The 54,421-nt window shown below is 44.3% G+C and overlaps 1 protein-coding gene across 1 annotated transcript; it reads right to left on the bottom strand.

Moving 5' to 3' along the window:
* Positions 1-577: 577 nt before the first annotated feature.
* On the bottom strand, positions 578-53,740 carry Pnrc1 (proline rich nuclear receptor coactivator 1). The gene is made up of 3 exons (XM_040740426.1): positions 53,594-53,740; positions 3,406-3,928; positions 578-1,677 (listed from the first exon to the last, which is right to left on the bottom strand). The coding sequence occupies exons 1-3, from the start codon at positions 53,596-53,598 to the stop codon at positions 1,234-1,236; spliced, it is 972 nt and encodes a 323-aa protein (XP_040596360.1). The 5' UTR covers positions 53,599-53,740; the 3' UTR covers positions 578-1,233.
* Between the last annotated feature and the right edge of the window lie 681 nt (positions 53,741-54,421).

Raw genomic sequence — 54,421 nt, 5'->3', positions numbered from 1 at the left:
AAATCAAGCAGTAAAAGTTCATACATAAGTAAATTCTAAATTCAGAGTGGGGGAGCTTTCTGTAATCCCAGCTTCTCAGGAAGCCAGGCAAAAAGATCACAAGTTTAAGCCCTGCTTGAACCATGAGAAGTTCAAAGACAGCCTGGAAAATTAAAAAAAAAAAAAAAAACAAAAACCCTCCCAAAATAAAAATGAAAAACTATGTATCCTAGAGCTAGAGATACAGTCACTGGTAGTGAGTGTGCTTGCCTAGGATGCACAAAGTCGGGTGTCTGATCCCTAGCACTGCATAATCAGGAGGATGGTGCATGCCTGCAATCCCAGAACTTCATACCTGAGCTCTAGGTCAGCCTACACTATGAGATCCTGTCTTAATTTCCTGTTATTTATAACAGCTTTACTTTTCTTCACATCCATCTAGTTCTAAGAGGGGAAATTCCTGCTCACATCTAAATTTTGTAGCAAGATTGGCATTTTAGCATGACAAAAAGACAGTAATACTTTGAAGTCCACTCATACAGTCACTGGCTTACACATTCATTCAGTCAGCAGTCATACACAAAAAGCCAAGACTAGCTTAAAAGGGGGGGAGGCCAAATTATTATTGATTTAAAATTTGATTACAACCAATTTTGTTGGCATTTAAAAATTGAGGCTTTTTAAATCTCAATAATGGCTATATACGGATATCCAGAAATCAGGTTTGGTAAAAATAGGAAATTTTCTAGTTTTCACAGATTAAAAGGCAAGTCAATTTAGAGAAACACAGACAAATTCCATGTTTACAGTGATTGTGCCAGATTTAACCTTCAGTAGTATGTAAGTAAATTGTTTCACATTGAGATCTTCACTTTTGAGATTTGACAGCTGTCCTTAAAAAAAACAAAAACAAAAACTCAGTACCTGTGCAAACAGTCTTCCATGTGCCTTAAGCACCCACTTAAAATAGCTCCACTGTATATATACAAAACACCCACCACATCTGCAGGGCAAAATACATACTTTCATAACAAAACTATAATGTACCTCTCAAGTATGAACAATATACACATAATACATGGTATACAGTATTTACAAAATATAAAATATAATACAAGCTGCTTGTATGTGACTTAAGCTCATTTCCTGTCATACACCGCAACATGGCAAGTTTCCACTGCTGTATCCATTTCCTCTTAAGAGTCCAAGGAGTTGGGGAAATCTATATTTAACACAGACACTGAAAACAACAATCTAAGTCTGGACTTTGAGGAGTGTTTTCAAGTGCACTGCCATCAGCTCCCTGCTGTGGCTGAGATTTTCAGCACTGCTTCCCATCCAGTGACTTGGAGGCTTTGGAAGAACACTAGGGGAAGGCGGGTCGCTAAACTTTGCTCCAGCGTAATTTTCCTTTTGGCTCATTTCTGTTAGAAATGAGGATTTCTTCAAATGGCTACTTTTAATGTTCTCAGTATTTTTAAAAGGCTTTTTATCCTGCTTCTGCATTCTCTCGGGGGAAGCAGAGTCCTGACAAAAGTCACTTTCGTTCCTTTTTGCAGAGGTGATCTTGGTTAGTGGCGAGTTGTATTTGCTTTTCTGCCTGTTTATCTTTGGTTGCTCACACAAGTGTATACCATGCACAAGCTGCCCGTGGGGAAGGGCAATTCTCTCCGATTTTCCCATCTTGGATTTTAAAGCCTACAAAGGAACAGAAAAGTGAATAAAGTTTAAAGGTTATCTTTGTATCATATATTCTACATATTTCCTTTTATCCCTCTAAAATTTAATCCAGTTTTGACTAAGTATGTATTGGTTGTGCTTGCTAGCAGGTTCCCAACACACACACTTCATGCTGCTACTGAATGAAATCAATGCTGTTACAGGCATGCATATAAAGTAAAACATCCAATTAAAAAAACTCAAGGTAACCATGTCCATCTTTTCTAATTGTAAGCAATGTTAACAAGCAAGTGTCCTCTGTGGGTTAGAAAAATGTTCCTGTCTGCCTTTCAGATTCACCAGCTTTTTGAAAAATCTTTTTAAGTCCAGCAAAGAGGCAGAACAAAATCTTTTGCTCATTGTGGTAACTTTCCTAACCAAAAGTGGAACCTACAGACATTTAGGTCAAATGAAAACTTCTATTATTAAATCCTTACCCTTCTGACACCCACATGACAGCAACGACACACACACACACACCAAAAAAAAAAAAAAACCAAAAAGGAAAGCTAAGCACAAGGTCACCCGAGTCATAAGATTAAGAATAAAATCTTGCTGAGCGATGGTGGAGCACAGCTTTAATCCCAGCACTCGTGAGGGGGAGGCAGAGGCAGGCGGATCTCTGTGAGTTCGAGACCAGCCGGGTCTACAAAAAGCGAGTTCCAGGGCAGCCTCCAAAGTCACAGAGAAATCCTGTCTTGAAAAGCCGTTAAAAAAATAAAATCTTTTAGATTAATACGTAAAGAAATCTTAGCAGCCCGGCAGTGGTGGCACACTTTTAATCCAGTACTCGGCAGGCAGAGGCAGGCGGATCTCCACAAAACTACAGAGAAACTTGGTCTAGAAAAACCAAAAAGAAGAAAAGAAAAAAGAAGCATTTTGCAAGTGTGGTGTAGTTCGCCTGTAATCGCTCTTTTTTTTTTGGGGGGGCTAAATTATCTGTTATTCTCACCTACAGAGTGAGTTTTATAAACTAATAGATTACGTAAGTGAAAAACCGAACTAAAACTAATAATAAAACAGACTCTTATTTGGTTCCCCTTCATGGGCAAACCTTGATCAAGTACAAATTTCAGTAGGATGACCGTTTTTGTGTCTTTATCAACAAAGAATAAACACTTCAAGTTGTACGAAAAGGGTTTTTTTTTTTTTTGCTAGAAATACTCTCCAATCCCTCTAACCCCGGCGAAATGTTATCCATACTATCCAAATCAGTTAATTGGCGTAGTTAGTTCATTTGGTAACTTCTAGAACTCATTTTGGGTACCGCTCACAGCACGGGGGTTGGGAAACATTCGAGTCGGGCATCTGACACACAGTCCTGCCAACTTCCAGAAGCCCGGAGTCTGGCTCTCCTAGGTCAGGCCGCGCGTGGGTCGGGCCGGGGTGCCCTACTGGGCACCGCGCCTGCGCCTCCACCCCCACCCAGCACCGCCTTCATGAGCGCCCCAGAGCGCAGCACGTAGCGGGCTGACGTCATCCCTCCGCGAGCCCGTGGGCCCCGAACGCCGAAACCCCCTGGAACGCCGCCAGCCTTCTAAATGCGGGCTGTTGCTGGGCCGCAGCCGCCGCTCCCATTGGCTGGCGCCGGAGCCAATGGGCGGCGCCAGCGCAGCCGCCCAGCCCCCGCTTCCGCCCCGGACTCCAGCGAGCGTCACGGAAACTTCCCTCCCGAGTAAACAGCCGCCCCGCCCCCACCGGCCCTACCTCCTTCGCGAGCGGGGGTTGTCGGTGTAGCAGGGCTGTGGCCACCGGGCCCCGGTCCTCCTGCGCGGCGATCGGCCCGGGAGCCGGGCTGCGGCCGCCCTCCAGGCTCGGCCGGTGCTGCTGGAACTGGTGGAAGCGGCTGGGGAGCTGCCCGGCCGGGCTGGCCCGCACCTTCTTCTTCCGCCGCTTCTTGGGCGCTGCCCGCGGGGCATCCGCCGGGGCCAAGCTGCAGCCGGACGGCGCAGCGGTACGAGGCACGGGGGCCAGGCACGGGCCGTCTCCCCCGAGGAAGTGCGGCAGGAAGAGGGTGGGTGGCAGCGCGCGCGGGTCCGGAAGGCGCGGCAAGGGCGGCGGGGCCGGGCTGACCATCGGGAGGGCCCCGAGGAAGCCGAGCGGCGCTAGGCGGCCGCCCAGAGCGAGCTCTCGCTGCGGAACGGAGACGACGGTCATGGCGCGGCGAGGCGCGGGACTCGGCAGACGACGGGAGGCGGGCGTCACGGGGCTGCCGCGGCTGCTACTGCTGCTGGAAGATTCGGAGCAAGGACCATGACTCGGGAGAGGCGGCGCAGCAACAAATAGCCCGGGCCGCCGCTGCGAGTGTTGTTACCGGAGGCCCCGCCCCGTGCCCGCCCACCTCCCTGCCGCTGCCCAGTCCGAACGCGCCTGCTAGGCCCCGCCCTCGGCCCCGCCCCCTCGCCCGGAGGCAAGACACAAACAAGCGGCTTGCTGCAGCCCGCACAAAGAGCCCACGGTGCGCAGGCGCGTCCAACGGGCTCTTCGGGAGAGTGTCCCGTGAACAATGAAGTTCGACCTCTCCTCCCTTGAGGCTCTGGGTAGGGGCGGGCGGAGGGAAGAGAGGACACTGGAGGAATCAGGAAGCTGCTGACCTCGAGAAAGGATTGCCCTGGGCCTTTTTTTGTTTTGTTTTTCTTTTTCATTATTATTTTTCGTTTTCAGTTCAACGTAAAATTAGTATTTAAGAGATCTCGGAGCATACTAAGGATTTATTCCATAGCACTGGTGAAGATCTGCCTACCACCATTTAACCTACCGTGAAGTGTGGCTATGTGGTATCTCATTTATTCGGTTTGTGACACTCACTGCTCATTAATCCCGGTGATGAAAATAAGAATTAAAGGATTTACTGATGGATTCCTAAATTTACAAAAAGTTCTCTGTAATCCCAAAAATGTCCCTTAGAATTTTTACTGCTTTTATAGGTAAAGACTTGGGGGGCGCTTGAGAGCTCATACTGTCCCTGATACTTGCTTCAGCAAACCAATTGACCTTTGTTCCAGGCAGGAGAAAACCAGCCCTGCTACAGTTTGCTAGCTAACTGAGTTAACAGAACTCTCCCCACAATTTATACAGAAAAGAACTGTAGCTACCAGTTACCAAACAAGTAGGTTCTCAGAACTAATCCTCTAAAACATCTGATTTGAAACATAACTCCTTGCTGGGCAGTGGTGGCCCATGCCTTTAATCCCAGCAGAGGAAGGCGGATGGATCTCTGTGAGTTCCAGATCAGCCTGGTCTACAAGAGTAGTTCTAGGACAGCCTCCAAAACCACAGAGAAACCCTGTCTCGAAACGCCCCCCCCAAAAAAGAAACATACTCCTTTAATGGCTAGGCTATATTTTTTTAAATCATTTTACAGAAGGGGATTTAAGACATAAAAAACCTTTTAAAATTGACACAAATCTTTTAAAAAGTTCACAGAAATCCAGGTCTGGCAAGATCAGAGTTGAAACTGGGGACTGGTGGCACAGACCTGTAATCCTAGCTCCTGGAGAGGCTGAGGCAGGAGGATGGAGAGTTCTAGTGTGGGAAATTTAATGACACTCAATAAAGAGGGGCAATTGGATGGATTAGCAAGTAGGTAAAGTGCTTGCTACATAAACCTGGCAGCCTGAATCCTTGGGAGCCACATAAAAATGGAAGAGAACCAAAACCACAGTTGCCCTGTGATCTCCAACCATACCCTGTGGCATACCTGCCCCCCCACACACACACACAGGAGAACAGAAGATGGGGATGGGCTAGGCAGGGAATAGTTCCATTGTCCTTGGCCAGAAGTAGGGAATGTCCTTGTTCTCAGGCCAGGAACACGAGATGGGAACTCTGATTTCTCATTTCTTTCTAAGTAACCACTCCCACACGGAGCATAAAAGATAGGATGTAACCGAAACTCCAATTCAGACACTAATTCCTGACAATGAACAGATTTAATACACATCTCTAGCTTTTCACTGTGAGAGGGTCTATCCATTCCCCGATTTCAGCCCTCCTTGTAGATGATTTTAAGGCTACCTCTTCTGAGGTGGCAATGCTGCAGTTGCCTTGATCTGGGCTCTGGCGAAGTCCTTTAAGGGAAAGCTATTTCCTCCTATTCAAAAGAATGGCATCTACCTCTTAGCATGGTAAAAAGGTATTCCACAACTTCCTTTTTTATCTCTCTCTCAGATACTGGCCAGAGCCTAGACATGCAGACATGCTTTCCTGGACACTCAGTTGGTCATGCTTTCTCTACTGCTCTCTGGCTGCTTCACAAAGGCAGTTTTCCTCTCCCCTCTTCTGTTTTTTCCTTCCAGGCAGCGGTGAGATTTTCAGCATTCCCACTCTGAGATCTTCAAAAAACAAACAAAACCCCAAATTTCTAATAAATTTGTCTTTGAGCTTCTGTTTGAGTCTGTTCTAAATTATCTTATTATTAAGATTAAGAACTCTGAGAGGGGACTTCAGTTTCCCTGGTAGCATATGACACCTTAAAAGAGACCCCTCAAAATGTCCAGTAACAATAAGAAAAAATCATTTTATTTTATACAGAGTCTTGCTATATAGCCCTCATTGGCCTGGAATTCACTATGCAAACCAGACTAGTCTTGAACTCATGGAAATTTGCCTCCCTCTGCCTCCCCAGGGCTGGGATTAAAGGTGTGCGCCCTCTTGCTGGAAAGGCTAGCTTCAATGCTGAGGTGTATCTCCTCCTTTAAAAGCACTGCTTTGAAAAAACAAAGCCAGACGGTGGTGGGCGTTCCTTTAATCCCAGCACTCGGGAGGCAGAGGCAGATGGATCTCTGTGAGTTTGAGGCCAGTCTGGTCTACAAGACTTAGTTTTAGTTTCAGGACAGCCTCCAAAGCCACAGAGAAACCCTGTCTCAAAAAAAAAAAAAAAAGCAAAAGCACAGCTTTGAAATGAAATGGTGGGGCTGGGTGGGGTTGGGAGTGATGGGACACGCTTTAATCCCAGCACTTGGGAGGCAGAGGCAGGCCTGATCTACATAATGAGTTCTAGGACAGCAGAGCTACATAGTGAGACCTTACCTTGAAGAAAAACAAAAACAAACAGCAAAGCACATTGTTGGTGGTCATCACCTGTATTGTCTGCCATACTACATTACTGGGTTTTGTTTGTTTTTAGTTTTTTGAGGGTCTTGCTATATAGCAGGATAGGTGAGCTTGCCTGTGAGGGTGAGGGCAGGAAGGCAAAAGGCAAAAGCTTCCTTCTTCCATGTGGTTTTGTTTACTTGTTAGTCTGTTTTTGTTTTCAAGACAGGGTTTCTCTGTGTAACAGTCCTGATTGACCTGGAACTCACTCTGTAAAACAGGCTGGCCTCCCAGCACTCGGGAGGCAGAGGCAGGTGGATCTCTGTGAGTTCGAGGCCGGGCTGGACTGACAGCCTCCAAAACAATAGAGAGAAACCCTGTCTCATAAAACAAAAACAAAAACAAAAAAACAGGCTGGCCTCCAAATCACAGAGATCCACCTGCCTCTGCCTCCCAAGTGCTGAGATTAAAAGTGTGTGTCACCACCGCCTGGCTCTTCTATGCCCTTTTATGTGTGTTGCCACTAGAAAGTGTAGCCCAGATGTAGGATGGACCTTCCCACCTCAAATGATGAAAATCCCTTCACTGACATGCCCAGCTGCTTGGGTTTTAGTTGTTTCCAGAAGCCAAGATGACAGCCTCAGCTAGCATCTGTGATGCTATTTTTGGTGGTCAACTTGATTACATCTGGAATTAACAAAAACCTTAATTTGAGGAAGGTAGTTTCATTTCCACTCCAGATCTTTGAGATAAGAAGACATACCTTAAACATGGGCAACACTTTCTGAGAGAAGCTTATGCTCTTCACCTGCTTGCCCTCTACTTTCTATCAAGCCACTTCCTCTACTGGCATTAGAACCCACTTCTTCAGATCCTAGCATATGCTAAAGACCAGCTGACACCCAGCCTTGCCGACCTAGCAACTACCCGATTCTTGGACTTTCCATTCATAGCCAGTCTTTATTGGATTATCTGGAATCAAGTCAGCCTAACAAATCCCCTTTCTCTATATAAAGGGATTTGTTCCATAAATTCTGTTACTCTAGAGAACCATGACTGATACACTGTCACGAAGCCCTAGCTCTCAAGGTATTAGGAGGTGAGGCCTCTGGAAGGTGATTTGTTGTATGGGAGCCCTCACGCGGCAGATGGTGAGTCCGGAAAGACCCTTGGTGCTGAGCAAGAACACAAGTCCATAGTCTAGAACTCTGAAGAAAGTCCTCACCAGAACTGACAAGGCTCACTCCTGGCCTTGGGCTTCCAGCCTCCAAAAGTCTGAAACAGCATGAGGGAGGTACCCTGTTGTACTAACACAGAAAGCACCAGTATATTGCTGAACCTTCCCTCCAGGCTTAGAACACCACCTTGAACCTTTGTAAGGGAAGTTAAAAAAAAAAAAAGAACTTAGAGAAACTTTGGGGAACTCTGGCCCCTCTTAGGAAAATGTATTTCTAGAAACACTACATTAGTAACCCTGGTGTACTAGTTCATATTTTACTACTGTAACAGGTTTATTTTGGCTCATGATTCGGGAAAGGGCAAAGTCAAAGTCATTGGGGCTGTATCTTGTGGTAGCCTTACTGGAATAGTCCTGCTGTGACACAAGAGACTGGGAGATCACATGTGTGTGCCTGTCTCTTTTAGTCTCTTGCCTTCTTTGTTTTTTTTTTTTTTTTTTTTTTTGGGAAGGGGTGGGGTAGCAAGGTCTCACTGTGTGGTCTTGGGTGACCTAGAACTTACCATATAGATCAAGCTGGTCTCAAACATGTAGAGATCTGCCCTCTCTGCCTTTGAAGTGCTGGGATTAAAGGTGTGCCCCACCACATCCAGCTTTTACCCTCCCACAGATCCACTAGGACTTAATCATGGGGGTTCCACACTGATGACCCAGTCACCTCTCAAAATTCTCGGTTGTTTGTTTGTTTGTTTGGTTTGGTTTATTGAGACAGGGTCAAGGGCAGACTGGACTGGCCTCACACTCACCGTGTAACTAAGGCTAACCTTGTACTTACTATACTTTAGGGTCTTACTGTATCTCAGGCTTTCTAGGAACACAGTATGTAGCCTAGACTGCCTTCCTAGAAATCTCCTGTCTCAACCTCCTTCCTGACTTACAGACTTGAGCCATTACACCCAGCTATGGGGTCTCACGTCTAAGCACTGTAGCCAGATTAAGCTTCTACCCACATAAGATTTCACAATCTTACAAAGATTACAACACATAAAAGTGAGGGAACACACTCAGGCTGTATCACTTGGTTGAGAAAAATTGGCTGGAGTCAAGCTCAGCTCATAGTCCTCCTTTTGAACCAATTCCAGGCAAATAAGCTAGAAATGCCTGGAAAGTTAAAGGGAAAAGAAAATGAAAGGGCTGGTTCCTGGGTCTTCTGATTAGTAGTAGCAATCATATCTAGAGACAGAGCATCCAGACTGTGGGGAAACACGACCATTCAGGTGGTTTCCTTTTTCCTTTAAAGCCAAATGAACTGAAATTTTTGTTTTTGTGTTTTAAGATAGGTACTAATGTAGCTCAGACTGGTTTTGAAATTTCTGATCTTCCTGCCTCACCTCCCTAATGCTGGGATTATAGATGTGTGCTTAACATTCCCTGCTTAACATTTTTATGTTTTCTTTTTCAAAACCAGAACAACTTCAAATAATAAAGATGATATTTTTTCTCTATGACCTCTCTATAGATTGTATTACCCTTACTCAGTGAAAGGCTTAATGGTTACAATCATATTTTCTGATTTTACCTGATATCTTCAGAAAAATGAGATTCAATTATTTCCAAGAAGTTTAAAGTAAATTAAGTGAGCAGAGTGTAGTGAAACACACCTGTAATCACAGCAACTAGGAAGCTGAAGCAGGAGGATTGCTATGAGTTTAAAGCTAGTCTGTGCTAGCCGGGCATTGGTAGTGCACACCTTTAATCCCAGCACTCTAGGGGCAGAATCAGTTGGATCTCTGAGTTCCAAGCCAGCCTGGTCTACAGAGCAAGTTTCAGGACAGGCTCCAAAGCAATACAGAGAAACCTTGTCTGGAAAAAACAAAAACCAAACAAATAAAAAGCTAGCCTGTGCTACATAATGAATTCCAGGCCTGCCTAGAAAATTAGTGAGATCCAGTACCAAATTAAAAGAGGGTCTGGAGCTGTAGTTCAGTAGTAGAGTACCTACCTAGCATAAATGAAGTCCTGGGTCGTCTTCAGCACTGTGTAACCTGGGTATAGCTGCAATTCCAGCCTCTTGGAAGTGGAGGCAGAGGGCTCAGGAGTGAGTTCAAGGGCAGCCTGGGTTTCATGGGAAAGTGTCTCAAAGCATAGTAAGATAAAAGAGCTAATATGCCTGTTATTCTACTGCTAGGAAGGTAGGGATAAGAAGGTCAGACGTTCAAGGCTAGCCTGAACGAGACAGGGGGTTCACAGACAGCTTAAACCATATGAGATTCTCTGTCTCAAACAAACTGGGGCTAAGAACTTAAGTAGTAAAGTGATTGCCTGCCCTGTGTGAAGAACACCTGAATTCAATCTCTAATATCACAGAAAAACTAAAAGCAAACTAAGGAAAATGAAATCTCTAATATCACAGAAAAACTAAAAGAAAGCAAGCTAGCTAAGGAAAATGAATTAAAAACATCCTGCCAATCTTATTTATTTTTCAGATCTTAGGATATTCAATTCAGTATTTTCTCCTAATACATAAATCTGCAAGGAAAATAACTCAGAAAACATAAATAGGGCCAGTGAAATGGCTCAGCAGTTAAAGGTACTTCCTGCCTGATGTTGCAACTCTGACAACTTGAGTTCAATGCCTGGAACAGCATGGAAAAGTAGAAAGAGAGAACCCATAGCCACAAAGAGACCCTGTGTCCTCCATGGTTTCAGCATGAAGCCCCCGCACCAAAAACAATGAATAAAATAAAAATAAATTAATAAAATTTCTAAGTTATATCATAAAAAACTAAACACAAGATCTGGGTATGATGGCATGTACCTGTAATCCTAGCAACTTGGGGAATAAAGGTGAGAGAATCAGGATTTCTAAGTCATTCTTGGCTACATAATGAGTTCAAGGCCAGCCTCAAACAACAACAATAACAACAAAAAATTAACTGAACGTGGAAAGCCCAAGCAAGTGGCTTATAGAGCTAAAGACCAAATGAAACCTCTTTCACGAGACCCACAGAAAGACCTGCTCATGTTGGCACTCTCAGTCATATTTCAGTATTTGATGATGACTCATTGCTATAATTGCAGTATCTAAAATGATGTAATTATCATTTTGAGTTTTGGGAGAGAATAACTGAAGTTTAGATTAACTTGTAAGTTAGCATGTTACAGTTATTTTTGTTTCAAGACAGGGTTTCCTTGTGTAGCTTTGGAGCCTGTCCTGGAACTACTTCTTGTAGACCAGGCTGGTCTCAAACTCACAGAGATTCGCCTGTCTCTACCTCCCAAGTGCTGGGATTAAAGGTGTATGCCACCACTGACAGTTTTCTTCATATGTATAGCTATACAACATGTGATTAGTTTAAATATTGATGCTAATATTTTCTTCTTTGATATGAAACCTCACTATTAATAGATCTAAATTTCTTACCTACCTACCTATGTATTTTTGAAACAGTCTAGCTCAGGCTGTTCTGGATGGCTTAATCCTCTTGCCTTACCCTCCAAGTGCTGGGAATTCAGGCATACCACCATACCTGACTATATTTCCTTTACTTCTTCTGTTCTTTAATTATAACCATCTCTGAGTTACAATGCCCTGGTTCTCTAAACCTAGTCAAATTGTTAATCCTTTTGTGACTCCCACTAGGTTAATGATTCATGCTTTATACACAAAGTCTATAACCAGAGTCTCAGCCTCTATCTGTCTATCTATCTGTCTCTCTCATTTTTTTAAAGACAGGTTTTCTTATGTAACCCAGCTGGCAAATTCACTATATAGCCTAGGCTGGCCTCAAACTCATGGTCCTCCTGCCTCAACCTCCCAATCCCCCAGCCCCCTTACCCCCTTCAACCACTCCCCTCATCCCTGCAATTTCTGGCATTATAGGCATATTCTACCATGCCCAGTTGAGTCATGGGATTTTTGAGGACTAAACAGTAACAAAAGGAATTTATAAGACATGAAAACAGAGAAGAAAAAAATTCAGGACCACCTTTGTGTTAGCTCTTTGTCACTGCGTCAAAATTATGCTTCAAGAAAATTATCCTGTAAGTAAGAAAGGTTCATTTGGCTCATGGTTTCAGTCCCTGATCATTTGCTTTTGTGTGTAATCTCACTTGCTTATGTCATATGGCCAAGCAAAGCAGTAACTGGGATCTTTCTCTCAATGATAAGCAACAAATGTGTTGGACCAGAAACTGAAAAACGTTCTCTACCAGGAAGTCAATAGAGGGAAATAAAAGAAAAAAACAAAACCAGTTCTGGAGAGATGTAGTAATATTTTGTTTGTAGTCTAACAAATGAAGCTTGCCTGAAGATCAGAATGCAGAGTTAAGCCACTAGTTAACAACACACCTAGTTAAGAGCTAAGCCACTAGTTAGCCATAGAGGACCAGCAGTGGTGGCACACACCTTTAATCCCAACACTTGGGAGACAGAGGCAGATGGATCTCTGTGAGTTCAAGGTCACCCTGGACTACATGAGAGTAAATCAGTCTAAAAGAGAAACAGAGCTCACACTTTTGATCCCAGCACTAGAGAGGGATGTAAGGCAGGAGCTCAGTGCAGTCTTAGGGAGTCTGAGGTTTGGTGGAGAGCATTGCAGTCTGCAGTCACTCTGAGCACAAGACTGCCCCACTTTGGTCTTGGTAGAGGTAAGAACTCTCTAGTGGCTGGCTGCTTTGCTTTTCTGATCTTCAGCTTGAACCCTAACATCTGTCTCTGGGTTTTTATTGAAACCAACTAGAATCCGTGCTGCAGAGCAATAGCTTGGTAGATAAAGTACCAAATATTGAGGGCGGCAGTTTGGGTACTCGGAACTCATCTAAATGCCAGGGTGGGTGTGGTGGCCTGACAGTAATTCCAGACCCCAGAAGGCAGAGAAACATATGGACAGCTGTACTGACAAGCTCTGGGTTCAGTGGAGAAACTCTGCCTCAAAGCATAAAGTAGAGAGTGGCTGAGGAAGACCTCAGGCCTACACACACACACACACACACACACACACACACACACACACACTCTACACATGCAAACATGCATACATGCACACACACAAACCACACACGTGCAAAATATAACAATAAATCAAGTTCTGTTTTGTAGCAAAACAACAAATTATTGCACTAAAAAGGTGTGTCTTGTTGGGAATGGTGGTACAAACTTGTAATCCTAGCATTTACATGCTGAAAGGGAGGATTGCTCATAAATTCAGGACTAGTCTGGGTTACACAGGGAGTTCTAGGAGCCTATATAGTGAGACCTTTTAGAAAAAGAAGGAAACAAACAAACAAGTCAACGTCTTTAACAGGATTTGGGAGGGGGCAAGGTTAGAGAGATGGCTTTGATGGCTTAGAGTACTTGATGCTCTTGCAGAGGACCGGTGTGTAGGTTCAGTTCCCAGCATCCACATGGTGGCTCACAAGCATCTGTACCTCCAGTTCCAGAGGATTCAATGCCCTCTTCTGAACCTGTGGGCACCAAGCACTTACATGGTGCACATACGCACATTAAGGCAAAATACTCACATACATGAAGTAAGTAAATCTTTAAACATGTTAAAGGATTTGGGGATCATCACCATAAGGTAAGTGGAGATAGCGGTAGTAACATTAAATGAGCAGTCTTCAAAACAAAACTTCCCGTGTGTCTCCTGTTCCCAGCTTTTGGGGGACTTGCCTTCTCTGAGCAGGTTAATTAAAGGAGGTGCCACAGGAAAGCACAAGCACGTATTCCTTACACATTTAGTGAGAGCCCGGAACCAATCCATCCATCCTCCCTTCTCTTCTTTCTTTTGTATCGTTTTGAGACAGGCTCTCACTGTGTAGCTCTGGCTAGGCTAGCCTGAAACTTGCTTTGTAGACAGTGCTGCCCTTGAATTCACAGAGATCTGCCTGCCTCTGTGTTCTGAGTGCTGGGATTGAAAGCACACACTTCCACAAACTTTCAGTTTTATGAATGTCCACTCACTAAGATCTCCTGTATACTAAACACTATAACATACTTGAGATTTGGCATTCGTGACCCCCAGACACTTTTTAAAATTTTTATTTTTGTATTTTACTCCTGACATGGGCTCTGGAATCAAACTCAAGACCTCTGGATCTGGAGTGGTTAAGAGCACTTTAACCACTGAGCCACCCCATCTCTCCAGCATTGATCTATGCAGAGCAGTGATGCAAACCCTATCCCATCAGTATCGAATGCAGTAGCTACACCTATTAGCATTCATGAGAAAGCCTCAGAAGCTTCCAAAGACAAAGGCTGCGTCTGTCTATACTGAGACACTCCCGAGGCTGAGGACTGCTCCTTCAGGACACCTGGCAGGTGTCAGTGTCCTGTTTTCTTTGCTCAGTGCAAACACTGGTACCGAGGTAGATTTGTTGACTTTAACTTGTGTGTGTGTGTTGGGGGGGGTAGTAACAGGACCTCCCGGAAAATAGGCAGGTCCTGTACCACTCAGCAGCAGTGCCCACTTCTTTAGCCTGACTTCTCTGCTTACCGATAATATGTGATGTGATTTTGTTCCTGGCTCAACCCCAGACTCCCCTCGTAATCTCTGGAAAGAATTCAGACACAGAGTGTGCTGGGGGAGACGGGCAGAGGTCATTGAAAAGCAAGCACAGTACAATTTCAAAGATAGCAGTGACAATGGCCAAAGAGACCACACTGACCCAGCAACCACATTAGACTGAGTCTGTGCCAGCCTCTCAGTGACAAAACCTGCCTTTCAGGTCAGAGTCCTGTCTAAGTGGCTGCTACGTGTGTTTGGACGGACTGGCACTGGCTTTTCAGAAAGGAGCTCAGTGAGGCCTCTTATGTGCTAATGTTTTACCAGAGGCCCCCTGCTGTGTAACCAACTTATGAGGTTCAGAAGAGCTTCATGGAGCCTGGAGCAAGCAATTGTCTATCCAGCAGCTTGGGAGATCATGGCAGTCTGAAGGCCACTTTTCTTTCCACAGCCAGGAGGTGATTCAGGCCTTATTTTCTGATCCTTCATTAACAAGCTTTTATTTCAAAGACTGCTGATCCTTCCCCGACATCCTCCAAGATTCTCACATCTGACTAGCTTCTTAGTCAGTTTTTCCCTTTCCTCTTTGCTAGGATATCAAATCTTCTCATTGTGGTGATATTTGTTTATGATCTAACAAACAAAGCTTGCCTGAAGATCAGAGTACAAAGCTAGTCACACTAGTCAGCCATAGAGACCAGGCAGTAGTGGCACACATCTTTAATCCCAACACTTAGGAGACAGAGGCAGAGGGATCTCTGTGAGTTCAAGGCCACCCTGAGCGACACAAGATTGAATCTGTGTAAAAGAGAAACAGAGCTCACGAAAAGGTGATCTCAGCACTTGGGATCCCATCCCTTTAATCCCAGCACTAGAGAGGAATACAAAGTGCCAGGAGACAGATCTCAGTGCAGTCTGAGGTTTGGCAGAGAGCAATGCAGTCGGAGGAGCAGTGCAGTCTGGAGATGCAATTCAGGACAGGGTTGCCCTCTGGTCTGAAAATAGTAGAGGTGAGAACTCTCTCGTGCCGGCTGCTCTGCTTCTCTGGTCTTCAGCTTTAAATCTGTCTCTGGGTTTTTATTATTAAGACCAACTAGAATTCGTGTTACCTCTCCCTTTCACCCATGACCACCCTCCCATCAGGAATTCGCCTCTTACCCAGCGCCAGGTGGTCTGTGCCTTACCGAGTGTTTGCTGTTTAAGCAGAAACGGGAAGTTGAATGAGAAAGGGGGTTCTAGTCTAGTTTTAAGAGTCTGGGGTCAAGCAGGGGTGCCAAAACGTCTGAAGAGGGTGCGAAGCCCCTGGAACTGCAGTTACAGACAGCTGTGTGCCACTGGGAACTGAATGCGGGTCTTTTGCAGCTGCAGTAAGGGTTTGTCCCCAGCCCCTTGCTTTGTTTCATTTTTGGGGGGCTGATTTTAGATTTTTTTGGAGACAGGGTCCCTGGCTGTCCTGGAACTTGCTATGTAGACCAGGCTGGCCTTGAATTCACCTAGGTCCACCTGCCTCTGCCTCCTGAGTTTTGGATTAAATGTTGCCTGGCTCTTGTGCCCCAGCTGGCCTGGAATTCAGTCTGTCAGAAAGAAAACAGACTTGCTTTGATCTTCCTGCCTCTGCCTCAGGTGCTGAGCTTACACGTGAGTGCCTGGCTGTACCATTAAAGTGGTCTTCTTTCACATACACCTAGGAGGGGAGATTCCCTAAACCAGATCTGCAATCACTGATTTAGGCCAATGCACTTCTGAGCACAACTGCCTACTTTTGTTCCAGTATTTTTAAATAATGAATGTTCTTGAATTTAGCATAAATACTAAAAAAAAAAAACCAACAACAACAAAACCAAAAAAAAACCAAAACAAAAAACAAATCCCCCTCTGATGGGGGATGTCCTGCTGTACATACGTTTCTCTTATTGGCTGATGAATAAAACACTGATTGGTCAGTAGCCAGACAGGAAGTATAGGTGGGGCTACCCGAGGAAGAGAATTCTGGAGAGAGGAAGGCAGAGAGAAGCAGCTAGAGAGACGCCTGTAGTAGCTACAGGGAAGATAGAATGTGCTGGGTGTTTTCTGGTAAGATAAGGCCATGTGGAAATACACAGATTAATAGTTATGGGTTAATAATTAAGAGAGAGCTAGCCAGTAAGAAGCCTGAGTCATCAAACTGTTTATAATTAATAAGTCTCTGTGTGTTTATTTGGGGCTAATCAGCTGTGAGACCAGGTGGAAGAGAAATTCCATCCACTCTTCCAGTTCAGACTTTTTATTTCCCTCTCTGAAGGCCTTTCTTGTGGCATATGTTCACACAAACAGACACAGATAAAGGTTAAAATAAATCTCTTTAAGAATTCAAAGTAACAGCCAGGACTGTTACACAGAGAAACCAAAAAAATTCAAAGTAATAATAGTATTTCTAGGGCTCAGCAGTAGCGTGTTTATCTACCCTGTGCAAAGACTGGGGTTTAATCCCCAGCAATGCCTAAAAATAAAGATTAAATAATAGGGGCTGGGGAATTGGCTCTGTGGGTAAAGGCTTGTGGAGACATGAGCTGGGATCCCCAGAACTCAGGAAAAGCTGGTGAGGCAGTGTGTGTTTATAATCACCAGGTTCCTTTGGAGATGGGAGGGGTGAAGGCAGGAGAATCCTCGGGAGCTTGTGGGTCAACTAGACTGGCATATTCAGCAGCAACAAAAGAGAGAGCCTGTCTAAAGGTAAAGTCAAGACCTGACACCCAGCAATGTTCTCTGACCTCTGCATACTTTCTGTAGTGCATGCACTCACTCACACACACACACACACACACACACACACACACACACGCACACATGCACTCGCACACACTCACTCACACACACAGATATGCACACACTCACACACACAGAAATAATTAATATCTTATGCTTTAGCAATGGTGCTGCACACCTGTGGTTCTAGAATCTGGGAGGCTGAGCCAGGAATCTCAAATTCAAGGCCAGCCTGAGCTACGTAGTGAAATCCAATCTCAAACAAAATAACAAAAAATGTACCCAAAGAATAACAAATTTTTATTTAATCTGTATCGTATTTTTATGACAATGTAGCTATGATTCCCTTTCTGTGGAAGAGATACTGAAAGGATGAGAGGCTAGCAAATTTTTTGTCCAATGCCTCTAAGTAGTACTGCTTACTCCAAGTCTTTCAGCTCCTCCACTCCAGGACAGTCAGGGACATTAGATCCACTCCAGGACAGTCAGGGACATTAGATCCACTCCAGGACAGTCAGGGACATTAGATCCACTCCAGGACAGTCAGGGACATTAGATCCACTCTAGGACAATCAGGGCCCTTGGATCCACTCCAGGACAGTCAGGGCCCTGGGATCTACTCCAGGATAGTCAGGGACATTAGATTCACTCCAGGACAGTCAGGGACCTTAGATCCACTCCAGGACAGTCAGGGCCTTGGGATCCACTCCAGGACAGTCAGAGCCCTGGGGATCCACTCCAGGACAGTCAGGGACATTAGATTCACTCCAGGACAGTCAGGGCCTTGGGATCCACTCCAGGACAGTCAGAGCCCTGGGGATCCACTCCAGGACAGTCAGGGCCCTGGGATCCACTCCAGGATGGTTAGAGCCCTGGGATCCACTCCAGGACAGTTAGAGCCCTGGGATCCACTCCAGGACAGGACAGTCATGGCCCTGGGATCCACTCCAGGACAGTTAGAGCCCTGGGATCCACTCCAGGACAGGACAGTCATGGCCCTGGGATCCACTCCAGGACAGTCATGGCCCTGGGATCCACTCCAGGACAGTCAGGGACATTAGATCCACTCCAGGACAGTCATGGCTCTGGGATCCACTCCAGGACAGTCATGGCCCTGGGATCCACTCCAGGACAGTCATGGCCCTGGGATCCACTCCAGGACAATCAGGGACATTAGATCCACTCCAGGACAGTCAGGGACATTAGATCCACTCTAGGATAGTCAGAGCCCTGGGATCTACTCCAGGACAGTCAGGGCCCTGGGATCCACCCCAGGACAGTCATGGCCCTTGCTGCTCTTACAGACCTTGAGTTTGGCTCCTAGCATCTGTTTTGGGCAGCTCACAACTGCCTGTAACTCCAGTTCCAGATTATCTGACACCCTTTTTTGAACCCTGAAGGTACTGCACATATCCGCACACAGATTCACACATAATTAAAAAATAAAATAAATCCTTAAAACAAAAACAATAAATGCCCCTTCCCAAAGTACAATGAAAAATCCTGACTCCTTCTCGAGAAGCCTAGAACCATACTATCATTTCACTAAGCTCCTCTTTCTATTTACCTTAAATTATGTTCAGACATTTATGTATTTACTTGTTTATGTATTTATTTCTTTAATGTGTGCTTATGTGTGTGTGTGCTTGTATGTGTGCTTATGTGTGTGTGTATGGGTGGGTGGTGTGGGTGGTGTGTGTGTGTGGGTGTGTGTGTGTGTGTGTGTGTGTGGATGTGGGGAACTGAAGTCAGGCCATCAGGGTTAGTATCTGGTACCCTTACCTGCTAAACCATCTCACCTGCTTTTTTTTTCTTTTACTTCTTCTTTCCTCCTCCCCCTCTCCTTCTCTTCCTTCTCCTCCCTCCTCCTTCCTCCTCCTCAAGATACTCAGGCTGGCCTCAAGATCCCTTTGTAGCCGCTGATAATGTTGAATTCCTGATCATCTTCTCCAGTGCCGGATTATAGGCATGTGCTAAAATGCCTAGCTAAACTTTTTTCCCAATAAACCTCAACTCTGCTTAAAAAGAAAGATGGGGAAGAAGAAAGGGAGGGAGGAAGGAAGCAAACTACAGCAAAAATGGAATCTACTTTTATCAAATTGAAATGACATATTTGAAATTTAAAGTCAAGCTGAGGCTCAGAGTAGCAGTGACTTTTGGTCATCAGGAAGCCCCCGGGGCACACTAAGGAAAGAAATTCACTGAGAGAGAACTGGGTCGCTCATTGGTTGTCCCTAGTGTGAGTTAATGCAAACCAGAAGTGAGGCTACAACATTGCTGGGGGTGTCCGCAGCTTGCACGGGGCCAGACATTTCCTGAATTGCAACACTTCTTGGCCAGCCCCTGCCCTTTCCCTCCCTGACAAAGTCCAGGGTTACTCACGCCTGCTTGGCCTTTGCCAGTCAGTTGGATTCCTTTACTGCTGGGGTGCGGCTGTTTTCAATACGAGGCAGGCAGTTGCAAGGTCATAGCAAAGAAGGTTGCTGACGAGAAAAAGGCGGAGCTGAACTCGTATGTGAGCCTCACTGTCACACTTGGTCATCACTTGCATCAGTACCGCTGAACCTGGGGTGTGGCTGAGACTGAGCACTGGCTGCAGTGCTCTGGTGGCGTGATTTCCGTGGACTCTAGAAAGTCCATGAGTGGACTGAGGTGAGCCTGACTGAGTCACCACCATGTTCTGTAATCATTACTCACGATGGTGAGCAGTCGTGAATATTCCAGTCTTACACCGTGTTGCTAAACTTGAGCTGCTGTTGATTGTCGGGCGGAAAGGCTTTTAGAACAAGTGGTGACAAGCCAACCCCAGGTCCCCCTCAGAATGGGTCCTGCCTAAGAAGGACAAGGGAGGATGCCGCCAGCCATTCTCAGGCCTCCTCTACCCCGAGGCTCTCCCTACTCCACCCGCTTCGGGCATTGCCCACCAATTTTTAGACTCAGGTCTCATTCTGTAGTCCAGGATGGTCTCAACTTGTGGCAATCCTCTCAGTCCTTCAAATTATATAGGATGAACCCAGGAAGCAGCTGAACCTAGTTGTGTCTTCCTGTAGCCCTGCCTCTGAGAATCCCTCCAGACCTCATACCCCGGCTCTTCCTAGTGAACCGGTGCAGTGGGAGTTTTTCTAGGATGTCTGTTTGGCTGTGGGTGGTCAATCAAAGTATCTTTTCTCACTCATCATCTCAGCTTGTCCGTCTGTCTGTCCCATTGTCACATGCCGTCTCTTCCTTTGGGCTCCCATCGCATCTTATGGGGGACGCTTTAGAGTCACCTTACAGGAAACCCCCCTCTTGTTAACTTGTTTGTTTGTGATTTATATTTTGCTCTTTTCTGTTGGTTTTGAGACAGGCTCTCAATATGTGGTCTGATAGGCACACCATGATGAGCTCAGACTCATGTCAGTTCTTTTGCCTCTGCCTCTCAAATATTAGGATTACAAGTTTGCTCATGGCACCAAGCAATATTCACTATTTTTTAATTTTTAATTTGAATTTATTTGGGGGATTTGTTTTGTTTTGAGACAGGATGTCATGTAATTCAGGTTGGCTTTGAATTCTTTACCCTTCTGTCTCAATTTTCAAAGTGCTAGTATTACAGGCATGCACTGCCATGTCTGGGCTGTCTTTTTATTAACCTTGTTAAAAAATTATTACAAGTCAGGCAGTGGAGGCCCACACCTTTGATCTCAACACTTGGGAGGCAGAGGCAAACTGATCTCTGTGAGTTTGAGGCTAGCCTGGTCTACAGAGCGAGTTCTAGGACAGCCAGGGTGTCTCGAAACTCTGTCTTGAAAAAACAAAAACAACAACAAGAAAACATTTACTTGTTTGCTTGTGTTTGAGCCTGAGTACCAAGGAACCTGTGGGGAGGTCAGGGGACAACTTGGAAGAGTAAGTTCTCTTTCAATATGTGGGTCCCAGGGATCAAACTCAGACTCCTCAGAAACTACTCCATCTTGTTAGCCCTCAACCCTCCCCTTTAATGGCTGGGCATGGTGGTGCTAACCTTTATTCTCAACACCTGGGAGGCAGAGGCAGATGGATCTCTGGGAGTTCAAGGCCAGCCTGGTCTACATAGAATTCCAAGTTCAACATTACACATTACATAGTATGATGGCTAGTTTATGACAACTTGACACAAGCGAGAGTTATCTGAAAGGAAGGAACCTCAATTGAGAAATGCCTCCATTAGATCAGGCTATAAGGTATTTTCTTAACTGATGATTGATGGGAGAGAGCCATGCTGGTGGTCCTGGGTTCTATAAGAAAGCAGGCTGAGCAATCCATGAGGAGCAAGCCAGTGAGCAGCCTCCTCCAAGGCCTCTGCATCAGCCCCTGACTCTAGGATCCTGCTCCATGTGGTTCCTGTCCTGACTTCCAAGTAAACCCTTCCCTCCCAGTTTGCTTTTGGTCATGGTGTTTTGTCAAAGTATCCTAACTAAGACACGCAGTGAGATTCAGTCTCAAAAAAAAATCCTTTAATGATTCAGGGCTGACTGTAGAACTCCAGTATCACTACTCCGTGTCCATCACTGTGGTGTCCCTGTCTTCCCTTCACATCTGTAGACCAGGTTGGCCTTGAACTCAGACATCTTACTATCTCTGCCCCGCCCCCCCCAAGTGTTGGGATTAGAGGCCTGTGCCAGCAGGGCCAGGCTGCCTCCAGCTTCTCTTATTTTCTGTTTCTGCTAGCCTGGCTATTGGGAAAGCTATGCAAGCTTCTACACTTCATGTTCAATAACAACCAGCATCTCTGACAAGCTGTATGTGATGACACAGCACATGTCTGACAAGCATCAGCCACTGCCGCCACTCAAGAACAGTCCTGATACAAGAAGAATGTTAATTAGTTAGTTAGTTAAACGATTTTTGAAGTGGTGTGGTGGTTTGAATGAGAATGGCCCCTGTAGGCTATGTTTGAATGCTTGGTCCCCAGTCAGTGGAACTGTTTGGGAAGGACTAGGAGGTGGGACTTTGTTGGAGGAGGTGTGTTACTGATGGTGGGATTTGAATACTCAAAAGCCCACACCAGCCCAGTGTCTTTCTCTGCATCCACGTAGATCAGGTTGTAAGCTCTCAGCCCCATGCCTGCCTGCTGCCATGCTTCCTGCTGTGATCACTGACTAACCTTCTGAAACCGTAAGTCAGCCCCCAATTAAATGCTTTCTTTTGCAAGAGTGGCTTTGGTCATGGCATTTCTTCTTTGTATTTAGAACAGTAACTAAGACAGAGGGCTGGAGAGATGACTCAGAGGTTAAGAGCATTGGCTGCTCTTGCAGGGGACTTGGGTTCAGTTCCCAGCACCCACATGGTGGCTCACAACCTCCTGTAACTCTAGTTGTGGGTATTGGACCCCTGTTCTGACCTGTGTGTGCGCCAGGAATGCACAAGATGCACATCCTTACATGCAGAAAAAACATATACAAACTTTTTAAAAAAATGTGAGACACAGGCTTACAATGTAGTCCTAACTGCTCTCAAACTTACAGCAATCCTTCTGTCTCAGCCTCTAGGGGGTAAAATTACAGGTGTGAACTACCACACCTGACTTAAATATACTTTTGTTTTCTCAGTAGTAAGTATCAAACCCAGGACCTTGTGCGTGCTACACAAATACTCTATCACTGAGTTAGACCTGCAGCCCAGCATCTGATGTATGTTAAAGATGTCAAAAATACACACTAGGGAAAAGAAAGCGTCTTCAGCAAATGCTGCTGGGGAAAGTGGGTGTCCATATATAGAAGAAAAATGAAATTATACCCATATCTATTACTCTGTACAAAGATCAACGCTAAGTGGATAGAAGACTTCAGTGTGAAACCTCACCAGAAGCATCGAAACTTCTAGAAGAAAACATAGGCATACCTACAAGATGCAGGTGCAGGAAAGGAATTTATAAATAGGCTTGGTTTGCTCAGGAATTAAGGACGATAATTGACAAATGGGACTTCATGAAACTGAATAGCAAAAGAAACGTTCAAGAGAAGAGGAAGCCCACAGAGTAGAAGAGAACTTTTGCCAGCTGTATGAACTGACAGAGGATCCATATCTAGAATATTCAAAGAACTCAAAACACAAGGAATCAAGAAAACAACGCAATTCAAAAATGGACTAGGTATCTGAACAGAGAACTCTCAAAAGAAGAAATAAAAATGGATAAGAGATACCTTAAGAGGGCTTGACGCCCTTAGCAATTAAGGAAATGAGAATTAAAACTACTTTGAGATTACATCTCATTTGTCAGAATAGCTAAAGTCAAGAAACAACTGACAACAGGTGCTGGGGGGAGGGGCTGCAGGGAAACCGGAACCCTCATTCACTGTTGGTGGAACGCCAGCCTTGTGCAGCCACTGCGGACTCAGTGCGGTGAGTTCTCAAAGACCTAAGATTGAACTACCACATGGCCAGCTGTACCACGCCGTGGCGTTTGCCCAAAGAACATCCTACTCCACAGACACTTGCTCAGTCATGCTCACTGCTGCTGTAGTTACATAACTAGGAAATGGAAACAGCTTCGATGTCCATTCTAACAGGGCCCAGACCTTAGTAGACCCCGAGACCTTAACATAACTGACATCATAATAGAAGTGTCATTCGTGCTGTAAAATGTAGGCAGCACCACCTGCCAAAAATGAAAACAAAGGCCTAATCCATTCAAGTCCATAGTCTGGGCAAGTTAAAATGTACTAACTTTGCCTTTTGGCTTTGTAGTCCTGCTTCTGGCTGACTGTTCTTGTTAACTGAAGCGTGTCAGTCCAGAATATGGATTTGTGCTTAAAAGCTCACGCTGAGAAAGGCTCAGGACTACAGTGGGATCCCAAGCACCCAGTGTAGCTGCTCCTCAGCTAATAGAGATTTCCTATTGGTTTAAACCCATGTCTGAGCAGTTGCCTCTGGTGAATACCCCACACCATCCATCCGTAGATTAATGGAAAATGAAAATGTAGTTCATATACACAATGGGATGTCCTTCAGCTGTAAAGAAAAATGAAATCATGACATTTTCAGGTGAATGGATGAAACTAGAAAATATACTAGTGAGGCAATCCAGACCTAGAAAGACAAACACCACATTTGTGGGTCTTTCCTCTGAGGCTTTGGATGTGAGTTCAAAACCTGAAGTAACCATAGAAGTCAGGAAAACAGAGAAAGAGCACATTTGCAAGAGGGGGCAGTAGGGTACAGGTGCTGTGAATAGGAAAATGGAGACTGTAGTGGGGGGTGGGGAGAGGCATAATACAGAGGGAAAGGGGCAGAGAAGAGGGATAAATAACATTAAGGATATTTTTAAGGCCACAGGGAAACATTACCAAACTCAGGTCCTCTGGAAGAGCAGTTGGTGCTCTACACCTCTGGGACATCTCTCCAGCTGAAATGTACACTTTAAATGAGTTACTCCACAGCAATGACAATACTCCCAAAATACTCCCCAAAAGAGCCATAGACTAACAAAAACCCTAGTGGCAGGCATGGGAACCTTCCCTTTATGTTGTTGGTCAGGGGAATCCAAGAGACTCATAACAATCCAGGCTGTGACTGTTGCCCTTGGATGCCTGCCCAAACTTGAAGAGGATACCTCTTGCTGAAGATACCACATACTTCAGACACAGGGACTAACCTAGAAGTTTCCTTCCTGAGGAAGTATCTGAAGATGTTGTGCAAGCTGCCAAGGAAGAGGAACAGTCCGTACTCCTGCCTAGCGGTAAAGCCTTCGAACCATAATGGCGTCTGACTCAGCAAGACATCACCAAGGGCAACCACTGGCTGCCGAGGGAAGAATAGTGCACGAATGAGTTCCTTAATGGATTCTCTGATCCAAGCTGTCTGTCCTGAACACACGTACATTCAAGTAACACTAAATGAACTCATTAAGTCATGCATGTGTAACAATAATAAAAGAAGCGATATGAATCTAAGAGGGAGTTGGGGTCACAGGAGGAGTTGGAGGGGAAAGGGGCTAAATATTGTGAATATAGTACTCTATGAAATTCTCAAAAGATTACAAATTAAAATTAAAACCTTAAAAGTAAAAACAAGCTCTTCTTATTTTCAAAATTTTGCTTGTTTCTTGAGAGATCAATTGACTGATTTGTTTGGGGAAAGTGTCTTTCTATGTAGCCCAGTCTCCCTGCTCTGCCTCCCAGTGTCCTGGGATATTTTGATTGCACTCTGACACTCCGGAGACTACCAATAAAATTTACCTTGAATTAGATGGGGAGCTAGATACTTGCTGACAGAATTAGCCATGGAGGTTTTGGAGGACTCAGGACATATAGAGAGACACAGGAAGTAGTAGGGAGGGGCCTATGAAGATGCTTGGCCCTTCTGGATGGAGGGAGGAGAGAGAAGGTCACTGGTCACTTCTCCAATGCCCCTCTGGTCAATTGGGTTCTTACTTCTCTGACCCAAGAGTTTTTATTGATAAAAGAATAATTAGATAAATGTTTCATCCTGGTGTTGGAATTACAAGTGTGTGTCACCAGGCCAGGAACTCAGAATATGTTTTTAATTGTCTGTTGTTTTTTGAGAGCTTGTTTGGAGATTCTGTTCGGGCAAGGTCATCCTCTTCGACCCATCACGCGGCTTCGGGACACATGGAGCGGTAAAGGAGGAAGGGGACACCCGCCTAGCCAGCCAGATCAGCCTAATCAACCCTGGCGATCAGTGGGGTGACAGATGTAGCAGCCAGATCGCCCTCACATCTGTCTTCTGCTTCTTAAGGTTAGAAATCATCTTCTAGTTACTCCTCCATATACCTAGCACAGTGCCTGGCACTTTCTCAAAGCCCAATAAATATTCAAAAATGAAAAGAGTATGAGATCATGTGGTACCTGTCTTGTTTGGATTCTATTCTTGTGAAAATGAAGGAACTGGAGCCGTGAAATGACTCAACCATAAAGGTACTTGCTAGCCAGCCTGGAGACCAGAGTTCCATCCCTGAGACTCACGTGGTACAAGGAGTTCTCTGACCTTCACATGAACACTGGGGCACATGTGTGTGCATACTTGAATGCACATGTATGCTCCCACACAAATAAATGTGAAAAAATGTTTTAAAAGAAGAATGAAGTAGAGGAGCCATATGTAGATTCTCAAATCAAATAAGATGCAGTCTCTGGCAAGCACTTCTCTGGAAATTGTGTCGGGGAACTGATTGGAGACATGTTTAAGGATAATTATAGGAAATGAGAGCTGATATGAACAAAGTACAAAAGTACACATGAAAGGAAATTGTATCTAAAACTCATCATTCTGTATACTTATAAAATGATTTTATATAGAAAGGGGAGTGACTATTGTTGGAGGAGCACCTGGTCCCAGAACATTTTATTATTTTATTTTGAGACAAGGTCTCATGTACCCAGTTGGCTCAGAATAGCTGAGGATTACCTTGAACTCCCGACCCTCCTTCCTCTCTCTTCCAAGTCTATTAGATTAGCCTGTATTCAGGTCTGTGGGGGCATTGACTAATGACGAATGTGGGAGGGCCCAGTCCACTGGGGGCAGGGCCATTTCTGGGCATGTGGTTCTGGGACATCATGTTGGTTTGAATAAGAATGGCCCCCATAGCCTGGCTGTGGTGGCACATGCCTCTAGCCCCAGCATGCAGGAGGGAGAAGCAGGCAGATCTCTATGAGTTTGAGTCTAGCCTGGTCTACTGTGGCACCCCCGCCACGAGCAAGTCTAATTTATCAGGTGAAAGCCTGGAGATTGAACTGCAAGACATGCAGTCCTGCCTCCATCTGAATATTTTGTGATGACTATTTCATGGGTCTTTTCTCCTTGAAAAAAAATATATATAAGAAACTAGAATGACACAAAAGAATGACACTAAGGGCAGAGAGAATTGTTTGGCGGTAAAAGTAAAACAGATTCCAGGAGGATAGATGGCTCAGCAGTTAAGAGCTCTTAACTGGAAGTTTGCTCTTCCAGAAGACCTGAGTTTGGTTCCCAACAAACTCCTGTAACTCCAGTGTCTCCAACACCCAGTGTCTTTGCCACACAAGGCACCTGTACACATGTGTATAAACCCTCACATAATCAACACAACATACACATAGTTAAAAATAGAAACAGGAGCTGGAGAGACGGCTTAGCAGTTAAGAGCATGGGCTGCGCTTTTAGAGGACACAGGATCAATTACCAGCACCTACATAGAGGCTTCAGACCTGTTGGGGCCTAGCCCCTACAGGGTCTCTGAGCTGTTTGTCAGCTGATAGCCACAGGTGCATCCTGTTTTCTGGTCCTGGCTTACAGCCCCCACATTGCCCCACTGACATCAACATCTAGCAAGAGGAAAATATGCTCTCTTCCACCTGGGGTTTTTCTACTGTGTTGTAAGACTATAGATAAGACTGTTCCCTCCTACAAGAGAGAGACCTCTTAACACTTGCAAAAGACTCTCTCTCTCTCCTCTCTCTCTCCTCTCCTCTCTCTCTCCTCTCCTCTCTCTCCTCTCCTCTCCTCTCCTCTCTCTCTCTCTCCTCTCTCTCCTCTCTCTCTCCTCTCTCCCCCCTCTCTCTCTCCCCTCTCTCTCTCTCTCTCTCTCTCTCTCTCTCTCTCTCTCTCTCTCTCTCTCTCTCTCTCTCTCTCTCTCTCTCTCTCTCTCTCTCTCTCTCTCTCTCTCTCTCTCTCTCTCTCTCTCTCTCTCTCTCTCTCTCTCTCTCTCTCTCTCTCTCTCTCGGCAAAAAAGGCAGCACATGCATTTTCTTAGTACAAACAGCTGACATCTGATCTTTCTTTTCCTGATATCTTGGACTTGCTTGTGGCATGGGCGCCGCACAGACCCAGGGGATCTTCTGCCCCCTCCTGGCTTCTTCAGGCACTGTATTCATGTGCACAAGCATACATTCAGGCAAACACTCATACATAAAATAAAAAATTAATTAATCTGTTAAAAAATAAAATGTAAATCTGTAAAAGATTCCAGCTGCAAAAAAGATAAATTGGTGAAGAAGGAGGAGGAGGAAGAGAAGGAGGAAAGAGAGAGAGAGAGAGAGAGAGAGAGAGAGAGAAGAGAGAGAGAGAGAGAGAGAGAGAGAGAGGGTTCAGCAGTTACGAGAGCACTTGCTGCTCTTGCAGAGGACCTAAATTCAGTCCTCCAGTTCTGGACACCCTCTTCAGGTACCTTCAGAAACCAGGCATTCCCATGGTGCACGCACGCACACACACACACACACACACACACACACACACACACACACACACACACACGCGCGCGTGCATGCGCAGGCAAATGCTCATAACATAGTAATAATAAGAAATAATAATATAGCGTTTGTTTTGTTTTTGAAGACAGGGTTTCTCTATGTAGTCTTGGCTGCCCTGAAACTTGCTCTATAGACCAGGCTGGCCTCAAACCTGTCTCTGCCTCCTGAGTGCTAGGATTAAAGGCATGTGCCACCACCCCCCAGCTACATTTATTGAAAATGTAAAGAAAAGCTAGTTTTATAGGCATGCCTGACGTGTCTGCTCTTGGGAGGTAGAGGAAGGAGAACTAGGAGTTTAAGGTCATCCCCTAATAAGAAACTATATTAATTTCTTTTCTATTGCTGTAACACAACACCACGACCAAAGGCAAGGTTGATTTGAGCCTTACAGTTCCAGAGGAATAGGAGTCCATGCCCATCACAGCAGGGAACATAGCAGCAGGCAGGCATGGTGTGGAAGCAGCAGCTGTGAGCTCACGTCCTGACCCACAAGACATAGAGAGCTGTCTCAGTGTCTGCTCTGTTGCTGAGGTGGAAGACACCGATAGATCAGTTTAAGGCAGCAAGGGTTCACTTCAGCTCATGGCTGAAGGTCGGGCCTGTCATGCAGCGAAGTCACAGCCACTGGAACAGGAAGCAGCTGGTCCCATGAAGTCTCAGGCAGAAGAAGAGAACAATGCATGCTTGTGGTCATACTGTGTTTATGATCTAATAAAGCTTGCCTGAAGATCAGAGTGCAAAGCTAGCCACAGCCAGAGGGACCAGGCAGTTGGCACACACCTTTAATCCCAGCACTAGAGAGGGATGTAAGGCGGGTGGAGACAGGAGTGCAGTGTATTCAGTCTGCAGTCACGCTGAGGACAGCAGCGCCCCAGCCTTGGTAAATGTAAGAACTCTAGTCATTCGCTGCTTTGCTTTTCTGATCTTCAGCTTAACCCCAGTATCTGTCTCTGGGTTTTCACTATTCATGCTACATACTGGCACCCAACTTAAAGGTACAAACTCATGAAAAAGCCTCTTGTATGGCTTTGCAACCACTGGCATAGGCCAGGGCTGCATGCAGAACTCCCATAGGAGTCATTGTCCAGCCAGCTAGGTTTTCTTTTCTTTTTTCCCCCAGCCTCTAAGCAAGTTTGGAATTTTCCTGTTGTAGCCTCTCTCAAACAGTATACAACTGCCTCCCCAACTCCAGAAGCACCTGGGCTTCAAACGCCACAGGAATTACCCTCCCTGGACTGGCTGGCTTTGCTTTCATGCCACACCTGCCGCAAGTTTCTTCCTAACAAACCCCTTTGCATTTTTCAGACAGCTCTCTCTCTCTCTCCCTCCCTCTCTCCCTCCCTTCCCTGCCGTGGGTTGTGGGCTTTCCCTACAGTCCCTCTCTTCAGGCTACCACTCTCAGCTCATGGCTACACACTAGTTCTCCGATCAAATGTGCTATGCCTCAGTTCACTGACACTGTCAGCAGGTTTGGTAAGACACTTGGGAATTCTTAAAGGAAGGAATTAGTTAAACGAGAGGTTTTTCCCCCCATTAAAAATATGGAAACATTAGTACAATGGAGACAGTTAGGTCTCTGTTTGATTGCACAATGAATGATTTAAAATTGGAACAATTAAATGAAGGGACAATAAACTTAACCAAGATTGACATATTGCTAATTACTATTTTGACAGTGTTTGTTGTCGGTTTGATAATTCTTGATTTATCTCTAAAAATGTTGGTTGATATCAGTGCCAAGATACAGGCCTTAGGAAAACGTATTAAAGCAGATCATAGAGATATTCAAATCAAGTTCAACATTGTTATTAAGGTTAAAGAGGAACAACCTAAGGCTTTCAGACAACCAGCCTCAAGTTATCCAGTAACCTTACAGGAATTGCCAAATGGTAGAAGCTCTGTAAGCTAATTTGGACTTCTGTGCCAATGTTAGATTTAAGGAAATTCAAGGAAGCAGTAGTCTCATTTGGCATGCATTCACCATCTGTGAAGCAGATGTTAAACTGGTGGTCAGTTTGTAGTAAAATTATCCCTAAAGACTGGGTAGACTTGGTTAAAGCTGTTTTAGAGCCTGGTCCACAATTACAATGGACTGCCTGGTGCAGAGAAGAGGCTAAGACTGTCGAACAATGGTATAAAGCTAGAGGTATGGAAATCTCCCAAGATCAGCTTCTTGGAGAAGGAGATTATGTTACTATAGAAAGACAATTTCTATGTGATGACCACACCTTAGTTTTATGCTGCACAGTAGCTTTGAATGTCTGGGACAGAAATGAAGAAGTAGGAAAGAAAAATGAATCATTTAGTAAAGTTATACAGGACCCAGAGGAAGCCTTCATGAATTTCTTATAAAGACTGACTTCAGCAGTACATAGAATGATACCAGATTCAGAAGCTAGACAAATAATAATGGATAATAATTGAACCTCTGACTTTTGAAAATGCTAATTCTCAATGCAAAAGGATAATTAGGCCACTAAAGGCAAGGTAAGCACCCTTGGAGGAATGGGTCTAAGAGCCAATCAATATTGAATCTCATGACCACGATGATACATGGATAAGAGAGGTGACCTCCAGAGTTTGAAGAAAAATCAAAAGGTTACCGGAGTTGGTGGCCCACGCCTTTAATCCCAGCACTTCTGGAGGCAGAGGCAGGCAGATCTCTGTGAGTTTGAGGCCAGCCTGGTCTACAGAGCCAGTTCCAGGACAGCCTCCAAAACAATACAGAAAAACCCTGTCTTGAAAAACCAATAAATAAATAAATAAATAAATGACATAAGGTCTTTTTTATGACAGTGAGACATGTTTGCTCCTGGCAGCACCAGTCTACTTCAGAGAAGATGATGGGCACCAAAGAAACTCCACATGGAGCTTACTTTCTTTGTGGCAAAGTAAGCCACTGGGCAAGAAAGTGCCCCTGCCTTGACTGCTGACAGTATGCTATGCAATTGGACAAACAAGACACAAAAGAGAGTGCCTGTAAAACTTTGCCAGGATAAGGTGGGACAGTCCTTCAAAAGTCCTGGTTCACAGAGAAGTCTGTCAGATATGCTAGGCCTATATATAGGCCAAAGATGGATGTCCCAAGGTTGCAGAAGGACTGTGGGTGACTGTCCAGGCAGTCAGTTGTTTCTGTCATTTCTCACATTTTTTTTGGAAGTCACTTGCTCTTTCTTCCTGCTTACTCAGTTAATATTACTTTATTTTTGAGTCTCTGAGGGAGTTAAAGATTAGATAGTTATAGTTATTGTTCCTTGTTTACCAAACAAAGAGAAGGAAAAACTCACTAAAGAGGTATAAAGTATAAAAGGTTGAAAGACATTAAAAGATAATTTGATAATGCAAACTAGAATAGAGAGTGAATTAGATACAACCTTTTGGACTCACCAAGATAGGACAGATAATGAAGTATTTTCTCTGAATTTGTCAAATGCAAATGGACTAGACATTGTTGATACACTTATTGCCTGTATATACTGTATATAGTAATTGTACTTATTACATATAGCATATTATATATAGTTTTTCTTATATGAGTTATAACTTTTTGTTAGACAAAAAAAGGGAATTGTGGTGATATTTTGTTTATGATGTAATAAAGCTTGCCTGAAGATCAGAATGCAAAGCTAGCTACAGCCATAAAAGCCAGGCAGTGGTGGTACACACCTTTAATTCCAGCAGCGACACTAGAAGCTGGGTGGTGGCAGTACATATCTGTAATCCCAGCACTAGAGAGGAATATAAGACAGGAGCTCAGGGTCTCAGTCTGTAGCCAAGCTGAGGACAGGACCACCCCAGCCTTGGTAGAGGTGAGAGCTCTCTGTTGACTTGGCTGCTTTGCTTTTCTGATCTTCAGCTCGAACCCCAATATCTGTCTCTGGTGTTTTAGTATTCCTACTATATAACTTGTTACTGCCCAGCCCCATCTCTACACAATCCAGAATCCCATCCAAGGAACAGTCCTAGCCACATTAAGATGTGTTTTCCTACATATTAACACAATTAAGAGATCTCTCACAGGCATGTTAGGTGTCTCATCTTTTAGGCAACTCCTATCAAGGTGCCAGTCAATACCAATCATCACAGGACTTTGAGATCAGCCTAAGCTATGTCAGACACTGTCTCAAAAAACACCTCCTTACCATAAACAAATGTGTATTTCATTTGTGAGTTCATTAGTGAGACTGGTGGTTTGTGCCTATAAATCCCAAATAGTCTCATGTAGCCCAGGCTGGCCTTAACACCATGTATAGTTGCCTGACGTTGGTGGCCCACGCCTTAAATCCCAGCACTCGGGAGGCAGAGACAGGCGGATCTCTGTGAGTTCGAGGCCAGCCTGTCTACAAAGCGAGTTCCAGGACAGCCTACAAAACAATACAGAGAAACCCTGTCTCAAAAAACAAAAAAACAAAACAAAACAAAACAAAACAAAAAAAAACACCATATATAGTTGCGGATAACCTGAATGCCTGATATTCCTGCCCAGATTATGCGTCAGCACTCCTGATTTTCAAATTTCATTTTGTTTTCCAAATGAATCATCTCAATGCTGTTATTAAATACCCTTTTATTCCTCTACTCTTTTCATATATTTTGATTTAACATACTCAGTGTCAATAAATAGGAGTTGGTTTTTGTTTTTGTTTTCTGGTTGTTTTGGAACAGGGTTTCTCTGGGTAGCTTTGAAGCCTGTCCTGGAACTCACTCTGTAGATCAGGCTGTTCTAGAACTCACAGAGATCCACCGGCCTTGAGTGCTGAGATTAAAGGCGTGCACTACCACCGCTAGGCTATAAATGGGATTTAAAAAAAAAAACTTGAGTCAGTTTTGCTTTGTAGCCCAGACAAACTTGAATTTACTGTGTAGTCCAGGTTGGCTTGAAACTTGTGGCAAGCCTCCTGCCTCAACCTCCTGAGTTGGGCTTTAAATACTGGGCTTAAAGTAAATGGAAAAGGTTGTACATAGAAGTGAAAATGAAATCAGGGAAGTGGAAATGCATGGGGGGGGGCAGGGCACTTTTCTGTAGACTTGGAGTGGAGCAGGACAGGAGTGGGAGGATGGGACTTCCTAAACAGAGCTGGACTTCCCAGTGTTAAGAAAATAAACTGGTAGAGAAGTGCTCTACTTGTGGTCACTGTCAGTTTTCTTTATGAAATAATTTTCTTCCTACTCTCATAGTACGGAAAGTTTAGGTGAAACTATGGAAAGAAGATCAGGGAATGTAACCCAGGCCTTGGCCTTCTGGAAATCGAGCAGTTTTCTTGTTTTATCCTCAAATGTCCTGGGATTGCAGGCTCCCACAACTGTTAGTCAACAGAATTCAGCCAACAAGAGGCTGTGCTAGTTCCACAAAACAACTTATTGTCCTGCTGAAGTGACCAGAAGGCAGTCAGACCTGTGGACCACATGACTGGCCCCTAGCATGCCCACAGAGGCAGGAGAGCTAGACTACAGTCATAAACACATAGAACTCTGACCAAAGGCTGTTCTACTTCCAGACTTCGGTGTCCACCAGCCATAGTTTTCTGGAAGTAATTTCTTATGCATCAGTAGCACCTCTTTAAGGGATTCTATCAGCAAGTAAGGCCAATAACTGACAAATAGAACCTTGTGAAATTTAAATGTTTCTATACAGCAAAGGAAATCATTATCAAGTAAATAAACAGCCCACAGAGAGGGAGAGAACTTATACATCTGACCAAGGATTAATATCAAGAATATACAAAAACAAAACAAAACAAACCCACAAAACCCTGATTAAGAAATCAAAGAACCAGGCTGGAGAGTTGGCTCAGTGGTTAAGGGCACTTACTGTTGTTGCTGCAGACCCAGCACCCACAAGGCTGCTCACAGCTATCTGTAAGTCCAGCTCCAAGGGGATCCAATGCCTTCCTATGACCTCTGAGGGCAGCCAAAATACTAATATACATCAAATAATGAAATAAATAACGCTTAAAATGACAAAGAACCCAATAAAAATGGGTTAAACAGCTTAACAGAGTTTCCAAACAAATGCAAATTTTCAATAAATATTTTTAAAGTGCCAACAGCATTAGCCAACACAGAAATGCAAAATAAACTATTTTGAAATTTCATCTCACCTGTCAGAATAACTAGTATCAAGAAACCAAATGATAACAAGTGCTGGAGAGTTTGTGGGCATGGGGAGCCCTATTTACTGTTGGTGAGCAAGGGAACTGGTGCAACCACTATAGAAATCAATGTAGATGTCCTTCAAAGATCTAAAGCTGGCACAAACACGACTCAGCTGTACCGCTCCTGGGCATACACCCAGAGGGCTCTACATCCAACTGCAGATACTTGCCTGCCATGTTCATCACTGCACATTGCTGATGGAATCGTCTAGATGTTCTGCTCTCTCTCTCTCTCTCTCTCTCTCTCTCTCTCTCTCTCTCTCTCTCTCTCTCTCTCTCTGTGTGTGTGTGTGTGTGTGTGTGTGTGTGTGTGTGTGTTTAGAGGCTAGAGAACTAGATTAGGACCAGGAAAAGGGAGGGAGGCTCTAAGGCAAAGGAACAGGAGAATATTAGAAAATGTGCTTTGAAAGTAGAAGGGGAAAACTGTGAGGGGAAGGGCTTAAGTAAGGGTTGGGAGCAGAGAGATGGGGGACAGAAGGGAGTGAGGGTAGGATCACTCAAAACTAAGTATGTCTGAAAATGCCAAAAGAAAACAAGCAGCTCTGTAAGGATGTCTTAAGAAAATAGCTCTAGCTGGGTGTGATGTTGCATATCTGTGATCCTGGCACTCAGGAGATAGAGGAGGAAGGAGAATCAAGAGTATGGGGCCAGCTTTGGATACAATAGCAAGTATGAAGGCCAGCGCGGGCTCTGTAAGGCCCCACCAAAACAGGCAGGCAGATAGGTAGGTAGGTAGGCAGGTGGTGGGTGGGTGGGTGGATGGATGGATGGATGGATGGATGGATGGATGGATGGATGGACGGACAAGTAGGTCATAAGGGTGTGGTGGCACTTGTCTGTAATTCTAACACGAGAGGTGGAGGCAGGAGGATCAGGAGTTCAAGGTGAACCTGACGCATGAGATTCTATCTCACAAGAATAAGTAGTAGTGGTTATTAATGAATAATTATTTTCTTTCCCAGAGTCTCTTTTTTGTGATAAATAAAGAACTCTAGCAGTACCCACAGGTCTGAAGCACAGCCCTGATTCTGTGGTTACAGGATTAGGCTTGCCATTCAGGTCCAGCTCACAGCCCCACCCCTGCCTGACCCACTGCTATCCCCCATGATGCAGGCTCAGTCCAGAAGTTTAGCACAGGAGAGGTCCAGGGGCCCACAGCTCAACTCCCAACTCATGACTAGGCACCCTTAACAGGAGAACATGGTCCTCAAAGAGTCCTAGTTTATATTGACACAGCAACTTCTTCAGATTCCACTCAGGGGAGCAGAGCAGCAACTAGGTGGCCATCTTGAACAGTACAAATACTTCCGGTTTTAGAGGACTTTGCTGGTGAGTCACTAAGTTAAAAAAGGAAATCCGTATCGGTAATAAATCTTTTTAGAAGTGCTCTGTGTTCTTCTAAAAACTAATTCTTTCTAAATGGCTACTTCCACTAACAGCAAAAGAACAGATTTTTTGATGTGATAGGGATTGCTGCTTTTTGAGAAACTCCTAGTTTGTGTTTCTGTTATGAAGTTGGCACAGGTGATTCTTTTTTTCTTTAAAGTATTTATTGCCTGCCGGGGGTTGGGGTGGGGGTGGTGTAAACCTTTAATCCCAACACTAGGAAGTCAGAGGCAGGTGGATCTCTATGAGTTTGAGGTCAGCCTGGTCTACAGAGTGAGTTCTAGGACAGTGAAGGCTACACAGAGAAACCCTGCCTTGAAAATACAACAGCAAAATTGCATGTATATGAATATGTGCATGTCAGTGCAAGTGTATGGGGGACTGGAAGAAAGGGTCAAATTTCCAGTGACCCATCTGATGTGGGTGCTGGGAACTGAACTCCGGTCCTCGGAAGAGCAGCCAGTGCTCTTAACCACTGAGCCATCACATCAGAAGAGGGCACCAGATCTCATTACAGATGGTTGTGAGCCACCATGTGGTTGCTGGGAATTGAACTCATGACCTCTGGAAGAGCAGTCAGTGCTCTTAACCTCTGAGCCATCTCTCCAGCCCCCTTTACCTTTTTCTTTTTGTGACAAGGTCTCATTACATAACACTGACTAGTCTGGAAGTTGCTATATAGGCCAGGCTGGCCCTAAACTCACAGAGATCTGTCTGGTTTTGTTTACGTTTGTTTTTGTTTGCTTACTTGTTTTTGAGACAGAATGTCACTATATAGCAGTGACTGGCCTGTAACTCACGATGAGACGAGGCTGGCCTCCAACTCACAGAGATCCCTGTGCCTCTGCCTCCTGAGTGCTGGCAGTAAAGGCGTGTGCCACCACGCCTGGCCCTCTTCTTTTACTAATTACATTGTGTCTGTATGTTTGTGCGTGTGGGAGAGCACACACGTGTCATGATGCGGAGGTCAGAGGTTATGGGAAGATTGGCTCTTCCCTTCTACTACAGGTTCCTGGAACGGAAGCCACATTGTCGGCTTTAGCAGCCTGCACTGAACCCATGCTAGTCTCATGTCCTTTAAAAAAAGTTATTTTTGTTTCGTGTAAATGGGATTTTATCTGTGTATATGTGTGTGCACCACTAATGTTCCCAGGGCCCAAGATGGCCAGAAGAGAGTGTCAGATCCCCTGGAACTGGAAGTACAGTCGTGAGTGACCATGTGGGTGCTGGGGGCTGAATGCGGGTCCCTTGGGAGAGCAGCCAGTGCTCTTAAACACTGGGCTATCTCTCTACTCCATTGGTTAATATTAAACGTTTGCCAGTGTGGAGAGTTTGGTTGTTCTATGTAAGAGTATATGGCATGAAGACCTCAATGTCATACTCTGGTCAAAACTTTAACCAAGGTATGTGAAAATGGCCTGTCCTCTCTCTTAGGGTCCCAGCCTTATCGTCCACACTTCCTGTCCCCAAGACCCCTACCTGCTTCCTCTCCAGTCTGTCACTCCTTCCCTTCATGCTTCTTCAGCTCAGCCCACGTCAGTTCTGCCTTTGGGCGTCTGCTGTAGCCTCATGAGAGATTTTCCTGTCTTTAGACTAGGCTTCTCTTCCCTACTTCTAAATCTATCTTCCACCATACTCTGTAGAGATTGGCCACTCCCATTTCTTAAAAGCTCATCATTCTCTACAGCAGATGTCCTTAACATATCAGCAGACCCGTAAGAGAAGTAGGGACAAACTGAAATATGGACAAACAGAAGCATGGACATGCTTTCCTGGACACGGGGCCTTCTCCATCACTTCCTTACTTCTCCAGATCATACACATACCCTGCCTTCAGTCAGGTGCGTGCTTCTCTCCCTTAATGTCTGCTTCCGGTAAAGTGACAAAATTTAACGTTTTGCCTGCCATCAAGATTTTCTTTTAAACCCTAATAAAATTGTTTTGGGGTGTTCTTCTGACTGTTCTTAAATTCTGTTACTAAGGTTAGATGATTTAAAAGCAGCAGTAGAGAAACAGGAGATAGAAGGAGAGGTTTGGTCTGACCTTTGGTGGGACCATGTTCATTCACAACAGGGCAGTGTTTTGTCACTCACTGTGTGGATGGCCAAAATGCCTACAGAAGAAGACAAGATGTGGCCCCTTGTATGGGCAGAAATACCTTGGTTCCTCCCTCTAGAACTGCTTTGTCTGGCTGCATGGGAAGTTGGGAAGTATAGTCTTTTAGCAGGAAACTATCAATTAGCAACACTAAGAATCCTAAGAAGAGACCCAAACATGCCTCAAATTTCTGGTAACAATAAGATGGCTTGTAGGATAATCCTCTTGAAACATACAAATGAATTAGAGCGAAAAGATAAAGATTCCTTATGTGTCCAAATACATATTAAAGTTATACTTTACAACCATGCTTCTTAAACTATGGGTCATGCCAGCACATGACGTCCTGTGACTGAATGTAGTAGTTGTGAAAAATTTGACAAAGCTAGGGTGTCTTAGTACTCTATTGCTGTGAAAAGAACCCATGATCACCACAGTTCTTATGAAAGAAAGCATTCAGTTGGTGCTCACTTATAGTTTCAGAGGTTTAGTCCATTATCCCGATGGCAGGGAGCATGGTGGCCTACAGGCAGACATGGTGTTGGTGAATAACTGAGGCTTACATCTGGATCCTCAGGCAGTAGACAGAGAGCCATCATGGCTTGGGCTTCTGAAACCTCAAAGCCCACCCCCAATGACACACTTCCCCAAACAAGCCCTCCTAATCCTTTCAAATGGGGCCATCCCCCAAGTGTTCAAATACATGAATCTATACTGGGTGAGCATGGGCAAGGAGATCCCAGTGAGTCAAGGGTTAAACTCCTCATAGGCAAGAGCAAACTCTGTGCAGACTGTGGAAAAGCATAAGAAGCAGCACTGGGGCCCCTTGGTCACTTTCACAGAGTTCTGGGAAAATTGTCTTGAGGAGTTTAAAGACTATGTCTGCAAAGGAAAGCTGAAGTTTGAAGACACGGCCCAAGATTGACTGAGCTCATTTTGACAGGAGACAAGAAAGGAAAGAAAAATTGACCCCACAGTTCTTGAAAGACTATCATTTGCCTCCTTCCTGCTTTGTTCTGAACATCACCCAAAATGAAGAGTGACTACCCAGGCCTGTCTATTGGAGGTCTGCGTCAAAGTTGGGTGAGACCTGTGAATGATCAGACAAAGATAAACAACAGCATAAGCAGACAGAAGCTGAACTAGAGGGGATGCTTGGAGAGGGCGCTGCTGCATGTAGAGAGGGGGCGCTTGGAGAGGGCGCTGCTGCATGTAGAGAGGGGGCGCTAGGAGAGGGCGCTGCTGCATGTATAAGGGGACCCTTGGAGAGGGCTCTGCTGCATGAATAGAGGGGGCGCTTGGAGAGGGCGCTGCTGCATGTATGCCAAGGGCAAGAGTGAAGCAGGAATGAGAAGGCCGGGGTAGTGAAGTCGAGGAGGAGGAAGCAGAAGATAATGGGAAAGATGAGGATGAAAAATAATGCTGCCGTAAACACTATCATGTGTGTGAGCATGTAGGCCATGAGCTCAGGCAATTGTTTTGCTGAGAATGTGAAACTCAAGTCTAGCTCAACACTAGTTTCAATATAGAAACTGTACAAATTTTTGTATAGCTAATAAGATTCTTTGTAGAGAAAACACTTGTAGAAAAGTGCACATTGAGTCCGACTGTGGGGTCCCATGCTTTTTAATCCCAATTTTTGGGAGGCAGGAGCAGGCAGATCTCCGAGTCCAGTCCAGCCTGGTCAGGACTCCACAGAGAAACCCTGTCTCAAAAACAAACAACAAAAGGCACTTTGTAGCTTTTTGAGGGGCTTTTGACGTTGAATGTTCCTAAGTAAGTAGTGGTTTCTGGGAGGCAGAGGCAGGCGAATCTCTGTGAGTTCGAGGCTAGGCTGGACCGACAGCCTCCAAAATAATACAGAGAAACCCTGTCTCGTAAAAACCAAAAAAAAAAAAAAAAGAAAGAAAAAATTTCTTAAGTATGGTAGCATAGCAAACTTTATAGGAATTTGTATTACCAGTAAATTTTGGGTTTTTAAAAATCAGAATAAAATTATGAATATTAAAAAATAAAGCAACCAACTCCAAAAAAATACCAAAAAGCAAAATATGCTTTCTGTCCTGCAGACTCAAATGCTCATCGGAGAGTTGCTCCTTTGTGTAAAAATAAATAGTTACATTGTCTTACTGGTCTGCAAATTTTCTTTGCTTTTAGTAAATGCTAAAATTATTTGTATACTAAATAATATAAAAATACATTTCTTGGGACTGGCTAGATGACTTAGTGGGTAAAATGTTTGCTGTGCAACCATGAGGAAATGAGTTTGGGTACCCAACAGCTATTATAAAACTCCAGGCATAGTCATGCAAGCCTATAATCCCAGCACTGGGAAGCACAGAGGAAGAGCCCTGAGGTTCCTCTGCCAGCTAGTGTAGCCAACCCATGAGCTCCAGGTTCAATGAGGTAGTGTCTTACTTAGAGTTTCTATTGCCATGATCAAACACATGCTACCTGGGAAGGAAAGGGTTTATTTGACTTACATATCCCTGGGTCACAAGTCCATTAAGGGAAGATGGGACAGAATTCAAGGCAGAGTAGGAACCTGGAGGCAGGAACTGAGGCGGAGGCCATGGAGGAGTGCTGCTTATTGGCTTGCTCCTCGCGGCTTGCTCAGCCTGCTTCCTTATGGCACTCAGGACCACTAGTCCAGGGATAGCACATCCCCAGTGGACTGGGCCTCCCCCATCAATCAAGAAATGTGCCACAGACTAATCTAGTGGAGGCATTTTCTCAACTGAATTTCCTTCTTCCAAAATGATTCTCACTCATGTCAGGTTGATGTAAAACTAGCCAGCACAGATACTATGCTCAAAAATAAGTGAAAAAAAATTAAAAGGAACAAAGCAAAGGAAAGAAAAACAATTAAAAACAAAAGCCCATGAGATGGCTCTTTGGGTAAAAGTTTCTTGTAACCAATCTCAACAAGAGTTTGATGCCCAGGAGCCACATGGTGGAAGTTTTCGTCCTACAACACACACACACACACACACACACACACACACACACACACACACACACACACACGCTGGGCCTAACATGTAACCTCTCCATAGGGGGTGACTCAGCCTGACCTGATATAAGGTTGGCCCCTGTCTAGGTACCTGCCCCCATCCTATATTTCCCATTCCCTACCTCAGCCCTGATGGAATAAATCGAGATCCTGCTTCTACAGACTCTCATTCAGTGTGTGTTTTTCTCTCCAGTAACTAATGGGGGAGGGTCTGAGTCTTCGACACTCACCATCCCACTCAGGCCCCGGGAAGAGACTGGCTGGACTTGCAGAGAGGACCCTGCATACACACACACACACACACACACACACACACACACACACACTCATACTCACACACGCCCTACATTAAATTAATTTCTCTATTATTTGTTTATTGTAGGCCAATGCTTCTTTCCTAGTCGCCAGTTCCAAGTAGCCACCTAGAGCCTTATATTAATTATAAATGCTTGGTCAATAGTGCAGGCTTATTACTAACTAGCACTTACATTTTAAGCTAACCCACATTCCTTATCAGGATCTGCCATGTGGTGGTGGTACCTTTATTAGCATGGCATATTCATCTCCTGCTCCCTCTGTATCTGGCTGGTGACTCCTCTGACTCTACCCTTTCCTCTTCCCAGCATCCTCTGTGTCTGGTTGTCTTGCCTATACCTTCCTGCCTGGCTACCAGCTTGTCAGCTTTTTATTAACCAATGACAGCAATACATATTCACAGTGTACAGAGGGATTATTCCACAGCTGTGTATTAAATGTTTTATTTGTATACATTTTATAAACTGCAAGGTGGCAAATGCCTTTAATTCCAGCACTTGGAAGGCATAGAGGAAGAAAGGTCTCTGAGTTCGAGGACAGCTTGGTCTACATAGTGAGTTCCAGACCAGTTGAGACTACATAGTGAAATAGAGTCTCAGAACAAGAAAAGAAAAAGAAGGGGGGGCCTCACTAGAAACTCTTAGAAAGTCCTGCTAGCTGGAAATGTGGGCACATGTCTGTCATCCAGTATTTGGTAGGTGGAAGGAGAAAAATCAGAAGTTCAAGACCATCCTCTAATACATGGTAAGTTCAAGGTCAGTGTGGGTGGAGACCTTTCCTAAAATAAACAAAAATAAAATAAATAAAACAAAACAAAAACCCCTTCTATGCATGACCATAGGAATCAGGACAGACATTTTTTGTTAGTTACTTTTGTTTTATTCTCAATATTGTTTAATTTAATCAGTCTTTCGAATTTTATTTTCTACCTTCAACTATAACACAGTACCCTGAGTTCTTCTAGCCTTTATTTTTTTATCCTGTGGTAGGGCTGCAAACACAGGCTCATCCAATCCACTTGCAGGCAAGGCAAATGCCATTTCTCAAATGGTCCTACTATGGACATCTACTCCAAACCACTTCCTCACCTGGATTTATCTTCACTGCATGTCATTTCAGGCTTGAACTTTTCATGGTTTCCATTGTAGTGATATATTATTTATGATTTAATAAAGCTTGCCTGAGGGTTCAGGATGCAAAGCCAGCCATACTAGTTAGTCACAGAAGCCAGGTAATGGTGGCACACACCTTTAATCCCAGGACTCAGGAGACAAAGGCAGATGGATCTCTGTGAGTTCAAGGCCAGCCAGGGCTACACGAGATTGAATCAGTCTAACAGAAACAGAGCTCATGCCTTTAATCCCAGGATTCATGAAAGGTATATAAGACAGGAACAGGGTCTCAGAGCTCGCATTTATTCCCCAGCCACACTGATGAGGAAACAGAAATTGAGAGCTTTTTGCCTCTGAGGATTGGTGGAGACAGGTTTGCCATTTCATCTGGGTAGAGGTAAGATCTACTGGCTTGGCTGCTTTCCTTCTCTGATCTTCAGCTTGAAGCTTGAACCCCAATATCAGTCTCTGGGTCTTTTATTTTTAGTGCTATATATAACCTAGGGTTTTGTGCGTGCTAAGAAAATACTCTGCCAACTGAGCTGTATCTTCAGCCATCTTGTTCTGTTTTGTTGAGACAGGGTCTTACTATCTAGCCTCAACTGGCCTGTAACCCACCATGTTCACCATACTGGCTTCAAATTTGTGTGGATGATCCTTGTCCCGTCTCCTGAGTGCTGGGATAATGGGGTCTGTCTAAGTTCCCGCCTTCCTAGAGTTTATATTCTGATGGGGGCCATGAACACCGAAGAAAGAATGGCCATACATCAGTTTTGCAAAGAGCAGTTTGGGGATTAATGGGGAAATGTAGCCGAGTTATTACCCTCTTTATTAACCTTGGAGCTACTTCCACTGTTTTGATCAGAAGCAAATCTTTTTTAAAAAAATATGTATTTATGTGTTTGAATGTTTTGCCTGCATATGTGTATGTGTACCACATGCCCATGGAAGCCAGAGAACTGGAACTGGAGTTACAGATGGTTATGAACCACCATGTGAATGCTGGGAATTGAACTCCGGTCCTCTGCAACACCAATCGGTGCTTGTAGCCACTGAGCCATCTCTTCAGTTCCAGAAGGAGATCTTACCCTAAATCCTGAGCCTATGATGAGGAAACACAGGCAGCAAAAGGCTGGAACTAAGCCAGATTTCACCTGTTCTTGTTTTGTGTTAACCCGGTTGCCAGCATCCAATTATGAAGCTCTGCTTCTGTGTCACGTTCATTGTGAGCAGACTCTTGCGTTCTGCATTTGAAAGTCAGGCACTGAGGCTGAGACAGGCTACAGGAGTTTTACTATGGCTAGCTGGTGTGTGTGTGTGCATGTGTGTGTGTGTGTGTATGTGTGTGCTGACTTGTCATACTGTCTTCCTGAAATAGTCGTGGGTCCAGGTAATGTAGGATCAGAATTCTTTAGTATCTTTTTGTTTTATTTATCTTTGTCTTGTTTTTGAAACAGTTTCTCATTATGTAGCCTAGAACTGGATAGCTTAGAACTCACTTTTGTAGACCAGACTGTTCTTGGACTTCCTGTCATTCTCCTGTCTTTGACTCCCAAGTGTGGGATTACAGGTGTGAACCACTCCACTAAGTATGAGATTACAGGCATTAGACACCAGCTTCTTTTTACCACTTGCAGGACATAGAGGAAGCATGTTTCTGTTTTTACACAACACACAAAACAAACAAATATGATTTTCTAGACCCAAATATCAGTACAGAGTCTCCTGTAGTCCAGGCTAGCCTGGATGACTTTGAATTCCTGATTTTCCTGTTTCCACTTCTCAAGCATTGGGATTACAGGTATGTGCCACTATTTGTGACTCAAAACAGGCTTTTCACCTCTGATTTTTGGATATGCATGCTGCTTCTTGTTCCTGAGAGGGAATATGCATTCTCAGAATAATTACAAAGGTCACAGCCTATTAATGACATCTGCTTTCTTGGAATGGGAAATCCCATGGTTCCATTCTGACTCTAGGGGTTTTACCCTCTATGAGGTGCTTTCCTATAGTTCCTCTAGGGAAAGAAACTAAGTTGGAGGCAAAGGACTGCTTCACCAGGGAAGTGGCATTGAGGTGAGACCTGAAAAAATAGGTGGGATTTTTCCAGAAAAAGGTTGTGTTTAGGCAAACCAAAATATTGGTCAGTCCATGCGAAGGCATGAGGAAGTGACCTGCTTGAGGTGCTGAGTGAGCAGGGAGGGAGGCTGGGTGGGATAGAACCCTGGTGAGATCTACAGCCTTCAGAGAGTAGAGTCAGAAGTCTGGCCTGGTCCAGAAGTGAGGAGGCATGGAGGTGAGCTTTCAGACAATAAGCAGGACCAATTTTTTTTTTTTTTTTTTTTTTTTTTTGGTTTTTCGAGACAGGGTTTCTCTGTATTGTCTTGGAGAAGCAGAACCAATTTTAAGTGCCTGTTTTGTGGGTTTTTTTTTTTTTTTTTTGGTTTTTCGAGACAGGGTTTCTCTGTATTGTCTTGGAGAAGCAGAACCAATTTTAAGTGCCTGTTTTGTGGGTTTTTTTTTTTTTTTTTTTGGTTTTTCGAGACAGGGTTTCTATTGTTTTGGAGGCTGTCGGTCCAGCCCGGCCTCGAACTCACAAATCCGCCTGCCTCTGCCTCCCGAGTGCTGGGATTAAAGGTGTGCGCCACCACTGCCCGGCTTGTGGGTTTTTTTTTTTCTCATAAAATTTCATTATATAATTAACTAACATTGAAAAATTCAAAGCTTGGTTTTTTCACTCAACATTTTTACTATGAGAATTTTCAAAAAGCAAAGGTAAAAGACTGGCTGTGGTCATGGCTGTATAAATCCCTGACTGTCAACACTTCAGAGAAAGATGGAGGAAGAGCAGGGTTCTAGGGCCAGCCTCAGTTACAAAGAAAGCCCGAGGCAGCTAGAGCTCAGGCAAATAAGCCAACAGTAAAAAGAATCACTTAGAGTTTACAATTAGTGTGTAGCTTTATTTTCTTTATCTCATATCCATCTGTTTATCTAATCATCCTTTTATCTATTAGTAGGCTCATCTACTGTTCCCTGCTCTCTGTCTGTCTGTCTGTCTGTCTCTCTCTCTCTCTCTCTCTCTCTCTCTCTCTCTCTCTCTCTCTCTCTCTCTCTCTCTCTCTCTCTGTTTATTGACAGGGTCTTGTTAACTGCCCTAGGTGGCCTTGAACTCACAGAATACCCCCCCACCCCCACTTCTGCTTCCTTGGTGCTAGGATTACAGGTATGGTGTGTATAAACACATCCAGCTTTGTATTTGTTTTCTTTGTTTTGGGGGAACATGGTCTCACTATATATAATTCAGGCTGGCCTATAACACTAGATCTAGATCCTCCTGCCTTCACCTCCTGTGTGCAGGAATTCTAGGCATGTGCCACAACACCCAGGAAGAATATGTGTGGCAATTACTAGTAGTCACTTTTAAACATTTGCTTAAAAGTCAAGGAGCTAGACTAGGGAAAAATGTTGGGGTCCATAAAAATGGCTTCAATTCATCTTGACTTAAGGCCACAGAATTCAAAACTATCCATAATCTTCCAAAGTTAAAGTCAAAAAACCTAAAGGTCTAAGGCATGGCTACTGTTGGATGTTTGGTCTTAGGCATGGATTTCTTGTCTAAATAACAAGAGACTTGGTCTAAGGTGTGATTACTCTTAACCCTCAAGGCCAGATAATGAGATATTAAAGTATGGTTACTAAATATTTGGAGAATCAAGGAAGAAAGTCTGTTTCTTCCTCGTATCATGATAAAGAAGTATTTTGTGATTTTCCCTTTTTTGGTTGGGGTATATAAGAACGTTGAAGAATAAACTTGGGGCATTCAGTATTCACTGGAATACCCTCCTGACTCTATTCTGTGTCTCTATCTTTTCCTTAATATCTTTACCTGTCATTTCTCAATCCACACTCCCTCTCTCAGGTACGAACTGGGTAAGTCAGCTGGATCTGACGGAAGCCCCACAAAGTTGGGTCCCTACAGATGACCCCACCAAAGACAGGTTCCTACAGACTGGAACTGCAACATGGACCACAAACCAACAGATGGCAACCACAGACAAATAAACAAACTAAACTACAAAAAGGGTAAAGAGGAAAGTCAAAGGGCAGAGAGGATAAATAAAGACAAAAAAACAAGCAACAAAACCCAGCAAGATAGTGGATACATCTACTCAGGGTGCAATTAATCAAATATAGATATATTCAGTCTTTGAATTAAGAGTCAGAGGTTAAGCCAGCTGTGGTGATAACTGGTTATAATTCCAGTACTAGGCAGGTTTAGGCAAGAGGATTGCAAGTTCAAGTTAGGTCATAGTAACTCCTAGCTCAACGGATGAACTAACAGTCAAAAGACAAAAAGCTGAGGCTGTTAGCCAGCAATCACAAAAAAGACCCAACTCTGTATACTGCGTGCAAGGAAGGTACCTTAAATACAATGACATAGATACTACGTTAAAGGCTGGGAAAGTCTATCCCATGCAAACACCGAATATAGGAAAGCCAATATTAATCAGAGGTAGTGTCGCACACCTGTAATACTAACACATGGGAGGAAGTGGTAGGATGGTCAGAAAGTAAAGACTAGCCTGGGCTACATGAGACAGTCTCCAGAAAAGTTTTGTTGTTGTTTTTAAAGCTAGTACTTCTACCTACCAAGAAAAACTGACTTAAGAGACAAGGAGTATTTGGAAAATAAAGGTTCTTCTAGAATCTAGATGAATTCCAGGCCAATATAGGCTACAGAGTAAGACTCCTTCAAAAAGCCAGACAAAACATTATTTTGTAATAAGAACTATGTCAATTAATCAATGATACATAACAATCCTACCACACATGGATAGTTCACTGGTAGTGCAGCAGCACTCGGGACAAAGGCCTTAAGGTCACTTTGGCAGCATGGTAGAGCCGGCCCTGGTGGCAGGAGCCCCGGAGAGTGGGAGGGCTGACTAACTCAGCTACCACCCGGACCGAGATTCTTTGAGTTGGCCGATGCCAACACCCACCCCATCTACAAACTGCAGGAGTGTGTGAAGGGGAGGTCCGGCAGAACTAAAGGTGCAGGATCTCCACAACACAGGGTAATAATAGGGTACATGAGAGGAGTCCCCATGAGGAGCCAGTGTTGATAATGCAACCGAAGCCAGGGGCCTTGAACCAGACCAATGACTCCTTGTAACAAACATGTGCGAGCAAAGCTGTTTGGACAAAAGGGTGCACTGTGTGACATACTGTGGCTACCATGGTGAGACTGTTTTTCTAACTTTCTTGTTTTCCTTTTGGGCAGGTTGCAAAGGTGGAGAGAAGATATGAGGATGAGTGGGATTGGGCTGAATGATGTGAAATTCACAAAGAACCAATAAAAGGTTCAAAACAAAACAAAACTCCAAAAAACTTATAGATCTAAATAAATGGATTTGGGGTTAGAAGATTCCATATTATGAAGATATCAGCCCTTCTGATACTGACCAACAAAGATATCAAAATCAAAATCCTGGTAATGTTATTGAAACAGTAACAGATAAGCAAAGGACCCTGAATACTGTATGACCTTGAAAATGGGTAAAGTCAGAAGACTTGACTATCTAACATCATGAATTCTGACAAAGGGCCAAAAAGGGCGTTGCATGCCATTGCTCCTTCTCTCTGAAGGTTGAGGCAGGAGAATTTCAAGGGAGAGCCCAGACAGGACAACCTGTGAGACCTGTTTCAAAGAACCTGCAAACAAGAAAATAAAACAAACCACCAAACAAAAAAGAACTGGGCCAGTGACATGCCTAAGTTGGTAAAAGCACTTGCTTACAAGCCCTACAACCTGAATTCCTGAATGGAAGGAGAGAACCGACTCCCAAGAGTTGTCTTCTGACCTCCAAATGGGCCCTGTTGGCATGTGCAGTGGCCACACACTTTAAAAACAGACGTGCTTTCAAGTGTGCGTAACTGTGTGGGTATGTGCACTCGAGTGCAGGTGCTGGTGGAGGCCAGAAGCATTGACTCCCCTGGAATGGAGTCACAGGCCACTGGGAGCTTTTCACTGGGCATCCTAGGAACCAAACTCTGGTCATCTGCAAGAGCAGTTTGTGCTCTTAACTGTTCAGCAGCCATATATAACTGGTTTTGTTTTGTTTCTTATTCTTTCTAATAAGAATTATACAAAGCTCCTAGTCAACATAATGTTGATAGAAGTAGAACAATGGAACAGAATAGAATCTGGTCTTGTAGGTAGAAAGAGTTAACACCAATAAACTGGATACCTTAAAACAATGAGTAAAGGATATTTCCTTTGTTCCCAGATCAAAGAAACAGTGTCTGAGATAATGGCTAGGCCATGTATCCTGATCTAATCACTGTACGCAGTATGTCACGCTGTACTCTGCAAACACATAAATTACTACGTTACCTATAAATGAAAACTTGCTTGAAAGGAAAAGAGTTCTGAAACATGCCCACATGCATACAGTTAATTGGCTTTTCAACAAAGGTGACAGGAGAAAAATGACAGGACAAACGTCATTGAACGTGTGACTATGTCTGTCATTGGACATTACAGTGTCAGTTCATACCTACAAGTCACAATTGTGAGCCGCTGACATCTACGCTCTGGGAAATAAGTTTCCATACAATGTTTGTATTCCAGTTTCTCAGATCACAGGGGTCGTACTGGCTACATGAAATTTATTAAGATGCCGCAATGAGGCTACTAAAGCATTACTGGGAAAATTTGATAATGCTGTTTAACATTTTAGTTTTAGATGATATAATAAAAACATGAGAAGTTTCCCATTCTGTTTATTTGTTTAGACAGGTCTTAAGTAGCCCAGACTGGCCCTGAATTCCCATGTACCAAGGATTTTCCTTCTTCTACCTCCTGAGTGCTGGGGCTTCAATCATGTACGGCTGTACCTGCTGTGTTGGGATCAAACCCAAGGCCTTCTGGGTGCCAGGAAATACTCTACCAACAGGGTCTGATGCATTCTCAGCAAGTCTTAGATATTAGAAGCAGAAATACAGGTTCTCCCTATGAAAGACTGAGCAAAACTGTAAGTGACTACGTTTCTCATTGTGTGAGACAACACCATCTAACTCCTGGCTACTGCCTGTATAGAAACTGTTTCCTATGGCCTGTTTGTGAAACAACACCATCTAACTCCTGACTGCTGCCTGTATAGAAACTGTTTCCTACTGCCTGCCTATTCCAGAGAAAGATGCGTCTTACTGCCTTTTACTGAAGACTTGGAGCAACAGGAAGGAAAATTACAGTTTTATTTCAGAATATGTAATAAAAAGGTCAGCTCCTCAGGGAAAGAAAAGGAACTTGATGACAATGGATAAGCACAAAGATTGCAATCTCAGAGAATCAGGTGGGAAAAATTTTAGGCATTCCTTCCATTAGAGTTATAGAGCTGGGCGCTGTAGCCTCACACCTTTAATCCCAGAACTCGGGAGGCAGAGACAGGTGAATCTCTGTGAGTTCGAGTCAAGTCTGGTCTACAAAGCTACACAGAGAAACTCTGTCTTGAAAAATCAAAATAAATAAGTAAATAAATAAAAAAGAAAGAAAGGAAAAAAAGTCATCCATCACCATACCTGTTTAAAAAAAATATCTTAATCTCTGCTCTCATTTGAGAATACCATAAATACAGACTTTCAAAGCTCATGTAGTTTAATGAAAAGGTTAGTATGTAAGTCATTTTTATTTTAAATTTATTTACAGACAGGTCTGTAGCTCCAGGCTGGCCTTGAATTTCCTCCACAACAGAGGATGACCTTGAACTTCTGATTCTTTGCTTCCGCCTCAGGAGTGCTGAGATTGTAGCCATGCATCACCTAACCTGGCTTTGTTCAGGGCTAGTACGGAACCCAGGGCTTGTTGCAAGGCGAGCAAGCTCTCTGCTAAGAGTAATGCCCCTAACCACTCGTTCCATTTATGGCCAACAGTACATACTTATGCAGTTGTTAGCTCGGATGGCAAGGGAGGTGCCACCTTCTGGAAAAAAATGCAATATCGCAAATAGCTGAACAGCTTGAAAGAGTTAGTATGCCAATTTAAATGGTTTTGTTTGTTTGGAGAAAAGGTTTAATGTAGCCCAGGATGGTCTCAGATTCCCTTTGTAGCCAAGGATGACCTTGAACACCTGATCCTTCTGCCTGTATCTCCTGATTTATTCAATGCTATAGACAGTCTCAGCACTCGGGAGGCAGAGACAGGCGGATCTCTGTGAGTTCGAGGCCAGGCTGGACCGACAGCCTCCAAAACAATACAGAGAAACCCTGTCTCGTAAAACCAAAAAAAAAAAAAAAAAAGCTATAGACAGACCCTGAGGCTTCATGCCTGCTGAGCAGGCACTCTATCAACTAAGGTACCTCCTCAGCCCTATAATGTACTTTTAAGGTGCCTTTTAAGTACCAGAAGAATAAAATTTGCTGTGTGTCCTCCATGTACCTGGGGCCTGCTCTTATTACTGTGACTAATGGAGGGGAATCAAGAGAAGGCTGTTCTAACTAAAATGGAAATTTGGGATGCAGAGATCTGGGTGGCTAAGAACATGAGCTTCTCTTGCCTAGGACCTGGGTTTGGTTCCCAACACCGCATGGCAGTTTACCAGGGCCCATAACTCTAATCCAGGGGATCTGATGTCTCCTTCAAACGTACCAGGGATACATGTGATCGAAGACATACATGCAGGCCAAAACTCATACCAATCAAAATAAATGTAAATGTACTAAGTTTTGAAAGCTTTTCCTAGGCATGGGAGTGTAGTTCAGCTGGCTTGCCCCTGGGTAGCATAAGCTGGTATTGTGGTCCCAGCCTATAACTCCAGAACTTTAGAAGTAGAGGCAGAAAGCTCAGTAGTTAAGGTCATCTTCAGATACATGGAAAGCTTAAGGCTAGCCTGTGCTACAAAAGACCATGTCTCAATTTAAAAAAAAATCCTGATCATTGTCCAGGGTCTAGCCAAATAAGCGTAGTTATCACCCCTCATTACCTAGCAGCAGACGCAGACCATTACAGAAAAAAATACAACCCATCAGAATGCAGAGTGGAGCACGGTCCCAACTGGTACATCTACAATACAACTCCTCCTGCTCAGGGATCACTGTGGAAGAGGGGAAAGTATTGTAAGAGCCAGAGCAAGGGGAAGTTTGCTGTGAGACGGTGTAACTGAGTAATGTCAGAAGCTACACTCACAAAGTGTCACCAGGGTGACTGCCTGACATCGAGCAGAACAAGCACAACCACAGAAATGCTAATGTGCATGAGGGGGCGGAGCCCAGGAGATGCTCACACAGAGGCCCAGGCAGCTAAGGAACACCTAGAGTGGGAAACGTCAGATGGTCAGCCCCAAAACCATGCCTGCAAGTGACACTATTCAGACTGAGTGGTTGTATTCCTGTATTCAAGTGTGTGTGTGTGTGTGTGTGTGTGTGTGTGTGTGTTCACATGCGTGTGTATAACAACAGTTAAAGAAAAAGAGGCCCCAAATCTGAAAGAGAGCATTGGGTTGCTGCATGAGGGGGTGTGGAACCAGAAAGGGAAGGGGAAAATGACATAATTATAGTCTCAAAAAATAAAATTATTAAAAAATCTCTTCCTACTGTTTATTGTGCCTTGAGAGTTTATTTTTTGTTTTGCTTTTAATTTTTTGCTATTTAAATTTAAAAAATTGAAAACTCCTATTTTACATACCAATCTCAGTTCCCTCTCCCTGTCATCCTCCCTTCACCCCCCCCACCATTGTTTTTAATTTTTAAAAGGGGTGTGTGTGTGTGTGTATGTATGTACATAAGGGGTGGGGTGCCTATCACAGTGCTTGTATACAGGTCAAAGGACAATTTGGGGGAGTAGATAATCTCCTTCCATTATGTGTCTGTAGGGATTAATCTCACGTTGTCAGGCTTAGTGACAAGAGCCTTTACAATGGGCCCATCTTGGCAGCCCTGTTTTGTTTTCTGAGACCAGATCTTGTTAGGCAGCCCTGGCTGGCCTGTAGCTCACATTGCTCCTCCTGCTTCATCATCACAGGTTAGCCATCACCATGCCCAGAAGCATTTTAAGGACCAGGCTGCTCCATGCTTACAAGCCCCAGAACCAGGTTGTGAGTGGATCTGGCTTGATACTCCCAAAGGAGTATCAAGGAGTTCCTATTTCCAAAAAGGCATGGGTGGGGTAAGTATAGAGGCATTTTCCTTTTCATCATTTCAATAATTCAGGAGTGTCCCCCCTCTGAGACAAGTACACAGAGATGTGTTCTCTCCTTTATATGGTGTCTCTCTGCCCGGTCTCTGGAGTTTATTTCCCAGTCTATGCAGCCTGCAACACCTTCCACTATAGAAGGACCTGGAAGGCTCCAATTACAGAAGTGATCAGGTTACAATCTCTTCAGTTGCATAACTGGAATATGCATTCGAACACACTGCCATAGGTTCCTTTCTTAACCTCGGCACTGCACCTGACTAACCCCCTCTTAGCAATGTCTGCTTCTGCAATTGGATCACCCCAACCATTTTGTATTAACTCTTAGCTTGCTGTCTGTAGTGAACATACCAAGGATGAAGCTAACTGCATTCCTTTGATACCTCACCAAATAGATGCTCACTCCTCCATTTTGATTGGCTTTAGGCGAATACTAGAGCTGAACTCCAAATATAGACCCAGTGTCCCCCAACAAATGGTGTAAAATGATGGCGTTGTAACAGGAACACCGAGGAAAGGGTTAGTGTCATTGCAACACGACAGCTGTAAGCTCTCGCCACTACGTCATATCCCCTCAGCGAGCTCAGAATGACCCAGTCCTGGCCTTCACCAAGTCCTTGGTGCCTCCCTGTAACTTCCTTCACATTCACGGTCCACAGGCAGAAAAACTGACTGTGCAACACAGAACAGCATAAGAGCAAACTAAGCAGGAAGCACCTTCCAGGGTGCTGGCTGCTCTTGCTAAGACTGTGTGAAGTGATGCTTTTCTAACTGGATCCACATAGAATCACCTGCAGAAGTTAGCAAGGAACAAGATGAAGTCTGTCCGGGTATCAGGAATGTCAAACACCATGCATTCATTCTCACAGACAGTCAAGACTGTACCCCAAACAAAAACTTCCTCACATGAACCCACAGCAGAACAACTACAATGACATATTTTGAAATCTATGTCTTACCTCATCCCAAAATGATATGATGTGGTTAAAAAAAATTACTTGTTGCAGCAAGAATTCCACCGAGGGCAGAGTTATTGTCTGTCAAGCTGGCCACAGCCCATCAGGGGCTGAGGAAGTCAGTGTAGAAGCAAATTCAGGTACCTTTTATTGTTCTGGTTTCGGTTTGTCAGACAACAGGGCAGATTTTAGGGGGAAATAATACTTAGAAAACAGCTGATTGGTTGGGGTACTGTTCCTAGGTAGCTGATTGGACCAAGAACTGTTTCCAGGCAGTTGATTGGTTCAGTGACTGTTTCCAGGCTGTCTAGCCAGTAGATTGCTTGGTCTCCAAGGGTTACTCAATCCACAGTGTGCTAACAGGTCTCTAAAGCTTGTGTTTTGGAATTATAATTTCCCCCATTACAAAAGCCTATTCAAGAAAATGCTAGTACTCTGAGAATGCCTCATAGGAACACTGTCTTTTTCTTTTCTTTCTTTCTTTTTTTTTTAAATGCACCTTCCCTCAGGAATGTGAATTGTCTCCTAAGCAGAAGCCTCCTAATGAGTTTTTCACAACTCAAGAAGAGGCGGGAGCAATTCCAAAGAAAACTGGGGGCTTGGAACAGGCAACCCTAAGGCACGGAGTGCAGGTCAACTGTTTTCTAGCTTTCTACTTCTGAAGTCCACAAAGCCATTCTTACTCTAGTATTGGAAGGAAACACGGTATGCAAACGAAGATTGGATGCAGTGGTATAAAACTGTAATCCCAGCATGTAGGAAGCAGAGACAGGAAGATAAGGTCAACGCCAGTCTCTGGCATGGAGCCAACTTTAACCTGGGCTGCATGAA

This window comes from Mesocricetus auratus, unplaced genomic scaffold (assembly GCF_017639785.1).
Source record: "Mesocricetus auratus isolate SY011 unplaced genomic scaffold, BCM_Maur_2.0 Super-Scaffold_6730, whole genome shotgun sequence".
Classification (NCBI taxonomy): Eukaryota; Metazoa; Chordata; class Mammalia; order Rodentia; family Cricetidae; genus Mesocricetus; species Mesocricetus auratus.
The sequence above is the reverse complement of the archived record's forward strand: the minus strand, read 5'-3'. Positions and strand labels throughout refer to the sequence as shown.

Excerpts from the sequence above, each read along its gene's own strand:
- Pnrc1 (XM_040740426.1), bottom strand. Across the intron at positions 1,678-3,405 it reads AACCCCCGCTCGCGAAGGAG|GCTTTAAAATCCAAGATGGG; the intron begins GTAGGGCCGGTG and ends GTTCCTTTGTAG.